Genomic DNA, 72,089 nt, shown 5'->3' on the forward strand with positions numbered 1-72,089 from the left:
AGTAATTATTTCTGTGGAAATCTTATGACACAAGCAAATTCTGATACTTGAGCTTAGTTTAGTTTACTTTATTCATCTTATTACTAAGTCCCAAATTAGAATAATGCTACTCATCTGTTTAAGTTCTGATTCTAGTAAAACTGCTGAATGTACTAAGTGCTGATAAACCTCACTTATCAAAAGAAGAAGAACAAGAATCAAAGAATAATATCAGGTACTCCTTTGAGATCTAGAGTAAAAATGTGAATGGGACGACCCAAGTGCATAGCTGGTATTAAGTAAATATGCATTAGAAAAGCAAAATATTTTCTTGGTGACTGTTCACACTCTATGATTACTGGAGAAATACTCTGATAATAGCATAAATTCTGATAAGCAGTCGTGACTCACTTACACTGAGAAGCCACTGTAAAAGAGAATTTCAAAGATGCATAAAATTAGCACAAAAACAGTTGAGGTGGACTCATGCATGAACTCATTTATCAGTAGGTTTCAGAATAATGACAGCTCTTTAGCAAAATTCTAATTATGACTTATTTCTAAGATGTACTGAAGTAACTCAGACTCTACTCTTTATTAGTTATTTAGCTTAATGCACACACAAATCACTCCATATGAATGATGAAATTTTTGTGGTGGTCTATGTTCTTTTAGACAAACAGTCACTGTGTCCCTTTGCACAAATTCTGAGGACACGTTCTAGTTATATGCTCTGATGATTAAGTCCTAAAGACTATAACTCAACACTTGTATGAAAACTTACTAAGATAGATATTCCTTGTTCGAGTTAAGACATTATGTTCTGATGACTGTTAAGTTCTGTTATAGGTCTAAGTTCTGATTTTTCAGTCTAACCCTTTACTTGACTTATCTGTGAGTAGAATTTGGTAACAGTCTCAGATTAATTTCGAAATGTTGAAGTGGAAGATTAATAGTCTATGGTTAGGACTAATGGCACTCGTCCTTGAACAGTTCACTCTTGTTATATGTGCACATTCCTTTTCAAATGACTATTATTCTTTTTCAAGACTAGGGAGACGAGGTAGACTTAACTCTATCAGTCAGCATTAAATATCTTCGCGTCTCCTGGCATTCTCTTGCCTATATAATCAGCCACTTCACATTAGCCCTTTCATCAATTTTTCTCACAATCTTACCTTCATATACTTTTTCAAAAGCATCATGGTTCGATTCAACATGTTTTTGAATTACCAAAATTTTCATATGGAGCTAAGCTGCGCCGACTGGCAGCAGGAGTGGCATGTAACTGCCATTCCTGAAGAGATATGGGGCTCTGTCCCACAGGCGGTGCTGAACCAACTTCTGTTCTTCGAGATGGACTACCAGCTTCATCTTGATCGATTGGAGGCGGAACGGCGGGAAGCTATCTGTCAGCAAGAGCGAATCATTCGACTCGCTATCTTGTTTGTTGAAGATAGGAAGAGGAAGATGACTTAATCTCGTCTTCTTCCTGTTCTTCTTCATCCTCAGCTTTGTCAGGCTTCTTAGCTAGGACTAAGGCTGTTGATGTTAGATTTCGAAGCTTAGGACAAGAATGTAAAAGTTCTGATGTAATTTCAATTTCATCAATGTATTATTTTGATATATTAATGGAATTTGTTTTAAGACTTATGATCTTGTCTCTGAGAAATTTTGATACGCATTGATAAATCCTGATAAATATTCTGATGATCGTATAAATTGTGTCTGATTTTAAGTTCTGATGATGTTTTATCAGTACTTACTTAACTGATTGATTTTACTCATTCTCACACACAGTTTTTTTTCGGAATATTAATATTGCAGAGTAAAATATTTGAATTAGTGGGAACAGTTTCAATTTTAAATTAAAACTGATTCACCTTGATTACTGGAATCTAGGTAAGTGGAACGGTTTGTTTTTCCTTGAAAAACTGCAAGTGGGTGGTAATTATTCCTTATTTACCGTGCCATTACTTTTTGCCTTCTCTATGTAAAACAGGTGTCAAGGTATTTACCACTACTTTTACATGCATGTCTGCCATATGTCCTCAACGGTTACTTTTTGTGTATAAGTAAAAGAGAACAAAGATTGTCTAATCTTTTATTTACCATTATATTTTATCTCTCTCTTTACTTTTAAACTCTATCATCTCCTGACGATTTTCTTTTCAGAGGCATTTTCTCAAACACATTACAGGTTACCGTTTTCTTTTCAAAACATAATGGCACCCAAGGACATTCTCTTTGATGGAGTAAAGTTTGTTCCTAATAACTTCTCTGCGATACTACACACTACAGAGGCACCCTCTGAACTTCATTTTATTCAGGACTTTCTCACAAGTTCTGATATTGGGTTTGCTCTAACTGAGCCTACATCAATTTCTGGGGTTCAAGTACTGGAGTTTTGGAGGACTGGAGTATATGACAATGGTGGTGCTCACGGGTCCCCAAGTTTAATATTTTCATCAGGGGACAATGAGTATGTTGTGACTCTGTCTACGGTTCGACAGGCATTACAGCTTCCTGAGGACTGTGTTTATTCTACTGTTGATGACTCAGTTCTTCAAAATATGATGGTTAGTCTGGGATATGAAGGAACATTGACCAAGCTTGGACAGTTGAAGAGATCTTTCATACGGAGGGAATGGAGTTTCTTCTTTGATTGTATTACCAAAGCTTTCGCCAACAAATGTACAAATTTTGATGCAATTCCCATATTCAGCCAATAAATCGGGTATGCACTTCTCAATCACACTAATTTTGATTATGCACGTGCAGTTTTGGGTTTTATTGGGGATAGGATGACAGAAGATCGCAATACTGTATATTTTGCAAGATTTTGTCAGCTTATTTATAATTTTTGTTGTAATTCCCCCCAAAATTTTGGTGATCTCATTCCATCTTTCAGAATAGCTAAGAGAGCTTTTACTGATTTATTATCTTCTGATAATAAAAAGGCTGTGTTAAGACCCCTCTTAATACCTTTATCTGTCAAACAAGCCTTAATCACCTATGATCCTGTTAAGTACACTGCACTTTATCCTGATGTTCAAACCTCAGAACCTGGTTCATCAGCACCTACCATCTCTACTCAGCCACCTCAAACCTCTCACCCATCTCTCAGAACATATCTCAAGTCCTATGTGAAACCTACATCTTCCAAGCCAAAGAGAACAAAGACTGTTTCTCACACACCTCAGAAGAAGAGGAGGATCACCTTGAGAGATGACTCAGATTCTGAGGAACCGATTCGTTCTTCAGAACCTGTGGTAACTGCAGCTGAGAAAAAGATTTCTCAGAAGGATTCTGAACTTGGAGGATCTAAGCTTCTCAAGAAGCTTAGAAAAATGACAATTCCTGACACTTCCAAGGACTCTAAATTACCAAGGACATACAAGAAACAGAGGGCAAAACGGCCAGTTTCAGATGATGAGGAGGAAGCAGCTAAGGAAGGGGATCAGGAATCTCTGATCTCACAAGAAAAAGAATTTGCTCCAGTTACTTCTTCTCCATCCACTCCATCTCAGGCAACTGTATCTGACAAGGCTAATTTCCCATCTGTGTCTCTTGGTCATCAAGGCACAAGTGCTGATAATGCTAATCAACACTTAGTTGTGCCTGGAGTAATTTTGTTAGAAACTCCAACAGCAACAAATCTTTTGCCAACAACTGTTACTGATGCTATTAAAACTCTGGAATTATCTAAGTCACCTTCTCTGCATCTTGATACTGATGATCAGACTTTAAGTGAGCATCAGGATTTGGCTGTTGATCAGAACTTAGCATCAGATCAGCAATTAGAGGATGCTGACGCCTCCATTGCTACTCACACTGCTATTATATCAGATGATGCTGATTCTATAAGTTCTGATGCTGCACATGCTGGAGATACTGGTGATGCTGCTCCAACTGCAAATACTGATGCAGCAGGTCCTTCAGGACACATTCCTCTTTCTAAGTCTGAACTAGTAAAGAAGTATGTTACAAAGGAACCACCAGTGCCTTGGAGTGAAACTCCTGCAGGAAAGGAGTGGACTAAGGAATGGAACTCAGTCTCATGTATTCCATCTGCGTTACATCTTACTGAGCACTTTACTAAAGCTGATGAAATATTAAATTCTGATGATTTCAAAGCTCAGCTTCGTGTCACTGCATTGAGTACTAAAAATCTACAAGGTCTTCATTCAACTACTCATGCTGAAATACACAAGATTCAGGAGAACTTTACCAAACAAGAACAAGTTTGGAAACTTGATAAGAAAAAGTTCTTTCAACCATCTATGGACAGGATTGCTTATATTGAGAAGACTCAAGATCGCCAACAAGCACAGATTGATAAAATTCTGCAAAATCAAGCTTCTCAGCAATCACAACTGACAGAAATCCAATCTTCAGTGGAATTGCTTATCTCTCTTCTACTTCCTGCTGATGCCAAAAAGGGGGAGAAAGTGATTAAGTCCAAATGCAAGGATGACAAGACACTGCAAGGAAAGGATGATGCAAAAGATGACCAAGGAAACTCTGGAATGGGTGGAGGTCATAGTCAAAGTAAAAGATTCTCATCAAGAAATGCTGAAATTGCAAGTCACAGGATAAGTTCTGATACTGGGAAGAGATTAAGTTCTGATACTGGTAAAAGAATAAATTCTGATGAACTTCTAGATCTTGATGAAGAAATGTCAAGACAGTTATTTCTTCAAGAAAATCCAGGAATGGACTTGGAAAGTTTAAAGGAAGAAGAAGCTAGACTTAAATCAGAGAAAGTCACATCTAAATCCGAATCTTCTGGTAAAAAGTCACTTCCAAAACTGAAAGGTATTGTGATTAAAGAAAAGGCACAAACTGAAGCAACATTTGCTAAATCACAACCAAAGATAGATCCAAGATCCAAGGGTAAAGAAAAGGTTGGTGAACCTGTTAAAGTTTATGTACCTCCTGAAGATGAAGAAATTACTGATGACAAAGATAATCTTGCTCTGACTTCAAGAAAAGTTCCTAAAACAACCTCTGACACAGCTCAAGTTGTTCAGAGTCAAGAAATTAAAAGTTCTGATATTCAAAAGAAGCAAGTAACCTCTGACACAGCTCAAGTTAACTTGATATCAGAAGGAAGATCAAAAACACTCCTACCAGGATTCACTGCAGCAAAACAAACTCAATCTTTGAAGACTACTGCAAGTCGTTTTGAAGCTAGAGTAGTTACTGGAAAGGAAGCAAGAGATAAAACAGGATTGGGAAGTGCTGATGAAAGAAGAGTACACAACACTACCAATGATCCAACTTCCTTGAGTGAACCAGGTATTGGAGCAACTCCTGAAAGATTGAATCAATTGGAATCTGTACAAATGGTTTACCATACCTACTTGAAGGAACACATCTTGTTGTATTTCATGACAGATGGTAGGGTTTATCATATAAGACAAAATGCCATTCCATTGAAGTATTTTGAAGAATTGGAGCATGTATTATTCTTACTTCAAGTGGATGACAGATTGACAGGGACTGCTGCAAACTATTTGAAAGAACAGATTCAGAGACAGAAAAGACTTTATTCTGTTAAGTCTGACAGCATATATGTTCCAAAGTACAGAAATCACAATGGTGATATTGTTGATATGAAGCCTAATACTGCACAGATCAGAACATATCTTGGTATTAAGGGGCTTGAATTCAATCTAGAGTCTGACAAAGCTTATGTCATAAGACTAGATCAGGAGTTGAGAAAAGCAAAGATTAATGATCTCAGAGCTGCAATATTTCAAACTGGTGAAGATACTGCAGAGCTTAAAGATGTCAAACGGAGAATGATTGATGAACTCAGATATGCTGAGAAATGTTTGTTGAAGAATTATCTCAGAACAGCTCCTGACATCAGAGAGATCAGAAAATGATGAAGCCAAGTCAAAGATCTACAACTACTTAAATTCTGATGTGTATACAGACTAAAGTTATTATCAGAAGTTGAATTGGTAAAAGCTTTAAGGACTGTAAGTTGTAGTTATCTTGTCTATTTCTCATGCATTTGTACTTAATGTTTTTGACATCATCAAATATCTGTTAAACTTGTATATTTTGCTAATTTACAAGTTGGGGAAGATTGTTAGATATATTTGATAATGTCATGGCTAATAAGTTTTATGTTTAGATTTCAGATCTTATTTGAACAGAACAAATCAGTACTTAACTAATCAGTACTTATACTGGACGACAGAACTTAAGGGATATCAGTACTTATGTTATCAGGAGATAAGCATCAGGAGATAGATATCAGAACTTAAGTGCTGAAGGACGATCAGATAAGGACAGTAGCTGATTAAAGTTAAGAAGATCAAGATAAACATAAGAAGAGATATGCATGAAGAAGGAATTCCGTAAAGAATGGAATACTTGGAAGAAAAGATATCTGATTGATATATATTAGGAAGCAGAATTATATTCCATATCAATTAGCGATTATCTTGTAACTGTGTAATATATAAACACAGACATAGGGTTTACACTATAAGTGTTATCATTATCGAGAATATTATTTACTGTAACCCTAGCAGCTCTCGTGATATTTTGTTCATCACTGAGAGATAACAGTTTCAGATTGTAACAGAGTTTATTGTTTCAATAAAGTTTGTTTTCTGTTACATAAGTTCTTGAAGTTTGATTTGATTGTAATAAACACTGTATTCACCCCCTCTACAGTGAAAGTGTGACCTAACAGCACATGACAGTAACCCAGTCAAATCCCCTCCAATTCAATTGGAGGTTCCCACTATAAGTGGAGGACAACACACTGTCAAAACCACAGAGTAATCTGTGAGTCAAACTGTGACCCTAGTCACAGATATTTATGAACTCACTCTTCTGATGAAATGAGTATGATTAGACCTATATGGATTTTCCCCTAATCATATGATCACAGATAAACTCTTCTCAGCCATCTCTTATTTCTGTAGGTCAAACAACATTTGAGCCTTTTATGTGAGAATAAGAGAAAAGATTGAGTGAAAAACAGAGAATAAGATAGGAAGGATCCTTCCTAGCAAAAGGAGAGGCAGATGAGTGTATGGATTTAGTAATCCTTGTGAGGGAACTCTGACTCTCAAAAGTCATGAGACTAGTGCAGTGAGAAGTAGTGAGACTACTTATTCAAAAGAACAGAGAGCTTAGGACTTTTATCACTGACAGACTTTTTCTGCAGATCTAAGTGAAACTTCTATTCTATTTGATAAACTCATCACCATAAATCTCACTGAAGCTTGAAGCTGCAGACAGTGTTCCAAATGGACAATGATAGCAGCTTGAACAATGTGCATCTAGCTGGATTCTTCTTCCTGGAGATAATGTCAAAAAAGGGGGAGAATATATATATATATATATATATATATATATATATATATATCTTAATGCCAAAATAGCTAATGGATGTTGAATAAATTTAAATGCAACTCAACAAAAGAAGACCAGATGGGAAGATTAGTTTCTACATTTAGTTAAAGTTTTGGCATCATCAATCAGAACTTGTGCATAATTTCATAATGAACAAGTTGGGGGAGATTGTAATATATAATAGATGATGTCAAATATTACTGGAGCTAACAATGTCATTAGCATCTCTGATCATAGTATGAAGCAAAATAAATGGACATATGATCTGAGTAGAAGATTAATGAACAATTATCTTCAGTAATCAGTTAAGCTTGGGGTCAATCCTAAGTAAGTTGTATTGTTATCTAAATTTGTATTTTGTAATTGTAACACTTAAAGTCTGTAAAAATATAAAGAAGAAGACTGGAGTCTTTTTTCTAAAACAGTATCAAGCCTAAGGATTCTATCTGGAAGAAGATCAAGAAGATCATGCCTCAGAAGAATTTTGAAGAAGCTTGGAGTTAAATAAATCTGTTTGGAGAAAAATGTTCTAAGTCAAGATCTCTACAAGTCACAGATTTAATGTTATAAAGAAGTCATTCGAGAACTCCAGAATGGCTTATCGAGAAGTCATTCAAACTCCAGAGAGTACCGACGGATGAACAGTGTCTACTCGATGGATGAGTAATGTTTACTCGACGGATGAGCAATGTCTACTCGATGTATAAGCAATGTCCACTCGACGGATAAGCAACCACTACTCGACGGATTAAGAAATATCCACCGAGAGTAGAGAAGTCAAAAAAGCTACTCAAGAACTCAAGAAGATATTGACAAGCCAATTTGAAGGACTGTAGATTGGAGTTATCAACAAGTCATTTCTTCACTAGAGAACTCAGATTTATCGACAAGTCTACATTCATTCGAGAACTCAGAGATATATACAAGTCAAAGTGAAGAAATGAAGACTAGAGATCTCGACAAGCTGAAGACCTCTACAAGCCAAACTCATTATGGAGTGCTAGAGATCTCGATAAGCCTATGTACTTATCGAGATGTCAAGTGTTCTATTAATTCAAACTAGAGATCTCGAAGTACAGTCTCAAAGTACAGAATTGCAGATCAGTTCAATATTCAAGATAAATAATCAACAAACAATCCAACAGCTGGATTGACAAGTCTTCAAAAAAGCAGCATGAAGAGTGTGCAAGATCAATGGCAAAGATTAACTGATAGAGGAAGATTAAAGTAAACACGGGATGCCAAAGATATGCTAAGCCAGAAATGGAAGATTTGCTTTTCTATAAATAGAAATGACAAGTGACAGTTTAGAAAAGTTAATAGCATGTTTATTATCCATTGTGTAAACCAGCAGTTAACTGAGATATAAAGTTAACACTGGTCCTCTAGTTAGAAGTAACAATTTAGATCAAAATTCTTGTAACACTCTCGAGACGAAGCTGAGCTCTTTAACTTAAAAGTGCTTAGAAATTTTGTAGCAAAACATCTTAATTTTTAATACAAAAATTAAGTGAATTTTGAAGATCTGTGTTCTTTATTTTCTGTAAGCTTATATTCTGCATGAACAATTTTCTATACAAGATTTAATTTACTTTGTTCAACCATTAACTTTCAAGAAAGGCCTAAAATCAGAAAAACACATTCACCCCCCCCCCCCCGTGTGTGATCCATTACCTAACACAAAAAACATACATTAAATGAGCGAGTTAAAAAACATCTCAATAGCAGGACGCATACTAGTTAGGAGTCATAAACCGGAAACAAATGAACAAGTAAGAGAACAAATAAGTAACAGAACAAGTTATTAATTAACATAAAACAATAGCAAACAATTGAAAACTATATAACAATTAACATAAACAAGTTAAGAGATGAATATAATTAAAGAGACAAAGAGAGATGAATTTTACAGAGTCAAAGAGGTGATGAGGTGAATCTTGCGAGATACGAATTAGGCATGAGAGTGAAGATTGGAGTAGTGAAGAGAGAGAGAGAGAGAGGCGCAGCTGTATTTTAAATTTTTACTAAACATAAAATCTGACCTAGGTTAAATATGGTAAGGCAAGTGATGGAATCGAATTGGTTTCACTTAATGGACTGTGCTAAAACTAATATGTAATGGGCTAGACCTAATATATATTGGACTTGTAATTTAATTGTATGCGGGTTGGGTTGGGTTGGGTGAGGGTTAAAATTGGTTAAATTCTGACCCAACCCATTATATTCGGGTTATAAAAAAAATTAAGCAGTTTAAACCTCGATTTTTTATGGGTCGGATCATGCGGTCAAAATAAGGGACGGGTTGGGTCGGTTTATTCAGTTTGGTCGATTTTTGTTCACCCCTATCACATGTTGATATTTCAAAAATCTACAACTCAATGGTACATTGTAGGCGACAACTCATTTACAAAATTTGAAAACTTTTGGAAACGACATCTCTAGGACCTAGAATCTTTTCCAAGTGCTTTAATTTAAAGGCGATAAAGAAAGAAGGTTTTATGGAGACAAGAGTTTTAACCTAAGCCAATTTTTTTAAATCACTTTGAAGTCGACATTATAGACTTAGCCAGTTCTTCTTGTCAAGTTTTGGAGACGGCAAGCCTTTAGACTTAGAATATTTTTCACTTGTTATTCAATACAGTTCACTCTTTTAATCATTGTTTCTTTTTCTTTTTTTGTCATCAACGAATTTCTTATGTTTAAACGTATACTCCTTTCTTGTTATGTTGACACTTAGTGTAGTGGTCTTATTCACAAATGATTAACACGAAATAAGATAATCTTGTTCTCTTTACCATTCCTTAGTTTGATATTTCCTACAACTGATTCATTATTTTAGTCCACTAAAATTCTATGATTTTCAATACTCAAACCAATACATTTTCTTATAACTTCAAGTCTTTTGATATGTTATTCTTCAATAAGGCTTTAACATGTTAATAAATTTATTTATGTGACTCGGTTGCAGACTTCAAGTTTTATTTGCATGTTTCTATTTTGTGTAGTTATTCAGTTATATTTTACATTAACCGGTATATAATTTTACCTTGTAATGAATTAGTTATACTCGATAGCATGCGCAATTTGGTCTACATGACCCAAAATTTATAATAAAAAAACTTTACCATTATGTGAGCTGACACTATCAAGATACCATAAATGAATATTATTATTGTGCAAGTTTATTAAGTATTAATTCCATTATATTTATGGAACTTAGAATAATATAATGAGATAATTTAAAACTGGACACATAATATATTGTGTATTTCTATTAATTATGTATATTGATCGACAATTGTTTGTAAGTTGGCCAAACTTGCGACCCATTTAACATTGTGTACAATGCAAGTCTTTTTTTTAGACCTAAAATTCGTACATTATTCAAATTAATTATAATTTTTAGACAACAATGTCACACTTTTTTCATAAAGTATATTCAATATTAAAAATCTGAAGTATAGGAAATTACACGAACCTGAAATCTAATGACACTCATCTTTTAGTCTCTCTTCTACCCATCTCAAATCCTAGTTGCCCATTTTCTATCAAATGCTACCACTTATTCTCCCTCCAATTCTCCTTCTTTCGATAATGATATTTTTTTATTTTTTTCTTAATTTTCTTTCAATAAATATTCTCTTTTTTGTGAGGTTTATTTCCGTATTCATCTTTTTGGGTTGTTAAACGTCCCCAATTTTTTGGGTTATTTATGTTATATTGGGTGTTGGTTGATAGTCAAATTGGTTTAAGAATGATTTATATGGTGTACCGGAATTCTGTGAAGCCCGCTTCGAAACTGTAACTGGTGGTGAAAATCACAAGAGTTTACCTCATACAACGAAAACGAAAAATTGTTCAACTTATGAGGGTATATGTACTTCTAATCTCAGTTAGTGAAACTGATGATTTTGAACGCTAGACTATCACTCATTTTTTTATGTGCGGAGGTCAATTGTGATAATACCAATTTCAGGAAGTTGTTGTTTAGATTGTTTGGCAAATCTTTGAAATCATTTTTAGTGTCAGGAATATTTCTATTCAGCTTGTTAAGTCTGCTAAGACGTCTTATCAGTTGAGAGTTTTTCGTGAATAAGTTTTAGTTGTTTAAATAAAATTCTCTAAATTTATTGTCAAATAAAAAAATCTGAAATATAAATTCTTTTGAAGGAAAACCAAAAGGGTCAACGATTGATATGAATCTGAGTTCATAGAAAGGCTCAACTCTACTTACTTTTAGGTAACAACGTCCGTAATTTAAGCCCGTGAGAGGTTATTGTGGGCAGAATTTTTGATTGAATTAGAAACCCATCAACTTCTTGGGCTAATCCAAACCTATTGTAGCTAGAGATTCACAAAAAAGTCCGGGCCCGAAAATCTGGCCCGACCCGGCCCGATCCGGTCAAAACCCGGTAAAGCCCGGCCCGGTCCCGGCCCGGGCTTCGGGCCTCGACGGGCCCTATATTTTTAGGCAAGGTCCGGCCCGGCCCAGTTAAAAGCCTGGGTTTCGGCCTGACCCGATTAAAAGCCCGAAAAAGCCCAGTTATAATCTGATTATTCTAATATATTTTCTTATATATTTATAAATTGACATTTACTATAAATATAAATAATACTTTAAACACATATATATTTACATATTTGTGATTAATAATATTATTTATATACTTCGTTACATAAATAATGAAAGAAGATATAATAAGTACACTATATATATTTGGATATTATTGTTATCATAACAATGATAAAATATATTATTCTATGAACATGTTTATTTTTTGTCGAACTTAAATGTTTTCAATAAAGTAATGTTTTCATAAAATATTCCATGTAAACTAATACATTTTTACGATGATCTAGTTACTAACATATGTATTCTTCAGAATCTCTAATCATACTCGATCTGATTTAAATTAGAAAAAAGCCCGGCCCAAAAAAAATCCCAGTTAAACCCACCTCGAGGGCCCAAACGCGCTCTGAAATTTTTGAAAAGCCCGGCCCGGCCCGGCCCCATCAAAATCAAAGCCCGGCCCAGTTAAAATCCGAGTTTTTTAAGGCCCGGTCAAAATCCGGTTCGGTAGGCCATTTGTGAATCTCTAATTGTACCAGCCCCATATCATCAGTCTTCAAACTCTCTTCCTATTGTGCTGGTGAGTGGTGCCTGCTTGGTATTTTAGTTTCAGTTTGTCACATAAATAAGTTTTTGAAAAACGTAGTCTCCAAATGTCATTAAAAATTAAATAATCTCCGAATCCATCTTGTGGGTATCGGGTCATTGGTCATGTTTGGTTAACAACAAATTTTCTATTGGAAGAACATTAGATAATTATGGTACACGAAAAACAAACAAAAAAATTAAGATTAATAAAATTTTGATATCATGTTAACTAAATCGATCATTTTCTAAACACTAATATTTGAGAGAGAAGTTGATCATTTTCTAAACACTAATATTTGAGAGAGAAGTTTTAAATGGATCGAAGCGCTTATGATATACACGGGTGTTTAGTGCACATCAACCAAAGATATAATCATCAACAAACTACCCAATAGAATTGAAGATTACATAAAATATAACATAGTCAATGCCCGTTTGGAAAATTTTAAAATAAATAACTTATAACTTAAAATTAATAATTAACTTAAAAGTGATAAGTAAATAAACACTGTTATACTATCTTAAAACCCGTGCGATGCACGCAGGCGATTTATAATATTGCATAATTTTTTCAAAATTTTAATCTGAATATAATTCTTAAATTTGTTCATTTAATATTTAGATGACATGATTTAATGATAAATATGTTAATCTATGTTCATATTTTTTTTAAGAAGATGTATGTGAAAAAAGTAATGTTACACATTCAATAATATATTTTTATTCATATATTTACATGTGATCACAATTTTTTCAATTAAAAGTTAAGTTATTTAATTGAACGAATCAACAGACGGACCAAATTTTTAATATTTTATTTATTTTAGCATAGATAGATATATATAGTATAGATAAATAGTACATGTGATAGTATAAATAATATAAATAAAAAAATATTAAGGATAATTTTGTAATTATAAAAAAAATTATGTTTTGTTTATTATAATATAGTACATTATTAATACAGTATACTATATATGGTATGGAAGCGTAGACATGAGAGTATAATTGTTGATTTATTATTATGTTTATTTTATTTCGCCCATCTTTCTGCTTTAATGACGAAGTCATGGAACTTGTTAGATACTCTACAAATATCAAGAAGACCTTTGGATTCTGTTGTGTAATGAGCAAAGTTACGTGCATGTGTAAAGTGAAAAGATAATTGTTAATTTAGATTAGCACAATATATTTTAATATTTAAGGCTAGTTAAGTAATTTTATTAATAAAATATATATTAATAATTAAGGGTAATTAAGTAATTTCATAAATTTTTTAAAAAAAATTGAATTCAGTTTTGAATTTTGTTCATTTAAAACTTTAAATGATATGATTTCATAATAATTATATTAGTTGACGTATATGTGCGTAACTTTTGAGAACATTTAAACTTATTTAAAGTGATAGCATTGGTAAAGACGGAAATGTTATTATAACGAAATTATTATTTTATTGAGGGTAAAAATATAATATCTTCATAATATTGGGACCTCAAAAAATATTATTTTACCATGTTGATTACTTAATCGATTAACAGTAATTTTATAAAATATATTTGAAAAAGACAATATTACTGATTGAACGATATAGTTTTATTGATAATTTTATGTGTGTTTTTAAAAAAATAATATTTATGTTTTAATTAAAATGTGATTTTTAGTTCACATCAATAGGATACGAATTATATTTAGCCTAATATTAATTTGATTTACCTCAGATCAGTGGTTTATATTATTTTATTTTAGCCCGATCCCCAATACACCGACCGAATCAAACTAATTATTTTTAGTTTAATTTTTATTTTTTTAAGTGTGGATCAATAAGATAATTTTGTTTTAGACTGAATAATTAGTATATATTATTTTATTTTTGTTGGTCGAATTGTATTTTTATTTTAGTTTTGTGTTAGTCTGAATCAATTATATAATGTATTTTTTTATCCTTGATAAATAAAATATATTATTTTGTTTCACCAAGTTCAGTTCTATAATTTTTTTAGGAGTACTGATAGTATTATTATTCTATCTTAACCCGATTCACATGACATATCAACTAAATCTTAATAATTATATTTAGTTTGCTTATTAATTTAGCCCGAAGTAACAAATTAGAATAATATAGAACTCGATATGAATTAAAATATAAATTGGTAGAAAAAGTTTAATTTAATATAAATTATAATGATATAGAGGTCGACATAAAATAGAATTGAAATTGGTAATGTAATAGAGGAAATTGACTTCAATATCAATTATAATTAGAATTGATCGACCCAATAATTAGAATTGAAATAATTAAGTAAGGGTAATTAAGTAATTTTACCGAGTACCGACTACCAAATTTTTAATGTTTCGTCTATTATAATATATAGTATAGATAGATAAGTGCTTAGATAATATTACTTATAAGTCAGAATGTTTTTAACTTAAATGAGGTAAAATAATTAATTTTTAAATATAATTATCTTAATTCATAAATTTTAAATTAGACTCACATTTAAAACATATATTTTAATATTAAATTTAATAAAATGACAAAAAAATAAAATAAATTGAAAAAAGATACGTCGTTACTAACATTTCACTTATCAGCTTATAAGTTGTAAATTCAACTTATAAATTGGTTTAATACACAATCATTAATAAGTTGTTACCTGCTTATAAGTTAGAGGTAACTTATAATTAAACAAACACATAGGCCCATAAGAACATTATACAATTATGGTACACCAAAAACAAACAAACAAAAGAAGATAAATTAAATTTTGATATCATGTTAACTATACAATCATTTACTAAACACTACTCGTCCCATGAGATGTTTACGTTACTATTCGACACGTATTTCGAGACTTCTATAAAATATAATTTCATAATATTTTTTCAATTTTTTTTAATAAAGGTTTAAATATAAAACTTTTATGGCACCATTCTGTACGGGGTCTTGAATACTGGTTCTGTTCCAGGTGCTAAGTCGATTGCAAACTCAATTTCTCTATCTGGAGGAAGTTCTGGTAACTCGTCGGGAAACACATCTGGAAATTCATTCACTACTGGAATATCTTCAAGTATTGCTGGCTCCTGACTTCTGTCGATCACATATTCTACGAAATGCTCCTTAGTGACATGCCTAATTAAAAATAAACATGATCACATTTTTTTAATTACCATGTCAAGTCTTTAACAATGACATATATGCTTATGTTATATATGTGTGTTTAGTGCACATAAACCAAAGATGTAATCATAAAAAAAACTACCCAATAGAATTGAAGATTACATAAAATATAACATAGTCATAATGTAACAAGAATTAAATATCGGATAAAATTAGAAAGGTAAGCTCAACTAATCTGTCCACTAAGCTTATTGAATTGGCAATTCATTTTGAACCATGAATTTACTATAGTTTATTACCGCCCACAATTTTATATTGTAATATCAAAATGACCATCATTGTAAGTAACAATTTACGCAATTATTTATTCAAAAATCAATCATCAGCATAGAACATTTGCTTGGCCACTATTAACTCGGTATCTTTACTTTCAATTTCCTTCACCTATTGATTTTTGACCTCTAATCCTCTAGGGATTATTATGTAAAAACAATTTACATCAATAAAATATGTGTTTTCAATTTATACATCTAACTGATCGACCTCATCAACAAACACAAGTGTGCGAAATAAAAAAATAATAAAATATCAAAAATTGACATAGCTTAAAAATATTCTGAATTCCTTACGAGTTAACAATGGAATTAGATCGAAACTGACTCAGTACTAATACCTCGTGTATATGAGTTAGTTATAGAATTAAATTAGAACTGAACCGCTTCTAATGCCTTCTATTTGGTTGATCTTTGAAAAAAATATGTAGTTACCCTATTAGTTTGGATAGAATTTAAAAATGACCATTTTTAAAATTTAAAACTTAAGTTATAAAATGTTGTGCAATTTTATTCTATTCCGAAATGCTAGTCTTCTAAGTCATCACCTAAAAAATAAAAAAGAATGTCTATATATAAGGAAGATATATGAGTTTGAAGTACATCAAGTCATCTGAAACATTTGCATACTACAAATATCTGCTTATCTGACCTGAGCTTGTTGCGGAGTTGTATTCTTCGTTGCGTTATCGGAGTTTCATCAGTATTATTATTCAGTAAAGAAGATCACCAAGGTGATTCTAGTTCTTCTTTTGTTTTATTAAATTTAATAATCTCATGTAGTTCTGCATGTTTACAGTGAAAAAGTTTAGTTTCAAAGTAGCTTACTACTCAAATTTACTATGAAATGTATTATAAGATGCATTTAGCTTCACTTGAACTCTATTTGTGTAATCATGTCTCTAGGCTCTAGCGTATCTGTTGTTTTTTGGATTCATAAAAGGAAATAACAAAAACTATAGTTATAAAGCTTAACAACTGCTCCACATGTTAAGTATAGACCTGTAGCTTACACTTTCCATGTTTGTTATTGGGAAAAAAGTTCATATTCCTTCATTCAGATTATTGATGCATTTTCATCTTCTGTGGAATATGCAGTTGCGGAAGATGGTGCAATTTTCATCACTAATTAATGGTTTGGCAAGGAATATTTCAATTAAAAATGGGAAGAAGAAGGTTGATGGTGGAAGGGAAGCTGCGGATGCATTGGCTAAGGAAGCAAGGAAAAGTGATCTGTTGTCGAGTTCTCCTGGATGTGTTAGCGTTGGAGGGTCAGATAATTTTGCCTCTGTCTACTCTAAGAGAGGGAGAAAAGGAGAAAATCAAGATTCTGTTATAGTTTGGGAGGTATGGATATGATTATTATTACATTTCATTATGATCTATGAGTAGCCGAATGATAGGCATTTAAATCCGCTGAATCTCATGATCTATCTTTGGCAGAACTTTGGATGTCAAGAAGACATGATATTTTGTGGTGTGTTTGATGGACATGGTCCTTGGGGTCACCTTATATCTAAAAAGGTCAGGGACTCGATGCCGTCGTATTTGCTTTGCAATTGGCAAGAAACTCTAGCTCTATCACTCAAGGCTGGTGAAAACCTTCATCAGTTTACTACTTGGAGACAATCTTACTTGAAGACTTGTTCTACTATTGATCAAGAGCTTGAGCATCATCCTGGCATTGATTCTTTTCACAGTGGTACAACAGCTCTGTCCATCGTTAGACAGGTAAGGCGATACAAAATTTGTTTTGGGGGTAATAAGTAGAGTGAATTAATTCATTTCTGCTTTTCAACTCTATTTTATCTATCAACTTATGTTCTTATATGTATTAAGATTTCCTTATGATCTCTTTTAGGGTGATGTCTTGATTATAGCAAACGTTGGCGATTCTCGGGCAGTTATGGCAACCACCTCTAGTGATGGTAACTTGGAGCCAGTTCAGCTGACCATTGACTGTAAACCCAATCTGCCTCGTAAGCTTTCTCCTTCATTCCTCTAATCTGGAGGAAGCTTGTAGGTCTATTAATTAGTGCATAAGAAATAATTATGGTACTTAATTATTCATACTTGAATTCCTTGAATCAGAGGAGAGTGAGAGGATTGCACGAGCAAAAGGAAAAGTATTTTCTTCTAGTGATGAGCCGGGAGTGTATAGGATCTGGATGCCAAATGGAGAGACACCAGGAGGTCCAGGATTGGCATTATCCAGAGCTTTTGGTGACTTCTTTATTAAGGACTATGGTCTTATATCTGAGCCAGAAGTGACACAGCGAAACATAACCAGTGATGATCAATTTGTTATATTGGCTACGGATGGGGTATGTGTTATAGTAGCTAATGGTTAAACTCTATGTGGCGACGTAGTTATCACCTATTTCAGTTGCATGCTCTTAAATAGCATAACTCTAATACCATTAGCTGTTCAGAAAATAACTCATCTCCTTCTGGTGTCCTAACTTTCTAGCACAGTAGCAATATGGCTAAAATAACTCATTAGCTGTTCAAGTCAACAACTTTTGAGTCTGTTCACATAAAGAAACTCATGATTTAGCTACATATACAAACAATTGTAGTCAGGATTGGTGGAAATTTTGATTTATAATGTTGCTAATCGTCTGGTGTTTATTCTGGACATTTTATCAATTTCATTGTTTTGGCTGGTTAGGTTTGGGATGTCGTCTCTAACCAAGAAGCCATAAAGATTGTCTCTTCTGCGCTGAATAGGGAAACATCTGCCAAGAGATTGGTTCAGCACGCTGTCCGTGCATGGAAAAACAAGAGGCGGGGTATTGCAACCGATGACATTTCAGCTATCTGTCTTTTTCTTCACCCCCTCCAGAACCTATCTGAGGACTGATTATAAAATTTGTTTCCCTTGTTTATTAACAAGCTCAGTTAATATTTCCCTTCTGTTTTGTAGAACTGAATGATGATTTATGAGGCCATGTCATGTGTGTACATAAGATCTTTTACTAAATATGTACACTTAAATTATTGAGCTCAGTCCTTGCTATCAGCAAGCAATGCCTACCTAGCAGTCTACTTCGTATAAACATTTTTGAGAAAATTTTAAATTTCACTTGTATTATAATCTATCTGAGAATCTTAAATGCAAAAAGATAAACAACATGAATGAAACAGAAAAAACGATTGTCGATATTGTTTGTATAACTATAATACATCAAAAAAGGAAGACTAAGAATCAAAGAATACCCCATGAAATTGAGCTGCTACATTAGGAACCACAGGCATAAAAAATACCTCACAGCCCCTAGTATTAACTATTAAGGTATGTGTCTATATTAGTCATTATAACTCAAGGAAGAGGATTCTTCGATAGCAGAAAAAGAGCTTGTTGATGAAGGCTATCTTTCACCACCCTGTGGAATATCAGAGATGGCAGCAAGCATACGACTGATGCTAAGTGACCGTGCTGGTTTGAAGCTAAGCGATTTCATCAACTTGTTATCAGAGAAGACATTCGACGAATTTGAAAGAATGAAATAAACCAAAGCTTGAACAACCACAAACATGACAACTTTGATGACAAATGTATCCAAATCCATTACTCTTCAACAGTTTCAGCCCTAACGTTTATTAATATTTGAAGATTTTTCGATACTGAGACTTATGAATAAAGTTGTGCAAAGTTGTAAATAGAGAGAAAGATGTGTATGAACTATGAAGAATACTGGCTTAGACTATATATAGAATGGTGCTGTTCTAAAGAGGTTGGCTGTTACTTGAATCTGGAAGGCAGGAGGAAGCTGTTTCAGTTTGGCCAAAACATGAATTTTAGTTAGAAAAGTAGCTTAATCTTATCTAACTTTTTTAGTTATGAGTTGTGACTCATGAGTCATTGCTTATTTGATTAACATGAGAAAAGAAAAGAAAGTTGAGGGGGGCTGCTATTAGCAATTACAGTATTTTTAGTGATTTCTAATCTTTTCTGCTATCAGTTATCTAGAAGACATACTAATATACTATACTCTTCAAGCTTAGTCACAAACTACTAACATTATTTTTCAAAGTTGCTTGGTTTAGACAGGGGCTTAATTTAAATAATTTCCTTATTCTTTAATATTGATGCAGACAGCATCTGGAAATTTTGTTTTTCATTATTTATCTTTTAATATCGTGCGGATCACTTAGTTTGTCCGCCCCCTAAAATTTGGAGGCACTCACGGTCACGGAAACAACCTCTCTGCTACTTCCGGTACTTTTTTACTTATTGGAATACATGCTCGCGAAAATCTTATAAATTTAATTGGGCATTCTAATAGGACATGTATCATGCTTGTTCCTGAATCATATACTTCTTAAAATTATCAAATACAGCCTTCTTCATTTTTCCAGTTCTCTGATTAACAATTCCATCATCTTCTTATACATGGGCATATAGTGATCATTAACCATTGTTTTTGACAATCGTAGCTTACTATACAATTCCCTATTTGTCTCGTAGATGCCAACTGGAGGCTTTTGTTGATGCTCCGCAGTTGGATGTTCCTGACCTGAATCACTTGCATCAGATGGATTTACAGAAATTATATGCATTATTCTTCCAGGGGGATATAAATGGAGGTTCTCAGCAATATCAGATGTAGATGTGATTGGTTCAGTATCAGTTGCAACAGCTAGCTCTATTTCCTCTTTGGTGATTCCTTTTGCAGCAACTTCTGCTTTCTCCTGCGCTTTCTTGTCAGCTTCATTATTTCCCCTCTGGAGTTCCATCTCCAATTCATACAAAAATTCGCCTTCGGTGATGTCCTCCATGTTGGAAGTACTACTACTGGCTCTACTCACTCTGTTGTCTGCAACAAGCTCTTCGTCTTCATCGATCTCATCATGTCTTGATATAACCCTAGAAGTATTTAGTTTGATACGGTTTGCATCTGGAACTCTATTCACAGCCTCACTCTTGGGAGGACGTGGTGATCGGTCATTTAAAAGCGAAGTTTCAGGCATATCCTCTTCTTTGGTTGGCAAAGAGGCAACAGTACGTCGACGAGCACCCATACATGACCATGAGGACAGGGTTGGGCGGGAGCTAACGACAGCCTTAGCAACATTCTGGGCACGCTTCATCACACCCTATTTATCAGGTACAACTCAGCAATCATAATATATCATTTGAATTTTGGGGTGGGGGAGGTAAAATCTATAATTTCATATTAAACGTGAAGATAACCTCATGAACATTTTTTCTAGAAGAAATTTGTAAACAGATCATCAACAAGTTTCAGTTGTTGATGGATGAATTAATAAATGTTACTACAATATAGGTGTTTAAATTACAGTATAACTGAGCCTTTTACCATTTACAATAAAAACTTGGTTACTTTTCAAACACATAGAGCTGCACCATAGAACTTGCCTGTGTACTGCTAGAAACAGGACGTAGAAGGGCACTCGCACTAGCAACCCTCTCTCTTGCACTAGCCATTGTTGGGAGACGAGATCCCAAAGCAGTTGCAGAGCGATAAAAAACATTTAGAACTCTTGTATGCTCAACTTGATCCAACAGATCGTTATACCAAGACGATGATGTGACCTGATGATAGGAAGCTAAACAATTAATCTCTTTTGGACAGAGAAACATATGTGTACATTTTACATGATCTGGAGGAAAATACTCTCTCTGAAGTCTGACATACTCCAAGAAACAGTTTGTTGGTACATCTATACAAGAAAAAATGTAGATAGTGCTAAATTATAACCATTACATATACATTAAATAAATTACAAAAACTTCCAATTTTAAAAACTAGCGGTTTAAAATTTAACATAAGCTCATATGGATTGTGATAGAGAGGAAGCACTATATACAAATATCGTATTTACAGTGATAAACTATCATACCTCTGAGCGAAGATCATCTATCGAAGCCGTTGAGAATGTTGGAACAAGATCAGAACCATTAATAATAGTGGCAATAAAATGCTTCCCTGATTCTGCTAATTCCCATGTCATACAAGCAGCTGCAGAATGGAAAATTTTCAATTGAAGTAATGAAAGCAAATAGCTAACAAGGAGGCAAATTCTCATAAACATTGTCCAAAGCGCTTAGCACAAGGTAGATAAATTTCTTTTGAGCAAACAAACAAAGACACTTCTGAATAATCAGTCTGTTGTTTATACTAGTAGTGTTATTATGTGACAAAAGGATGCATCCTTCAACCACCAACTTATCAGAATTTAAATATATTCCTCAATTTCTCATTTAAACATCAGAATGTGTTGGTAACACAACTAATATAATAATAAAATTGAAGTGTATCCATGAAATTAGTAGACAAATAACATGCACCTATTTCACATTTCAGTCTAAAATATTTCATGCTCTAACAAAATCAGACCCCATAAAATATATCCCCTCTAATATATCTGCAATTCTGCATGCTCTGACAAATTGGAACAGAAATGATCAAATTGCTGTTTCACATACATAAATCCAGAGATTCCAACCACTATACGCTTAGAGGAAGGTACAAAGGGTAAAACAAGTATATATATTCATGCAGATAAATGAAGAAACCCGACACAGTTGGGCTCATTCGACATACCTGGTGCAAATGTGATACAATTGGTTGACGAAAACTCTTTTTGTTCTCGGAGAATATAGGTTAATAGAGAAGCAGTACCACCACCAAGGGAATGGCCAACTATCTACAAGTAAACAAGACTATCTTCATCACAATAGTTCCCTAAGCCTACAGTAATTTCAACATTTTAGGAACATAAAAAATACTGTTTTGTATAAATGGGAATAGCACATGTCAAAAATTATATTCCTGCTGTAATAAAAAATTTAATCATTGGTGAAGAATACATATCACAGAGCATAATAACGCTTTAATTTGAAGATTAGTTTAATAAGCTTTAGTATGTTACATATATAGATATCAAAAACTATTTTGTGCAGAGCGGAGAACATAACTTGAGAAGTGGATAATTAATTGAATAGATACTAATCAAACTCATGAATATTGATACCACACTTCACTTTTTTTACTTTCATAAAATCAAATCAACACAAATACAGTTCAATTTAATTCAAACACCATAGTCATAATCACATACAAGTCCAAGGTAAATTAGAGGGAAACATAAAAAAAGAGAGATAGATGGGAGGGGAGACATAATTGACCATTAATTCCCAGGAACAAAGAAAGGTTTGCCTGGCATTATCTTTATTAAGAGTTCAGTATAAGGAGTTGAGAAATTTGAAGTGAAATTTTATTGAGTAGCTTGCAGAGTTTTGTTCTAGCCTCGTCTCTTCTTGTGTAATTAGAGTGCCTGTTTTTTTTCATATTCTGTGTGCACTTTTTAATTTCTTCCCTGCTTCAGTCTTTATATTCAACTTTATACTTTGAGTACAAAAGATGAAGCTTCAACACTTTAGTTTCGTTTTGATTCCTAAACATCACTGATTAGTTGATGTATTAAAATCAGGGTTACTCTATTTCTAAACCATGAAAGTAAACTATCATATTATATGTGAATGATAGTATAAAACAAGCTATAGAAGCTTGGTTTAATATAACATCACTATACAAGAAATGTAAATTATATCATTAATAAGACTGAACATCAAGTCTTTTTTATACAAGTAGACCATCAATCTACCACAGTACCACTATTAGAAAGCAACTGACAAGATAATCCATGGACGAGGACCTCTAATTTTCGGGGAATAAGCCGCACCTTAATTTATCATTTCATACAATAGAAACTACAATTTACCGAAACTATATAAACATTCCTAAACATTTGTTGGAGAATGTGCCAACAGAGAATGACATTTAGACCGAATTCTGAAGTAGGACTGATACCAATTCAGAATAACATATGTAGAAGGCTTAAGATTACGTATTTAATAAACTGGTAGAACATGCTATGTATACCTTTACTTTGTAATCAGGAAAGCTACTAAGAGCCCTAAGCAGAAATGGAATGCTGAGCTTTGCAATCCAACGAGCAGCAGCAACCATCCCACAGTGGGCATATCCTAATATCAAATTGCTAATCCCACCATCATGTAAAACTGAATGATGAAAAGGAACTACTGCACCTGTTGCAGCAGTTAGCGTATCTTTGATGCTATGAGTTCCCCGTATCACTAGAAGGAAGCATTTTAAATTTTTATCACATAATATGGTGAAGGCAGGCCTTAGAATCTGTATTGGAAATGCAAACAGAACATAGTTTTAACATTTAAAAGATTTCATATTTGACCAACTAAATGTTAAACAAATTTGCATACCCCAGCTTTGGGCTCTCGAAGAAGAACATCTTCCTGAGTATAGCCAGCAGACTCCAAAAAGACTGGAAATGGCTTCTTTGAGAAAAGTATACAACATTTTAATAATGACAGATAACGCTTCATATCAGCTATAATATCTGGTCCCTTGAGCTGAACGCAGTCATCGCCTGCATATACTTTTGAAACTTGGAGATTACCCTGCACAAATATATAACCTCGTCAACAAATTATCTAAAACTTGTCAAGCTGTGAGACTCCAAATGAAACAAATGTATCTCCCTTGAACACTTCAATTTTCATGTACATTGACATGGATGGACTTCTTAATCCTAGTATACATTGGAAACAGATGTGCTAAAATAGAGAAGTCCAGAGACAAAATTGTGAGAACTACATTAGATGGAGCATATTTTATACGAGAACATGAAATTGATATGTGTAAGGACATTAAAGAGAAGAATTTAAACATGCTGAGTCTCGTCCAGCTTCTTAAGGCAAGTGCGCTACATTTCTTTTTAGTTGCAAATATAGCGCACCTTCCGTGGCATATAAAAAACACGAACAACGAAAATATTAAACCAAAGACAAAAAGAGCAGCGCACCTGTCTGCGCATGTAATAATTAATACCAAAAGCCAAGTCACCAATAGGCCATTTCCCCAGAGTCTCCGAATACGTGAACCTAAGTGTCTCTGTAAGGGTATTAATAGTTTCTAACCACGTAGCTGGTGCATGAGCTGGCCTCCTCGCAATTCTCCTCCTCACAGATCGACTTGATTTCGAATTATCATCACCACTAACATCCTCGTCATCCGCTTTTTCTGACAATAATTTCCGGCTCACAAGGTAGTACAAAATCACAACCATTCCAGCTGCCGTTGCCATTGTTGATGCAGCCATTGGATCGTTACCAAAAACAACAAATCACTGATCGAATCAACGATACATTCTATCGAATCTTTGACGCAATATAAAAATTCTGTTACCAGAATTAACTGATAGGAAATGTGGTTCACAATGCATGCATGTGTATATTTATGTTACAATTCAAGAATAATCCGGAACCAAAATTGTTGAAAGATTTATGAAATCAAAAATAGAGAAGAAGATGGTTGAAGCTTTCATAACATTGATTAAATCTACGCATATATGTATAAAAGTGTTTTTGAATTGAGGTAAATGATACAAAATCTATGTATTCAGCAGAGAGAAGAGAGAAATTAGTTTTGAGGAAAGAAAAGGTATATGATACCTTTCGGAGTACATGGGGAATTTACAATGCAGCCCCTGTTTTCTTATATTGAAAGTGAGTCAGCAAATAAAATTGGCGTAATTAAGCCTTCTCACAAAAGTAACTTGGTTAGAAATGTACAAAAGTAACTTAGTTAGAAATGTACGTATTATAAGAGGATTACAAACAGACCCTAACGATCATATTAATACTATAATGATCACGAGACATGATTTGGGACCTACTTAAGCACCTGAAGCAAGCTGTACTGTGTAATGGCATTTGGAGTGCTTACAGTTTATACTTGAAATTTTGTAACTTGCTTTGATTGTACCTATATATTTCCTTCAAAAATATGAAGACAAGTTCAAGGATGTAGATAATGCTACTGGAACTGCCCAAAAAAAGTTCAATTCAGCAACAGATAATATATTTTTAAGTTTGCATTCCGTTGGAGTATCCACCATAAATCTACAGGAAAAAAAAACGAATTTATGGTGTCTGCAAAAAGGTTTGTGTAATTATTCAATCTTCGAATCTGATCTGAAAAACCACTCTTTTCCAGTATTCAAAAAATTTCTCGATTAATCCAAAAAGTATTGTACCGATTTATTTTTTAAAATCCGATTAATATTTATAAATTATTTTTGAATTATATATTTCATAATAAATAAGGTAAATATATTAAATATTATTAAAATATTTAATATATCCGATTTTTATTTCCATTAATCCCTCCAATTAATCCCCGATTTGCCGATTAAACTCTAATCAGTACCTAAACAGATTAGTACCAATTACCGATTTTTCCAACAATGTTCTTAACTAGAGCCAGCATGTCTGTCTACGCGATGGAGTCGAATACTATTAAGACATTTATAATTATTTATTGAAAAGATAGCTCGAGCAAATATGGAAGACTAAATAACCGTCTATATTACTATGTCAACTGCTTCATGTTGTAGCTCAAAACAAAATGCTGAAATTACATCGTATGCATGTTCAGTCTCTAATGGACAATTTTATGTTTAAATCATTGTATTACAAAGGCTTCTCTTCATTGTAGCAAACCTCATTCAAAGATATAAGTTTTAGATAACACCTAATTTTCTTCATGCTCATTTGAGGCTGCTAACTGGATCAACCAGATCAGCTGACCATGCCGTAGGGTTCAAGTGGTGGTTCCCACACCATGATTCCTGGTCATATTCTTCAGGAAAACTTACTCCGCTTCAACTGGTTGCTTGGTATCAGGTAACTTGATTGTGCCAGCATCTATCAAGGGCTGCAGCTCTTTTTTTGCTACCTCGCGGACAGCAGAATCAGAAGATTCCAAGAATGCGGTAATTACTTTGCAGCTGCAAACACATGGCCCCATAAAGAATTTAGTTTAAAAGTTATTATGTACTTAAATCGTTAAAATATAGCAAATTATGATATCTAACCTGTGGCCTTGGGCCCACATTTCACATTTCCCCTTCAGAGTGTTCTCCCACAAAACAGAAGCGAATCTGGGACAATCTAAAACTAACTTTCTTATGGTTCTACTGGAATGAAAATTTTCAAGAAGGTGCTCTTCTGACCCCTCGGATTTAGGCTTTGCTGCAAGAGTGGCTACAGCTTCATACAAAGTATGCAATTTTTTATCCAAATCGTTAAGAATGCCATCAGCACCCCCAGTTGCTACCTACATATGTGATTAAGATTAACATCAGGCAGATGGCTGTGCAAGATCTAGTTGGACCATAATTAAAAGAACACAAATGAAGATATATTAGTGCATGAGTAAAATAATTACCTCATACAGAACCTCTTTACCAAATCTTGATACAAGTAGTTCTCCAGCCATTTCACCACATACATCAATGAGGCTCTTTATAGAGCAGCCAACAAGTATCAGAAAAACAAAAAGAAAAGACACTAAATAAGATTCACATAACTACACTATATACAAATAGCCAAACAAAAAAGCAATAAATATATGAAGTTCAAATTATTAAGATGTGCAAAAATTTATGATAACGTGACAAACCTCAGCAAGCCCACTGTTGATCAGCAACTCTCGTCTTCGTACCAGTGGATCTTTTTTTCCTCCCTCGCCTAGTTCACTTGAGCTGGGATTTTTGTTGGCAGTGGGCTCCTCAGAGTCACTAACGTCTTCATCAACTTGATCAGTCTCTGAAGCTTTTTTCTGCTCTGTCAACTCCGAACTCATTTCTACCTGATGTGGAAGAAGACAAATTAGTCCTATACCGACAGGAATTTCCTTAAATTAACAAATCACTAATCAGACGTGTGTTTGCCTTTGTGCAGAGTGAAGGAATTGAAAGATCGAGGGACTCTAGATCATTTGGACTCAAATAGCGTGGACAATTGGGATGAAGCAGCTGCAACAGCGGACGCCTTCCATCCTAAAATGTGAAGAGTCATAATAGACGTATCCGATACATTAGTGGTAGTCAACTGAAGGGTGATTCATATTATGAAAATTGTTAAAAACTAATTTAAATACAAGAAATTTATCAGTGCATAGAAGACAACTAGAAGAGGCTTCTTTCTGTTGCCAAAAGGATTAGTCAATTATGATTCAATACGGTTTAGGATGTCTAGAATATCTCTCAAGGCTAATGGTTTGGACAGGTAAACCATAGTGATTACAGCAATAAATTTCAGAACTAAATGAAAAAGGAGAAGACTATCTACTAAGCTTTAAGTTGTAACACATTGTCCCACATTGAAACATGTTATTCTAGTGTGCATCCAACGCTAATGAGCAAACAGTATTTTTTTTGTACCTATAAAGTTGCATAAACTGATGGAATCGAACATTGATAATGAGAGTAACCTTTTACATATTTCTTTGGAGTCATATTTACCTTGATTTCTCTTACAGCAGTGTAACTATGACGGGAAGCATGAATTTAAAAAGATCAATTTGTAAATAATATTTGCTATTGTTAACAAGAAAAGTCAATTGTAAATATATTCAGCAAGTAGATTATGTAATTCATTCTGACGTTTGATTATGTTCGGCGAGTAGATTATACAAAATTTTCAAGGTTATAATATTAAATCAGTATTAAGAAGCATTTTTGAATTACTGAATTCTTGTCTCTTTTTTTGGTAGTTGTAATGGTATCAAGTATAGGATGAAGAGGAGTTAAGATTCAAAATCTAGATATCTCCTAGCCCTAGGAACAACTTTCACTGCTCAGAAACTCCTACATTCTCAGAATTAATTTCCTTACAAATAAGATTAATATCAGGGTTCTCCCCCAATACAAGGAAATGTAATCTTTTATTAGTTTACGACTTTGACTGATTGTATAATTTAACATTTATTCTCCTGTTATAGGCTGCAGGGTTGAGAATCTTTCGGGAAGTGCTTCTTAGCAGTTCAAACCAACAAGCCAATATTCTTCATTTTTTTCAACTAAACCTATCCTTTTAACTGTGTTTTCTCCACAATTCCAGTTTTTAATTTTGTTGTTCTACAGCAAACAACCTTTTCTTATGTGGTTCAGGGAGTAAAGACAGAGGTGAAAAAATACCTTATCCATAATAATCTCCTTCAGTACAGCTTTTAGTTCACGGATGACAACCTGAAGCGGTACGCCCAGTAAAAACGAGAATACTTTAGAAAGATGAAATTTTCCAGCCAAAGATGAGTAAGCGGTATGCAGAATAAATTTACTTTATTATTTAAGATATCTTCTTGTAAACTGTAGATACTAACCTTCGAAGTAAGTTTTGTGTCATCAACATGTGAAAGAACAGAGACAAGCAGCTGAAAAAAATAGATATAATGAAATTTGAGAAACACATTCTTTCTACAAAAATGTGTACCAAGAGTTACTGTAATGGAATTTATCATGACTCATGACAATGAGCCTTAGAGAACATGTCAAATTAAGACACTTACGATGTAATAATGTGTTTTTAGAGTTTTTTTTTATATATACATAACTATTATCTTACCATATTTCCGAATCTATCATGAGCTATCTTGTTCACATGATCTTTGAGTCCTTTAACAAGTTTTTTCCTCTCCTGAAATAAATAACAGGCTTGAACTCATTAGGAAAAATTCAAATAGTTACACATGTATATATATGTAACCGAACTAAACAAATATTAGTAATTGAAACTAAAATAGAATTTGGATCACACCTTAGCATTTCCATGCTTGACACACAACATACCAATCCTCGATCCATCTTTTGTATGGATCATGCGAACAAGAAGTGGACCTGATAATTGTTGTACTACCTCTGCAGCAGAAGACTTTCAACCAATATAATTTAGAAAAAGTAAAACACTTGAAGTCATGAAAACAGTTACAAAGATCATTTCAAGTAATCCTTGATAATAAAGTGCAACAGAAAATCTTGTATACCTGGTCGGCAATAGTAACGTACTCGATCAACAACCTGTGGATGATAGAGTGATCTACTATCCCCTTCTCCAGAATTGGCTGTACCACAGAAGTCATGTGCCTCGAAACAGAAGCTTTTTGCAGTTGCAGCTTAGAAATTATATCAACTAACCTGAAAAAATCAATATAAATATATAAAAATGCATCCAATCAGTTTATGTCCAATATCATACGTTACAATTGGTCAATATGTGTGCTGGTATATTAACGGTATCAGGGTCACCTCAGGGATGCCAGTGGGAAAATTTCTCAGTCAACCAAGCATAACTTAACATCCAGAGAAGCAGATGTAGCAAAGAACACTACATTCTTAATATAAGTTGAGAGTAATTAATTTAACATTAATTTAAACTCCATAACATCATGAGAAAGTAATAGAAGAAAAATGAAAATGTAGTTGACCGAAACATTTGAGGTCTATGTTAAACAGAAAACCACAATAAGAGAAGAAAAAAACAAGGAAACCTTCAGAAACTAGGACCGTATACCTTTTTTCTTTAATTGAGCCTAAATCTTTAAACAATTGAAGCTCTGTAGAGTACAGTTCAACCAGCATGGTTTGCTTTTGATCTGCACTCCCCAAGTTGTAAGCATGCTCCACAACTGCAAAACAAAGTAGGGTTTAATACCGAATTGTAACCTTCAGCAGAAAAAAAAAGTCACTAAAATTTGTTAGGAATACTCTATAACATAACTGAAAAAGTAAGGACAAAAAACATCAATCAGTGACGCACATCATATTAAAAAGATAAAAAAAATGAAACTGTGTACGAACATAGAAATAGCAAGGCCAAGCAAAGTGTCCAGAACAAGGGAATAGCAACGATTATTATTTTTGGATTAACATATTTTTTAATAAGGAAAAGAGATATTTGACTCACCAACTGAACCAACCATATGACGAAGAAGAGAAGCAACATGCCCATGCAAGGAGGAGATAAAATCTGCAAGCTGTTTCTTTGTAGCTACAGAGAAGAAACGTTTTTGACATGATAAGTTATAACATTTACAAACATAAACTACTCTGAAATGTTAATATCATCTTAACTGGACTATACCATTATCTAACATCTTTGTGATCAGATGTACTGCATATGTGTTACGTGCTAGGGTGAGAAATTGAGGTTGAAGCTCCTCGAACACAGTATTTCTTTCTTCTTGGGAACAGTACTTGGCACATGTCTAAAATCAAAAAATTACAGTTAACACAGGCTTCTAAAAATCTTAAAAATCGACCAGGAACTACATTAACCAAGAGAACACCAAAAATTACCTGCAGTACACGAGATGAAACATGGGAACCAGCAATTTCAGGAATCTTTCCCTTCATCTTTTTTAAAGCTTCACTAATACACCTATAATTTTGGAAGGTAATGATATTATTTGTAATGAAAAGTGAAAACCATAATTTTTCATTACTAGCCTCAATTTTGACATTTTTAAAATTTTATCCATTCCCTACTTCGAGAATTGACAACTCGTCAGTAATTTGAAGTGCCTATGAATATTTTTATGACTCAGTTATTGAACATCACTAGCATGCAACAATCTGAAAAACGATACAAACAATGTTGTCTTTTAAAAAGTAGAGACTACACCTAAAATTCTATACCTAATCCCTGCTCTGGCTCAAACCCCGGTCTACTTGCTTCGTCTCAGCCCAATTTTTAATCTCAAATTTCAGTTTCAAATTAAAGGCACGTTGAAATCTAAGTTGCATAAAAATGAAGACGTTCAAAACATGGCCTATCAGTTGGTTGACAAATTCTTTGGCACGAACTATGGGATTATAAGAAATATTTCCATCTAAGGGCTTTATCTCAAAAATATTTCAACAACAATTAGCTAGCTTTATGTAAGTGGAGACTTAATATACTTAAGAATCATAATGACATAGACATGCTTATTCCTCCTAACACATTATAAATTGATAATATTAAAGACTACTTCGAATAAAAATAAAAAGCTAATGTCAAAAAGAGACGAATTGAGTAAAAAATAACACAAAACAAGGCAAGTAAACTCTAAACATATTATTTACATGTGCCAATAATAAATAATAACCAGAAAATAACAAATTTATAAGTTCAAATACACACTTGGATCTATCTTCTTTGCTAATATTCCGACACCTCATCTTCTCCCATAGTGATGCAAGCTCCTGTGAAATATGGCATAACAAAGCTATTAAGAATACAACCACAAAGAAATTAATTTCAAATATTAAACAATGAGTCTGAAGCTCATCACATTTCAAGTGAAAAAAGCAAAATCTCAGAAAGAACTTACACCTTATGGTTCCTCATTTGAAAAACAAATAGTATCAAGACGACAAGTAGAAGTAAAAAGTACAACAAACAAAATGCGTAGCAGAAAAAGAGTTTTACATTAAATAACGATTGCATTAAGGTATAATTTTTTACTTCAAAACTTGTAGAAGTAACAAAAACAAGGACAACAAGGAGAGAAGTTCCGGGTGCATGAAGCCCCGTAATTGAGGCATATTTTGCACCTTATGCTTGCATATACAAGCTAGGAGCATAACAAAAGCATAAACAAACAAATATTACATTCCACTAATGAGGCACTGATTCAAAATTTATACCACGTCTGTGTTGAACAGAAAATGTAACGCAATGTAAACCAAGATTTAAATCGCACTGATAATACAATCCTTGAAGTCTAAAATGTCTTTTGACGGTCACGGACAACAAAAAAGAATCAGCATCCACAAGGATAATGACCATCCTATCACATTACTTATAGACTTAATTCAATAATGCAACACTATTCTGCAGTAACTAACATGTAATAAAGTCTTTAAATACCTAAATCTTAATGGTATACTTACTAACGTGAACGGAAAACTTCCAACATTTATGATAAAAATTAGTAAGTGTACAAACTTGTTCAAGAGAAAAATGTTGTTTCCTCCTCTTCTTCCTCGCATCCGCAAGCTCCTGCAACGTATTTAGAAAAACCACGAACAAGTAAATAACCATATAAAAAAGCGACTAGTATTGAGAAAATTACTAATTACATCAAGCTCAACTTTTGCTCGTCCCCGAAGAGCCGGTTTCAATATAGTAAAACTACAGCCTAGATATTAAATCAAACACACATATCCAATCACAAAGCCTATACATATTTCCAACAAAAAAAAAAATTCTTCTCCGAGAAGCAATGTCCTGCAATTCTTAAACCAGATAAATATCAAAGTCGTCACTCTGTCACTGGTTTCATCCAAATATATCAAATTAATCACTCATCCAAAAATGACATAACTTCGTCACTAATTTGAAAATTGAGACAAAATTTCAACTTTATAATGCTAATTTTAACCTATATATAAACCAAACATATAAATATACTAATATACATACATAATAACTAAACATATTAGAAACAAAAACACACAATTCCAGTTAATATTACATACATATATACACACACAAACTAAACAATAAAAACAGTAAAAAGTAAAAGATGGTTAAGTAAAAAGATGAAACCTTTGCTAAAATTCTAGCTTCTTTCTTGGTTTTGGGCACTGTTTTTTCAACATTCTCAAACTTATTAAACTTTTTAGCTGCTGGAAACTCATTCTTTGATGCTTTCAAAGATTTATCAAACCCCTTGTTGTTTGAAGAAGCTGGTGATTTGGGTTTTTTGATATGGGTCTTTTCCGGGTCGGTTTTGGATCCATCTGGTCGCTTTCGCTTGTTGGAGTCGTTCTTCTTCGCCGCCATCAGTGAATTATAGATACAGAGGGGGTTGTATCTAACTCTCGGATATTATTACAGGGGTTTAAGAATAAGGGTTTTGTGTTTGTGTTGTTTTGTTTAGGTCTGTTCTCGGTCGGGTTTTGGGCTATGGGTCTTCGGCCTTTATCCTCTCTTTTTTCCCCACGTCTCTTTGGGCTTTTTGTTTTTTTCATTTATAAGAAATATGATGAATATGTACTTTTTTGTATTTCGAAATTGTATTAATGAATTTTTTTCATTCTTGACAAAAGAGACTGTTGGTCTTTAAACTAATCCAATTTATTCCGTATTTCTTCTTATATCCAACAATAAAATAAAATAAATATTTCATATCTATCTATATTTATATTTTATATATAGTTTTGATATCCATTTTTCGATTTTTATATGATTTATATTAATATTTGACCCATTTTTTATTATTATATAATTTACAATAATTATGGTAAACTTATCAATAAAAATTTGAATTAAACTTTTAATTTTGATAAGTTATTTAATATATATTAACTCATACTATGTTCAATAAAATATATTACTAATTTAATATTTAAATGTGTTTATTATACTATATCAAATTATTATTTTTTTCACAAATATAACTCATTTCATAAATATATTATTTGATCTTAAAAATGTATTTTATTCATTTAATTTAAAACTATTAGTATTATATATTTTATTATAATAATATATTATAATATAATTTTTAAAAATACCGTACATGTAGTACGGGACAATATCTTGCAATATTCAGCGTTCTATATTCAATATCAATATTTAATAAATATATTTATATATGTACATTAACTTTAATAAGTAACCTTGTTGAACCGGCTAAAAAAAATATGTTGATTTAAATTAAAATTTTGTTTTATTCATCGTAAATAATATATATCATTAATTAAACAACTATTATTATCATTCATAATATTATAATCACATTAATATATAGTTTTAGCTAATATAAAGTATTTGTGTTAATTTTATTTTGAAAGCTTTAACATAAGTTCAAATATTTACTAAATAAAAAATTAAGATTATTGTTAAATTAAAATAATTTTATGTAATTCTAATATATGAAAAGGACATGTACATCGCAAATGTTATAAATTGGTATTCTTAAAATGACAAAACTGTCCTGAGCGAAACTTGTTAGATATTGAGTGTAGTAGGACTTGAATACAATGGGGGATGAATGTTTTTTTATTCTTTTTTTTATTATTTTTTACTTGAATTTGATCTGGTTAAATGTTATAGCAACTTGAGTTTTGTGTGTATTTTCAAGACATGGAATAAAAAGGGAACATACACAAATAAGTACTTAAAACTTAATAGTTCCTTTAAGTTTGAATATTGCTAAAATGTGAGTTTGGAAAATACAAACCCATCTTCTTTTTCTCAGAGAGTTTGATGCATTTGCACTCCTAAACTCTGGGAAACTCAAATACAGAAATATACAAAACTTACACAAATATAACACGAAGGTTTGTTACGTTAGAAAAAATCGATGATATTAGTTTATAAATTATCAGAGATTATTATCAGTATTTGATATCAAACTTTAGCAGAAGATGATGTCATCAGCATTTGTTATTAGTAAATGACATCAGTATATGGTCATTACAGCTAAATATCAGGAGATATTAAAGTTGGAAAGAGTTTGCAGAATTCAAGTCGGTGAATTACTTTACTTCTAGTAGCAATCAAATTAAGAATATGTTTTATGATTTCTTATTTTAACAGAATAGGATTCCTTATTTGATTGTGAAGATGTGGAGTATATAAGCACAGATTAGGTGAACAATTTATGTGTCGCGTTTTGATATATCTTTTGTGTAACCTAGCAGCTCTCAAGCAGAGGCGGATCTACGGGGTCCAGAGGGGTCTCTGGCCCCCCTGAGTTTTCAAATATGGTTGAGTTAGTATGTGTAATTGTAGAATTGTAGTTGTAGTTCAGCTGGTTGTGGGTTTTGTTGTCCTCCCAGGAGACCGGGGTTCGAACTCCTCCTTCTCCCTCCTTTTTTTCCTCTTTTGCTTTAATTCAACCCCTTCTCCCTCCTTTTTTTCCTCTTTTGCTTTAATTCAACCCCTCGTTTAATTCAGTATACAGTACATTCAATCCCTCCTTTTTTTCCTCTTTTGCTTTAATTCAGTATCCAACTATGTTTTTGTACGTATGTGTTGGTGGAGACGGTACTTCTATTTTTTACTCCTCTAATTTTTACTTGTTTCCTTGTCTTATAATTATTTATATTGATTTATGTATATATCTTGTATATGATAGAACGGTTTGAACTGGTGATGCGTAAGAATAATTCCTACAATCTTAAAAAAAATATATTTATATTTTTCAATTTTTTCAAAATTTAACGAACTTAAAAACTTTTACACTTTAAAAATCGATACCATAAATTTACGCAAATAAATAATTCAACTTCACATTTCAAATAAGATCTTTTTTTTGTTTATTTTGTTTATGTAATTCATTAGCAGGATATATACTGATATTATATTTGTCCCCTTAATTAAAATAACGGCTTAATATCCTAAGTACGTATTCACCTAAAGTATGTATAATTTTTTTTATTGTGATTATAGTTCTGCTATATACTCATATAACTCATTTAAATACGTATTTAAGCGCATTTTTTCTTAAAATTTAAATATAATATAATTTATTTTAAAAAAAATATTGGCCCCCCTAAAATATTTTTCTGGTTCGCCACTGCTCTCAAGGATATCTGTTCATCATTTGAGAGATTAGTTTGTAATCATTTTTTATCGGTCAATGAAAAATTGTTTATACTGTTGAGTGCATAATTTCGATTTATCTGCATAAACTATATTCACCCCGCCCCTTACAGTTGTATTAAGGACCTACCAATTGGTATCAGAGTTTGTTGTTGATATACAAGCAATTTAAGATCTAAAATTAATTTATTATGACAGATAAAGAAGCTCAACCGAATCCCCCACCTCCTCCACCAGCCAATCAAGCCATCAATCATAATATGAGCAGATTCGAGGTTGTCAAAGTTCTAATCCTGAAGATTCATGAATATCCAATCTGGAAGGTGAAGATGGCCATGTGTCTTGAAGTAACAGATCCTGAATATCTAAGCAGGATGTATGATATTCCACATAGGCCAATGAAGGTAGTTGTTGTTGTTGCTGGCAAAGAAGAAAAGATGGTTGATAAGGATAAGAAGGACTATACTCCTGAAAATCTTTTATCTATTATGAAAGATATAAAAGTGAGACATATTGTTCACATCTTTCTTGACAGTGTTATGTCTAACAGAGTTATTGGATGTAAAACTGTCAAAAAAAATTGGGACGCTTTGAAAGTCAAGTGTTAGGGAACAAATGCTATTAAGAAGAACATGAGGACTATACTGACACAGAATATGAGCACTTTGACTCAAAATCTGATGAGTCCTTAATTGAAATCTATGACAGATTTCAAAAGCTGATCAATGACTTGTCTCTGGTTGACAAAGAATATGACCAGGAAGACTCTAACTTGAAGTTCTTTCTTGCTCTCCCAGAAAAGTGAGACATGAAAGTCACATCAATCAGGGATAATTATGAATTGGATGAAGTATCTCTTAATGAGATCTATGGCATGTTGAAGACTCATGAACTGGAGATGGAGTAAAGAAGAAAGAGAAAAGGACCAAGAGCAAGACATGTTGCTCTCAAAGTTGAAGAGAAACCAAAGAACAAAGCCAAGAGAAAAAGCCATTCCAAAGGAAAGGCTATGATTGCAAAGTGTGATACTGAGTCATCTAACTCTGATGATGACTCAAACTCTGATAGTGAGTCAGATACTGAAAGTGATCATGATAACGATGAAGATTTTGAGCAAATGGCAGCTCTGTTGGTTAAAAACTTCAAGAAGATGGTCTACAAGAACAAGAGTTCCTCCAGGAAAGGCTCTAGTTCCTCAAACTTTGATAAGAGGAATTATAAAAGAAATTCTAATGTGAAGGAATCTGTATCTAGAAAGCTTGACAAGTCAAAGGAAATGTGTTATAACTGTGACAGAGTAGGAACTTTGCTGCTGACTGCAGAAAGCCTGGGGCTGAGAAGAAACAAGTCTTGATCACCAAGAAAAAGAACTGAGATGATACATCAGAATCAGATGATAAAGTCAACTATGCTCTCATGGCAAATACTGACACTGAGGATGACACTACTAGATTAAAGGTATTGTTGTGTATATGTTGTGTACTTGATGATTTCATGAACAAAACACCTTACTAGATCTTACTTAGTGAAAATGTAGCACTCGACATACAAGGATTATAGTCCCGACGGATAACTCATTTTAGTCCCGACGGATGATGACTTATTATCCATCGAGTGAGTAGCTTATGTAACAATAAGTCTGTAGCACATTTCTGCATACACATTGTTTAGAATTTGTAGTAGTACTTAAGTCATATTGACTTTAACTAGATATGCAGAATAGGTTGATTAATTATACATAGATGATGTCTTGTAATTCTGCATAAATGAAATGAAGTCAAGTGCCTGATTGCTACCCGACGGATGAACAACAATGGATTCGACGGATGATCAACAACCCGACAGATGATCATTAAATCGACGGATGATCATAAACCCAATGGATAAAGAATTCAAATATCTGTTGACAGTGACAACACAGTCACATGCGTCGAGTGTATGCAAATGGAATGTGGTAGCCTATTCAACTGGGTTTTCGAGAACAAAGAAGCATTGCCATTTCCATGCTATTATGAAGATATTCAAAGATGTTGGAATAAAGTAATGAAGTAGCATTGTATTATACTTGATAGTTTTTGTTTTATTATCATGTCTTATTACTTTGTAATCTTGGTGATATATAAACTAAGAAGCAGCAATAGAATAGTAACTAAGAAACTAAGCAACCAAGAGAGAAACATTTGTAAGCTGTATTCTTAGCATTTCTCTCGTTCTTAGTTGTTATCATTTTGTAAGCAGCTGTGAGCTTTTTATACACAGAGTTCTCTCGATATATATTATATATCTCTGGTGGAATCATTCAAATCCACCAGAAAGTTTTTAAAGACTCTTGTTTTTAATTACTTGTGTTTTGATTCATTTTAAGTAACTATTTTGCATTCTGCTAATCAATTCACAATTATATATATATTTGAGTTAGAACATTTTTATTCAAGAAAAAGTTTCAAGAATTTCATTCAACCCCCTTCTGTAATTCTTGTTACACCTAAGCCTGATGAAAAGAAGCTTCTGTCAAGGTCAATTACTTTCTATAAAGATCCAGTTGATTCAGCTTTGAAAAAAAGAATTGCTAAAGTTTTCAGGAATGGGAAAGAAATTTGTGTAGTGGCTGGACACCCTCAATTTGCTGAAGCAAAGAGAGAAGAAAAGGCCAGATTAAAGCAGGAAAAGAAGCAAGCTGCTCTAGATGCTAAAAAGGCTAAACAAAAGAAAGAGCAAATTGCTATCTTGGCCAAGCTACATGCTGTAAATTCATCACAACAAATTTCTACTCAGCCATCTGAAATCATTGAATCTCAAGATCCAAAGAAGCAAGTTGAACAACAGAAGAAGTCTCCAAGAATCAAGGAACTGGCTAAAAGAACCAAAAGGAAACTGGACATTATTGATAAGGAATTGGAGAATCAGTTTCCCAAGGAATCTACTCCAACTACAACTCAAACATCAAAACCCTCTGTGGTATTTGAAGATATCAAGTTGGTGGATCCTTACAGGAACATTCATGGTGAACCTATTGTGCCTAGGGATGAGCCAATAGAATGGGAGAACATACCAATTCCTGACTTCAATCTGCCAATCCTTAACAAGCCAAAGAGAACAAAGTCAAGAGCAGTCAAGAAAGTGAAGTTGTCACCTCTCAAATCCAAATCTCTAGTCAAAGCTCAATCTAAAGTCAACAAAGGAGATTATATGCACTTGTATGACATCAAGGAGTTTTCTGATCTAAACCTCTATCTAGATGAACTAGATGAAGTGAGAGGAATTGATGCATACAGAAACCTACCTGAAAGGTTAGTGTTCAAGTACAAGGGAGGAAAGGAGATTCAGTGGCCACTTCACAGGATCCTTCAAGAAAGCCAAGCTATACTGATTAAGGTTTATTCATCTTTCAAGAAGAACTTTGGGTTCAATGTTACTGCAAGAAGATTGGTACTGAAGAAGATTGAAGAACTAAGGAGTGTTAGAGATAAAGATGCACTCTCAAAGACTCTAATCATCCCTTACACAGGGAGAAGAGTGCATCTAAGGCCCTACTGGCTAATGGAGTTCATGGATGACAAAGGTGTGAGAAGATTTTTCAGATTAGAAGACCAATTAAGCATCTCTAGCAATGAGACTCTCTTGGAAATACAAGAAAAGCTAAATCTCTCAGAATCTGATGAACTGGAATTCCACAGGCAGCTCCAAAATCAGATTGAAAAAAACAACAGAAAGCTTGGAAAGAGATCCAGACCTTCAAGGAACTAGACAAATCTGCTTAGGCTAGAGGAGCATCTTGAAAATGACTGTGAGCAAAACTTTGTACATTTTGTTAGTTGAAGCACTTTTCAGTATTATCTACTTTCTTTTAAAGTTATATTTTTAGGGTGTTTTGTTATCACCAAATATCTCTTAATTTATGGCTACAATTCCAGTAGACATAAATTGGGGGAGATTGTTGTGTATATGTTGTGTACTTGATGATTTCATAAACAAAACACCTTGGTAGATCTTACTTAGTGAAAATGTAGCACTCGACGGATAAGGATTATAGTCCCGACGGATAACTCATTTTAGTCCTGACGGATGATGACTTATTATCCATCGAGTGAGTAGCTTATGTAACAATAAGTCTGTAGCAAATTTCTGCATACACGTTGTTTAGAATCTGTAGTAATACTTAAGTCATGTTGACTTTAACTAGATATGCAGAATATGTTGATTAATTGTACATAGATGACGTCTTGTAATTCTAGGTGTTGACCAAGACTTTGACCGAACATTTGACCAAGCTACCTTTGACTAAAATTGACCAAAACTTGCAGATCATCATTTTATGATATTTAGGTAATTATCATATTTTTTGTTGTATTTATTGAAGGGTTTTCAAAGTCGTTATATTTAATGGTGTTAATTACTTAGTTAACTAAGTAATTAATGATTAATTGAAAAAGCTAAAAATCATTATTATATAATTAATAGTTGCTGGGATTTTTCTTATTTGTCCTATATGCAAGTTGCAAAAAAACACACTTTATCCTGCATGTCATCAATCCACACCACTCTCTTCATCCACCATTCAATTTAACTCAATCTCAACCACTCCCTTCACCTAACTCCTTCTATAAATAAACACCCACCCCCCACCATTTTTAACACAAGCTAAGAGCTAATTAATTGTTGGGCATTTTCAAGAAGTATTCTCTCTATACACTCTAAAATATCCAAACCCAAATACTTCATCTCAAAAACCTTCTCTCTTACAAATATATATCATATATTCAAGGTTTTTGATCTTCAAGCTTAGTTCCACCAACCAAGCTCCATCAACCCAAGCAAAACTCATCCATACCACTTTCTTGTCTCCCGAAGGGCTGCCCAAGTTCGACCAACAAGGCAAAATCTAGCTGAACCTCCGGCGAATTTTTCCGACGAACTTTTTCGTTTATCTCTTAAAAGTGGTAAACCTCTTAGCTTTCATCCGAGTTTTAACTGACCACTCTTAATATTCATATAAGAAGTTTAGTAACACCTTCTCTTCATCTATACAAGCTCTTATATAGAATAACTTAAAGAAAAACAAATCCGTACAAGGATTATTTTCCAACAAGTTATACACTTCTAAGCACGAAGTGATAATTTAATATAACGCTTGGTTTATATTCCGAACTAGCACCTTTAGTGTTTCGTGGGAATTAAATTACAAAGCTAGCATTTTATTCTTTAAACTTAAACGCACTTATATTGGCCATATATTGATATATTCGTTATAACTATTTAACAAGACTTAAGCGACTTCCCCTACTAACACCTTTAGTGTTCCGTGGGAAAAACTTAAGGTTATATTATATATCTATATATACATATTTATTATATTTAGTTAAAAGATTTGAGTGAATTCCCTTACCAGCACCTCTAGTATTTCGTGGGAAGATCTTAAAACTTTTAAGTAAATATAAGTATATATATAATCATATAAGAATTAAGCGGCTTTCCTTACTAGCATCTTTAGTGTCTCGTGGGAAAAACTTAAATCTTATATTGTATTATATATATACACATATAAACTGTGCTAATATAATTTAAACTCTGCTCTTATATTATTTTGATATATTGTGTTTAAATTACGCACCTTTTATTCTCTCGGTCAAATATTTTATAAGTGCAAATAGTTAAAGAATAAGTGTAATGTTCTCGATTTATAAAAGTCTACACAGGACTATATTAAATGAGAAATTATTTTATCAAAGATCCGAAAGCTATAACGCGCTGCACCAAAGACTTGATATATTTAATACTTCAGAAATAAGATATATTATTCAAAATGAAGTAAAACCAAGTATACTTTAACATTCACTTAATCGAAAGAAAAGTATACATTAATATTCTTTTAAGGTGTTATTCCTTTAAGGTTCTACATCAACTTTGAAGAAATAACAAAGTGTTATTGTCTAAGATAGGTTATGTAGGTTGCACATTTATTTTGAGGTGGTAACCTAGAGTTACGCACCAAGACAAGTATTTGTGGGGTTGTAAAGGCTTCTCCGCCTACGTAAGGAGCAAGGTTATTTTGAGGGAAAAACTCGGGTCCTGGAGAGGAGCTCGGGGACTAGACGTAGGGGTGAGCGAATCTATTAGAGGTTGCGTCATCGCGAACCAGGATAAATCTCTCGTGTGGTATTTTCTTTCTTGTCTTTTATTTTTGCATACATAATCTGCATCGGTAATATATTTAAAATGGGATAAATATTTTTAAAACACCATAATAATTTTTAAATTTGTAATTAAGCTATTCAACCCCCCTTCTAGCTTAAAATAACCCTTTTACGGGACCTAACAATTGGTATCAGAGCAGTGCTTTTTAACGTGTTTGTTAAGTGATTTGCAGATTTACAGGCATAACAAAAAGTGATCTGAAATGACGTATCTAAATACCAGTGGTTGTGGTGAAGGTCTATCTAGCTCTCGCCCTCCTCTATTTGATGGCACCAACTCTGTAATATGAAAAACAAGGTTTCACATCTATGCTAGATCTCAAGGAGTCAGAGTTTGTGAGGTCATTAAAGATGGAGTCGTTATTCCTACCAAAACGGTTGATGACATCATCATCGAAAAGAAGGTTAGTGAATATAACGTAATTGATGAAGAAAGAATGAATATAGCTGCTAAGGCAAAAATGGTACTCACAAGTGTACTTGCTGAAAAAGAATATAAAAGAGTAAATAATTGCAAGTCAGCACAAGAAATGTGGGATAAACTAGTGGTTACCTACGAAGGAACCACTGATATAAGAGATTCTCGAATGGACACTTTGATTCAAGAATACGAGAACTTTAAACTCCAATAAGAAGAAAATATCATCGACATGGAAACTAGATTTACTCGCATTGTCGATGAACTATCTCAACTCGGAAAGAGTTATACACAAAATGAAAAGAACCGAAGAGTTCTTAAATCATTACCTCCAAGTTGGAAGGTTAAAGTAACCACAGTCAAAAAGATGCACAATCTCAATGATTACAAAATAGATAATCTATTTGGAAATCTTCGTGCATACAAAGAGGATAATTTAGAAGAAAAAGTTATTCCAAAAGTGGAAGACAAAAAGAAAAACATGGCTTTAAAATCTATACTAATAGATGAAGAAGAAAATGACGATGAATTAAACGAAGAAATCCAAAATCTCGATGAAAGCGAAATTGCTTTACTTACGAGACAACTACGTCGTGTGCTTCAAAGCAAAGCTCAAAGATACGGAAAAGGCTTTCTTAAATCAAATAATCAACAAAGAGTTTTTAACTTTAATGGAAGGCAAATTTACTCTTAAAATTACAATCCTAATTATAAGAGTAACTTTCCGTCAACGAGCTATAATAAAGGCAAAGGTATGCAAAATACTAATGTCTATAATAATAACACTCCTACTTATACTCCTCCCAAATAAAAAGAACAAAATATGGAGAAAATACAAGAGGTGTGTTACGAATGTAAACAACCCGGTCACTTTAAATGAGAATGTCCTAAACTTATGAAAGGACGATCTCTCGTGGCCGAAAACGGGTGGGATTTAAGTGAAGATGAAGAAGCTCCAGAAACTAGTGAAGAAATTGTGAATCTATGATTAATGGCTATCGGGGATGCATCTAATTCAAAGGAAATCTTCACTTCAAATCAAGAGGTAACCCTTTCTTCAAACTTCATTCAATTACATGAATCTAATTTAAATCTTGTAGATATGAATAATCATGATTTAATTGAACTTGTGGTAAACATTAACAATAAATATAAAGAGCTTACAAAAGAAATCATCTATTATGGTCCGAGAAAATGAAACTCGAGGAAATAAATTATAATCGAAGTAAAGAGTTTACTCGGATGATGGACTCAAAAGTCCAATATGAAGATGAAATTTCATCTCTAAATAATCAAATCCACTTACTAAAAATTGAGAATAATACTCACAAGGAAAATATTCTCAAACTAGAAGTGGAAAATGTGTCATTAATTTTCCAATATGAAGAAATGAAAAATGAGAAGTTACAAATAAATGAAAATATTTGTAAACTTCATGTTGAATTTTTGAACTTAAAAATACAAAACGAGTGACTCACTCAAGAAAGTTCAACAACTAAATCTCAAATAAACAATCTTGAAAAAGAGAAAGAGCTACAACAAACCAATGAGCCTAAAGAAAAAGATTTAAAATTAGAAGCTCAACGGTTAAAACAAGAAAATTTCAAACTCATATCTCAAGTTAAGGATCAAGAAATATTTCTTAACAACAAGATTGATGCCTTAAACAAAGAAAAAAAAATCTTGAAATTGTTATTAAAAGATTTACAAAAGGTAATGAGATATTAAATAAAATGGTACATTCTAAAAATTCCTTTAACCATGAAGGTTTAGGATATGATAAGAATGTCCAACCAAAGAAAGTTGTTCAACACTATGAACAAACTAAAAGTAATGCTCCTAAATCACCTACATTTATATGTTCTTTCTGTAATAGACACGGACATACCGTTTCATATTGTAAATTTAAAAAATGGTGAATTTAAAGGAAAGCATATATGGGTTCAAAAAGGATATAAGTCATCCAAAAATGTTGAAAAGAATGTATTCCATCCTAAGGTAGCTAATAACAATCAAAGGCAACCTAGATCTCAATTCTTTCAACCATTTATTAGGTTTGAAGATAATAAACCAAAATATCATTACATCTTTCCTAGAAATAATGTGTATTATCCAAATAATAGAAGCATGATATATCAACATGGAAACTCTAAAAATTATACTAGTATAAGAAGATCTAAATTAAATACCACATATCCACGGGGAACACTTTATGATATTAGAAATGATGCATCTAGAAATATCTATGTGAATAACAATGCTTGTCCAATGCCTAGATTTTTCCATGCAAATTCAAATGTTATTTATGATGTACTAACCTCAGGACCCTCAAGACAAAAGGGTACTTATGTATTTAATTGATCTATTTTGTAGGTTTGCCTTACTGCTAAGCAAGACTTGTGGTACCTTGATAGTGGATATTCGAGACATATGACCGGTAATAAGACACTTTTGAACAATATTAAAAAGGTCACTGCTGGAAGTGTCACGTTCAGAGATAGTAGTAAAGGTATCATTATTAGCATCAGTGACATCGGGAACGAGCACTTCAAGATATCCGACGTACAACTAGTCACGGGACTAAAGTACAACCTTCTCTCGATAAGTCAACTTTGCGATAACGGAAATAAGGTAATTTTCTATCCTACTCATTGTTCTATTCTTAACAAAGATGGAAAATTAGTCCTTACGTGTCCTCGAGACAAAAATGTCTATACATGTGACATGAATAAGCATGCTAATATATGCCTAATCACTACTATAGATGATCCTTGATTGTGGCATCGAAGATTAGGACACGCAAACATGAAGTTGATTAAAAATATATCAACTAAAGAACATGTACGAGGAATACCAAAATTAAATTATAAAAAGGATTACATATGTGAAACTTTTGAAATTGGTAAACAAATACGAGCCTCTCACAAAGCAAAATTTATGGTATATACCTCAAGACCTCTCGAGCTTTTACACATGGATCTTATCGGTCCAGTCCCTGTACAAAGTCTCGGAGGATGTTCATACACTTTGGTAGTTGTTGATGACTATTCACGATTTACGTGGACAAAATTCCTCAAAGTCAAAAGTGACGCTTTTGAATCTTTTTCTTCTCTATGCAAAAGAATTCATTACCAACAAAATAATACCATAGTATATATAAGAACTGATCATGGTAAAGAATTTGAAAATTCAAACTTTACAAGTTTTTGTGAAACTAATGGTATCACTCATAACTTTTCTGCTCCTCATACTCCTCAATCTAACGGAGTAGTTGAAAGGAAGAACAGAACATTACAAGAAATGACAAATACAATGATAAATGAATATCGTCGTCCTAAATATTTTGGGTCGAGGCAATGTCTACTACATGCCATATACTAAATAGAGTCTTATTAAGACCTATAATTCAAAAGACTCCATATGAGCTTTATTTTGGTAAAACTCCTAAAGTTAATTACTTTAGAGTATTTGGAAGTAAATGCTATATATTAAACTCCAAAGATTACCTTACAAAATTTGATCCAAAATCAAATGAAGGTATATTTCTTGGATATTCAACAAATAGCAAAGCTTATAGAGTATTTAATTAAATTCTTTAGTGGATGAAGAATCAATGAACATAGCGTTTGATGAAACAAAATCATCACCTAAATACAAAGATCTTGTAGACAAAGAAGATGTCACACAAGACAATATTGAGAATATTATTCGACAATTCGAAAATGTGGATTTTGGCTCATCATCCCCAACAAATCCACTAGAATTGTTAGAAACATATATTGAACTACCTAAAGATGTTCCAAATATTAGAAGTCATCCTTTGGACATGTTCTAGGAGACTTAAGTAAAGGAGTTCAAACGCGGTCACAAGTTCAAAACGTTGTGAATCACCTTAGTTTTCTATCACAAATAGAACCTAAAACCGCTAAAGAAGCTTTGTTAGACGAAGATTGGATCTCTGCAATGCAAGAAGAATTAACCCAATTCTCTTGTAGCAAAGTTTGGGAACTTGTTCCAAAACCCAAAAATATTTCCATAATTGGAACTAAATGAGTATTTAGAAATAAGTTAGATGAAAATGGAACTGTTGTTCGAAATAAAGCTAGACTGGTTGTACAAGGCTATACTCAAATGGAAGGTATAGACTTTGATGAAACACATGCACCTGTAGCACGAATTGATTCAATTCGAATGTTATTAGCTTTTCTATGTCATAAGGATTTCAAAATATATCAAATGGATGTAAAATCTGCATTCTTGAAAGGGATACTAGAATAAGAAGTATATGTTAAACAACCTCCCGACTTTGAAGATGCAACACATCCAGAATATGTATACAATTTATATAAAGCTCTATGCAGATTAAAGCAAGTCCAAGAGCCTGGTATGAAAGGTTAAGCAAATTCCTGTTAGAAAATAATTTTAAAATGGGAACGGCTGATAAAACCTTATTTACAAGACAAGAAACAAAAGATATCTTGCTTGTACAAATATATGTAGATGACAACATATTTTGTTCAACAAATGATGCACTATGTAAAGAATTCTCTGACTAGATGAGCAAAGAATTTGAGATGAGTATGATGGGTGAATTAAATTTCTTTTTGGGATTGCAAATAAGACAATCTGACGAGGGCATTCATATTTCACAATCAAAATATTGTAGTAAAATGCTAAAAAAAATTGAAATGGAAAATTGCAAACCAATTTCCACACCTATGTCAACATCTAACAAACTAACGGAGGATCCCAAAGGAATTTCCGTTGACACTAAGAAATATCGAGAAATGATTGGTAGCTTATTATATATTACCGCAAGTTGACCCGATATACAATATAGTGTTTGTAAATGTGCTAGATTTCAAGTAGCACCAAAAGAATCTCACTTATCCGCGGTAAAAAGGATACTGAGATATCTTAAAAGTACCATGAATATTGGTCTTTGGTATCCTAAAGGAATACCATTTGACTTGACTTGTTATTCTAATTCAGACTATATTGGATATTTAGTCGACAGAAAAAGTACAAGTGGTATGTGTCAGTTTCTGGGTGGATGTTTAGTTTCATGGTATTCAAAGAAATAAAATTTTGTATCTATATCCACCATTGAAGCTGAATATATAGCTACTGCCAAATGTTGTGCACAAATATTGTGGATGAAACAAACATTGGCAGACTATAACACAAAATTTGATGTAATCTCTATTTTATGTGATAATACGAGCGCGATTGATTTAAGTAAAAATCCTGTACTGTACTCTAGATTCAAACACATAGATGTGAGACATCATTTTTTACGTGATCATGTCAACAAAGGCAAAAATGACTCATATTGAAATTGTTTATAACATCGCTGATATCTATACAAAACCGTTAAATTCTGACAGGTTCACTAAACTCCGTTTGGATTTAGGAATGTTATAATATTTAAAATAAATAATATGTTCTCTAAATATATTATTTATATTACGAGTAAACATTTATATAATCTTTTCTACTATCTGTTAATTCTCTCAATAATTCAGATTTATCAATATTATTTATTGATCAGATTTTGAAAAATTAAATGGACTAAGTGCATTGAAAAGAAATTTATTTTAAAATATATTAAATATTATTACTCATTAAAATATCAAAATTGTCCTCTAAATATGTACACACACACACACACACATATATATATATATATTAATTCGAAAATAATTTTTAATTATTTTTTAAAACCAAAATTTATTTTTTATCTTATTTATTCATAATCCCATCCCAATTCACTAATAAATCTATATCCTTTTAAATTTTTCGAGCCTCAAAATTTTATCCAGCACATTTTATAACCCTAAAATCAGAGCCATTGAATATAAATCAGATCTAATCTTGGACGTTTATATTCATAAATATATATACACCCATTTAGGGTTTACACTATTCATACATTATCTCCTCTCGCCTCTTTCTCTCTCGTTTCTCTTTTAAGAACCCTAGTTGCCGCTTTCATCTTTCCGATGAGTTCATCGAGTTCTTTCACTCAAAACACTATCAAACCTCGATTTTCAAATACTATACATATATTATTAAGCGATTTAATCACAAATCGATTAAATCGAAGCTTAGGATTGGGCAAGTCGAAGAGATTTCGATTAAAACACTCGAGTTCAAATTAATTGAACTAGAATTTTGAATCAGAATATACATACACACACTTATATATATATATATATAGAGTAAAGTTCTATGGAGTCCACTTTTAATTGGAGTCCTCGGAGTCCATATATGTTCTGCAAGTAAAATATAGCTTAAAATATTGCAAAACATATTATTTTTCGACAAACATCATTATTCTATTAAAAATCTTGTAGATTGCATACATTTTACAAGCAGAACATTACAAAAATATATTATTCTACAAAACATGTTTAGTTTGCAGAACATAAATGTTCATGTTGCAGAACATATTGCAGAACATACATATTGTACTGTAAATATATGAGATTTGAATGATTTTGTTAAAGTTATGCTATTTGTGTGACATATTTTGCAAAATAACATGTTTTACAAGATATTTTATTTGCAGAACGTAGATGGACTCCGAGGACTCCGACAAAAATGTGGACTCCATAGAACTCAACCCTATATATATATACACTTGTATTTAACTGGAATCGATGAATTTCTAAAACCCTAACTCGATGTTTGAGCAATTTTTGCAGGATAAACGAAGAAGAAGAACATATGAATGGTAGATCGAGGAGAAAAAGATTGATTGGTGAAGGAATCGGCTCGACTCAGTTGAGTCAACTCGGGGTCAGACGAGTTGAGTCGGGTGAGTATCCATGAAAGCTTCAAATCCATGGACTCAGGTATGACGTTTAAATTCAAAGTTGTTTAGTGAGTAACTATGTGATTATTCGAAATTAACTGTGTTGATGATTGAACCTTGGATTGATCGACTGTTTGAATTTTGATTCAATGCTTTAGCTAAAATTACTTGTGGTTTAAATGATGTTAATCCCTATACATGAACTGATTTAGTGTTTATCTTAGTTATCAACTGTGTATTGATGAAATCGCTTTCATTCATTCGATTAAATTTGATTTTGATGAATTATCTAAGTATCAGTGGTGTATTAACATATTTATTTTGATTTAAAATGTTAAAACTCGATTGGTGTTGGATTATTTGAAATTATCAGTGGTAAATTAATAGATTTATCCTGATTTAAAATGTTAAACTCGATTGGTGTTGGATTATTTGAAATTGCCAGTGATGTATTGACATATTTATCTTAATTTAAATATAGAATTCAATTTGTTTTGGATTAGTTGAATTATCAGCAGTGTGTTGATTATATTTATCCTGACTTAACTGATTAAACTCTATTTTTGAATTGTTTATATCAGTTTAAAGGATTATTTGTGCTTAATTAGGTTGTTTTCTTTTTAAAGAGTCAGGAATCAGTTGCTGTTATTTCTGGTGTATGAAATTTTTTATAGATTGAGTTACTAAACCAATTGAAATGATTTGCTTTGAACTGGTATTAAGAAATGTGACTTGGCCTGTTATATGCTTAGTATATGATCTCTGAATGATTGTTTATTTGTTTGATTTAACTGGTTTTTATAAGTAATTCACTAATTAAGTCAAATATATTTCCTTGCTATAAATGAATTGACTGTTGGAATTAACATGATAAATTGTTAATCATTTAAAGATGTATGACTAGTCTTGGTCACTTAAAAATGTTAAAATGAAGATGTGAATCAGGGTATTAAGATTGGTTGGTGATTAAATAAATGATTGTTAACATTTGTGAAGTAATAATACTTATGGTACGGACTTTAATCAAATCAGTGACTGTCTATTTTAAATGCTCATTTGAAATGAGATGATTTTGAAAGTTCTCTGTGATGTGTTATACTGATTCTTGACTATGTGAATTACAACAGTTTATACTCTATCTTGATGAGATACAGTGAGAAGTAGATTAATATAAAAGTTAAACTTAAATGATTGATTGTTTTGAATAAATCAAATGTGAATTTGTGATAACACAGTGGAATGATAATTAACTTAAGTCGGTTATGTGTAGTACTCAGGGTTCTTATAATGAAACATGAGTTTTTATTTACTTGGCTGAGCAGATTTGTTGAAATTACTTGTTGATTGATAAAAAGCACTTATTGCATTCCTCATGTAGTATAAATCACACACACAATGCCCTGACACTAAGACCTGGCTGGGAATCCCTTAGAGAATCCCAGTATCTGGATCACCGGTGAAACGACCACAAATAGGAACTAAGATCATTTTTGCATCTTTTATTTGTGAGAAGTTGTTTATGGCTTTACTTGGTTGCTGGCATCCTCTATATGTGTGTATGGATGTTTACATGTGTTATTTGGTTGTTGATGTTTATATGAGTGGAAATTAAATGGTCTAAAAGAATTCAAAATCAGTCACATCAATCATGAACAGTTGAGTCTTGGTCATTTAATTCACAATTTTACAAACTGACTACACCTATTTAATGAACCCATGTCTCTTTGTATAATATCTATTCTTTTAGCACCCTTTTGTTTATAAAAGGAATATTTTAATAAACACTCATAGATCTTTAATGCATGCTTCATTAAATGCATTTGCACAGCCCTGAGAGTTCTATTTATTGAACTCTCTACACAGACCTTGCATACATAAGCACTGCATATCCTCTTTCATAAATGTCTTCATATAAAAATAACTTAAAATAAAATGCAGTCAGTAGAAGTCAACATAATTTTAAATAAAATTGGAAGTAAGTGTCTAAGTAAGACAATGCATGTGATTTTTGTGCTTATTACTTGAGTGTTTTGTTGACAAACTAACATGAGGTCATCCATACGTGCTATGCATTTAAAATCTGTACTATGCATTTGCATACCATGCACACACATACATATGCTTATTCTTTATTCTAATCCACTATGTCATAACAGGAGTTCTTTGAACTCTTAATAAGACCACTGTTTTGCATGCATTGTATCACACACATAAACAAACATGAACTTCACTTCATTTCTTCTCTGTGCATTCACTGTCCTCTTTCATGGACTCTAGACACTCTCACTTTCACCTTAGGAAAACACCTATGCTTCTCCCTCTCATTGATACCATTGATGGGAGATCATTAACCAACTCTCCTCATCAGTCACATGAATCACTCTTCCCAAACTATAATCATCACTATCCTCACCATAAAAAGCAAAAACACAACAATATCACACACCAAGCACCTCTATATCACGGTACACATGAAAACTCACCAAGAGTTAGAAACTGTGACGCCCTCAATCTCGGGGTTAGGAAATGAGGACCCACACACCTTAAATCTACTAATTAAATAAACATAAACCCCGATTAGCTACTAACATGATCAAACAGAATAAAGTATGAGACAAGATTACAACTACCAACCATAAAATATAACTTACAACCCCAAAATAAAATCAAATATACATAGTCGATCCCGGCTTGGAACCGACAGATAACCCATTGTATCTTTACAACTCTCTGGATAAGCGCTTGCTCACTCAAAAACTTTACTACCTGCTCTGGCAACCGGAAGCCCTCAACACGATAGGACCCACCAGGTACGCTCTTACGAGCAGTGCGCCTAAGCCTGTCCATCTTCTTGCTTAACTGCCATGGTTAGATTAAAACAAAACATATGAGTATAAAACTGAGCAAGTAACTAAACAGCAGTTCTACAATATAAAATCCACAATATAGTTTACTAATCTCAGGGCATTCTACTTTAACAGTTCTAGGTGGCAGATTTCTATCTTTCAGTTTATAAAAAGGGGTTATGAAGAAAATTTTGGGCTTTCAAGGAACAAGGCTCAAAGCAGGGTGAAAGCCGACATTCATCACAAATCATTTAAGGATCAAAACAGATCTTTCAAATGGAAAGCGACAAATCCTTTCATTATAAGGAATCAATTATATGATTAACAGAATCAAAAATCAGGGTTCACAAACTGTAAGCTCCCCAATATCACAATCAACTCTTTTCAAAGCAATATAAATCTTTTTCATTTTCAAAGAATCATTTACTGAATGAAATTTCAATTCCTTTTAAAATCATTATGGAACCCTTGATTGGACCACTTTATCTTTCATTTCATAATAATACGGGTGATCAGCCGGTACCGAACTCCATCCGGTCTTTAAGGTACCAATGGCATAATTTCAGCCTTAAACTGGACTAGCCCCGCTAGCCTCTTACTACGACTGGACTAGTCCCACTAGCCTCTTACGTCCCAATCCAATCCATCAGGAATTCATCTGGAAAACCTTGAGTTGGAAAAAGATAGGTTTACTAAATTCATTTTACATTTACCAGGAATATGAAAGCATTCGGACTTTTTCAAGTCGAAACTCATTCTTACGTTCAATTTTAAGAATTTCAAAGTTAAGAGAATGAATCAGGGATAAGCAAAGTTCAATTCTAGGGATCTTGATCAATGATAACAAGGTACTCAAGTTAGGGAAATCAAACCATTTCAAGGGTCAATATGGAATAAGGTAAACAAGGAATGAAGCATCATTATAAGGGGTTCGTAAAGGTACTTATAGGGTTTATAACAGTTCATGGTATATCAAATAATTAGAATAGGAAAAAGAGTTACCAAAGGGGTTGGATCAATAAGATTATCAATAAAAATTTCACAAGATCAAAGACAGGGTATCTCGAATCAATAACAGGGGTTCATTACTTTAACAGTTCAATACTCTACATGGCATGAACAATATCCTCTCTATAACCATTTACATAAGTAATTAGAGTTACTTGCCTGAATTTGCTTTCCTGAAGGTTGAACTACTGCCACCTAGTATACCTTTCCCTTTCCTAGCCTGAATGCCCTCACGCTCCGAATCTACAATCAAAACCAAAACCTTAATTAGTTTCTCAACTCTCGTTCCCGGAACGTTCACTCAATATGATAGCTCAATTATACTCTCGACTCGAACTATACGAGTATAGTTTATACACACATGCACATAGCACATAACACATTCTTTTCTCATATCCTTAATATCTTTATATACTCAATAACCAACTTATACTTGCCTTAATCTTGACTATTCTTCAAATCAAACGATTATAACTCATACGAGTACACGATTCATTCGCAACTAAATCTTTACGACCATAACTATCACTTATAGCTTTTAAAATTAATCAACTTAGTTCCCTCTTCTTTTATTCCTTAATTCGAACCTCACACTACAATCAGACAAACAAATCCATAGATATTCATATATACACACCCAATAATTCTTTCAATTATCAAAATCAAGCTTTTGACTTTGAATTCCTATGGCCTATTCGGCCTTATCACTTAACACAAACAAGAATCAAACATGCAAAGCTCTTAATTGACATGCATCAAGTATATCATCCCAATCTAGTTCAATTTCATTCTTACAACTCATTAAAACTCATAATTTAAACCTAAACATGGATGATCACTCATTTTAACACATAATACAACTTAATTTCTTAAAAACAAGTAAGGACATTCGAAATTTTCAAGAATCGAAACATGCATGCATCACTTTGGACCTCTAAACCTCAACTCAATCTAGTTACTCTATAATTTATAAAAAAATTGTCAATAGATCATTTACACCAACAAAAATCAAGTTGATCTTCCCAAAGATCAAGAGCCATCCGACCTTTTTTTTAAAGAAACCACACATGCAAACATAATTACAAATCCTTGCATCTTTAATCACCCTAATCTCTTAACATTATCCTAGAATAAACATCCATAACCAATAAAATCAACTCAATAACTTTTGAAACTACAATTACATTCAGTTTTTCATCAAAATACCACATGCAAACACAAAAAATTGATTTAAAGAAACTAGAGCTCAGTTTTCTTTTAACATCATCACTCACCACCGGTTCACCGGAGTTCATCACCGGTGGCGGTGGCTTCACGGTGGTTCCCCCATTCGGTGGGGTTTCAAACCTTCAACCATCAATTTACACAAGTAAATACACACATGCAAACACATATCTTCACTTCAAATCACTTAAGAATCAAAACCCTTTTTATTTTCATGAAAACCGAATCAAACCACCAAATCCAACTTTGGATTTTTCAAAAACCTTGAAGATAGTAACATATATATATGGATAGATAAATCAAAATCTCACACAATTATGGTCTTATAATCAAAATAGGATGAAGAACAAGAGAAAGATTGAAGAGAGAGTGTACCGAGAGAGAGAGAAGTCCCGAGAGGGAGAAAGAAAAATGAGAGAAAGGAGAAAAGAGGAGTGCTTGGGTGAGAAAAGAAAGAAAGAGGTGGTGGGGTGGGTTATATACTACCAAGGAAGGGTAGTTTAGTAATTAGGCCATTCTATTTCAAATTCACCCTTTATTCTCTAAAAAACGAATTCGGTTTGCTAATATCTCTCTCGTAAAAGATGAATTTGATATGAATGATAATTTTAAAACGTGGATCTTGAAATTAGCTTTCCAACCATTACTCATAATAAACTTTTGAGCGTACGGTTGATTTTATATGTTTTTTACAAGTTTATGCTAAAAATAGCATTTTCATACATAAAAACCATTTTAAAATGCAACGATCATGAAATAAATCCGTCTATCATTTTTAGAAAGTCTCTAGGACTATTTCAAAGATAACAAAACAAATCTCATGCCTTTACCTTACTCAGATAATTTTGTAAAAATGTGCAAAGGTTAAATAAACCTTATTTAAATAAAATAATTCCCTTATATCCATAAAAATATTAACAGATCACATATTCTCGTATACAGACAAGCAATCACATATACGCACACATCACAACTCATGTCTGATCATAAAAAATTTCCCTCTTTAATATTATTCCTTTTTACGCGTACCGGGTCACGTTCTGCCTAACGGCCCGACGCTCAGCGTTTTAATTACGCTTCACAATATCATTATCGACCGACACGTCAATAGAACGCAATACTTTACTTTGACATTCATTTCACATAATAAAACATAATTCATATTTTAAATACTTTAATCCCTTTTTAGGACGGGTTCCGTTCTACTTGACGGCCCGACAACACAGCTTAACTCTTAAGCTGACTCTTTAATTTGGAAAGCTTCTACCTACGTTCCCAGATACTTATATACCATAAAAACAATTAATCAACACTTAAGCACATAATTTATAATCATATCACATAAATCATACTTTATTCACTTAATTACGTCGCGAAATTCTCAGTCGTCACAATCTACCCTCCTTAAAAGGATTCAGTCCCCAAAATCTAGTCTAAGCAAATAGATGGGGATACTTTTCTTGTATTTCACTTTCTAATTCCCAAGTTGATTCTTCCACTATTAGATTTCTCCACAACACTATAACTAGAGGTACAACTTTATTTCTAAGCGTCCTCTCCTTTCGGTCTAAGATTCGAACTGGTTGTTCCACATAAGACAAATCTGGTTGAATTTCCACTGGTTCCAATTCGATCACATGGCTCGCATCAGCATTATACTTCTTTAGAAGAGACACATGAAATATATTGTGTAGATGTTGCATTTGCGGAGGTAGCGCTAATTCATATGTCACCTTCCCAACTCGTCGCAGTACTTCAAATGGTCCAATATACCTAGGACTCAACTTCCCTTTCTTTCCGAATCTGGTTAAACCTTTCCAAGGAGATATCTTTAACAAGACTTTGTCTCGAGGTTCGAATTGCACATCTTTTCATTCTTGATTTGCGTACTTTGTTTGTCAATCTTGAGCTGCAATTAATCTTTTTCGAATCATTTCCACCTTTTTTTTCATTTGTTGAACTAGCTCTGGGCCAATTAATTTACGTTCACCAACTTCGTCCCAATACGTAGGGGATCTATATTTTCTTCCATACAACGCTTCATAAGGCGGCATGCCAATACTCGCGTGATAACTGTTGTTGTAGGAAAACTCAATTAACGGCAAATGATCGTCCCAATTTCCTTTGAAATCTATTGCACAAGTTTGCAACATATCCTGAATTATCTTAATTGTCCTTTCACTTTGTTCATCAGTTTGCGGATGATATGCCGTGCTCATTTTTAGCTTAGTTCCCAAATGATCATGAAATTTTCTCCAAAATCTCGAGTTATACCTTTGATCTCTATCAGACACGATAGATACAGGAACTCCGTGACGCATCACAATCTCATCCAAATACAATTTGACCAACTTTTCCAACAAAAATGTTAGGTCACACACACTGTAGAGGGGGTGAATACAGTGTATAATACAATCAAATCGAACTTTAATATATTAAGTAACAGAAAACAAACTTTATTGAAACAATAAACTCTGTTACAGTATGGAACTGTTACCTCTCAGTGATGAACAAATATCACGAGAGCTGCTAGGGTTACAATAAATAATCTTCTCGAATATGATAACACTTATAGTGTAAACCCTATGTCTATGTTTATATACTACACAGTTACAAGATAATCGCTAATTGATATGGAATATAATTCTGCTTCCTAAAATATATCAATCAGATATCTTTTCTTCCAAGTATTCCATTCTTCACGGAACTCCTTCTTCATGCATATCTCTTCTTATATTTATCTCGATCTTCTTTCCTTTAATCAGCTACTTTCCTTATCTGATCGTCCTTCAGCACTTAAGTTCTGATATCTAACTTCTGATGATTATCTCCTGATAATATAAGTAATGATATCCTTAAGTCCTGACTTCTAGTATAAGTACTGATCAACAGTTAAGTACTGATTTGTCCTGTTAAGTAAGATCTGAAATCTAAACATAAATTATATTAGCCATGACATTATCAAATATATCTAACAATCTCCCCCAACTTGTAAATTAGCATAATATACAAGTTTAACAGATATTTGATGATGTCAAAAACATTAAGTACAAATGTATGAGATTTAGACTAGATAACTACAACTTACAGTCCTTAAAGCTTTACCAATATTCAACTTCTGATAACAACTTCAGTCTGTACAAATATCAGAATTTAAGCAGTTGTAGATCTTCAACTTGGCTTCATCATCTGATCTCTCTGATGTCAGGAGTTGTTCTGAGATAGTTCTTCAACAAACATTTCTCAGCATATCTAAGTTCATCAATCATTCTCCTTTTGGCATCTTTAAGCTCTGCAGTATTTTCACCAGTTTGAAAGATTGCAGCTCTGAGATCATTGATCTTTGCTTTTCTCAACTCCTGATCTAGTCTTATGACATAGGCTTTGTCAGACTCCAGATTGAATTCAAGTCCCTTAATACCAAGATATGTTCTGATCTGTGCAGTATTAGGCTTCATATCAACAATATCACCATTGTGATCTCTGTACTTTGGAACATATGTGCTGTCAGACTTAACAGAATAAAGCCTTTTTTGTCTCTGAATCTATTCTTTTAAGTAATTTGCAGCAGTTCCTGTTATTCTGTCATCCACTTGAAGTAAGAAAAGTACATGCTCCAATTCTTCAAAATACTTCAATGGAATAGCATTTTGTCTTATATGATAAACCCTACCATCTGTCATGAAATACAACATGATGTATTCTTTCAAGTAGGTATGATAAACCATCTGTACAGATTCCAGTTGATTCAATCTCTCAGGAGTTGCTCCAATACCTGGTTCACTCAAGGAAGTTGGATCATTGGTAGTGTTATGTATTCTTCTTTCATCAGCACTTCCCAATCCAGTCTTATCTCTAGCTTCCTTTCCAGTAACTACTCTTACTTCAAAACTACTTGCAGTAGTCTTCAAAGGTTGAGTCTGTTTTGCTTTAGTGAATCCTGGTAGGAGTGTTTTTGGTCTATCTTCTGATATCAAGTTAACTTGAGCTATGTCAGAGGTTACTTGCTTCTTTTGAATATCAGAACTTACAATTTCTTGACTCTAAACAACTTGAGCCATGTTAGAGGTTGTTTTAAGAACTTTTCTTGAAGTCAGAGCAAGATCATCATTTTCATCAGTAATTTCTTCATCCTCAGGAGGCACATAAACATTGATAGGTTCACTAACTTTTTCTTTACCCTTGGATCTTGGATCTATCTGCGGTTGTGATCTAGCCAATGTTGCTTCAGTAAGTGTCCTTTCTTTGATCACAATGCCTTTGAGTTTTGGAAGTGGCTTTTTACCAGAAGCTTCAGATTTAGATGTGACTTTCTCTGATTTAATCCTGGCTTCTTCTTTCATTAAACTCTCCAAGTCCATTCCTGGATTTTCCTGAAGAAATAACTATCTTGACATTTCCTTTATTAAGATCTAAAAGTTCATCAGAACTTATCCTTTTACCAGTAGCAGAACTTATTCTCTTCCCAGTATCAGAACTTGTCCTGTGACTAGCTTGTCTTGATGTGAATCCTCTACCTTGACTATGACCTCTACCCATTCCAGAGTTTCATTGATCATCTTTTTCATTATCCTTTCCTGTCAGTGTCTTGTCAGTCTTGCATTTGGACTTAATTACTTTCTTCCCCTTTTTGGCATCAGCAGGTAGTAGAAGAGAGATAAGCAATTCCACTGAGGATTGGATTTCAGTTAGTTATGATTGCTGAGAAGCTTGATTTTTCAGAATTTCATCAATCTGAACTTGTTGATGATCTTGAGTCGTCTCAATATAAGCAATCCTGTCAATGGTAGGTTGGAAGAACTTTTTCTTATCAATTTTCCAAACTTGTTCCTGTTTGATAAAGTTCTCCTGAATCTTGTGTAGCTCTGCATGAGTAGTTGAATGAAGACCTTGTAGATGTTTAGTACTCAATGCAGTGACTCTAAGCTGGGTTTTAAAATCATCAGAATTTAACAGTTCATCAGCTTTAGTCAAGTGCTCAGCAAGATGCTTTTCAGTTGGAACACATGAAACTGAGTTCCATTCCTTAGTCCACTCCTGACCTGCAGGAGTTTCACTCCAAGGTACTGGTGCTTCTCCGGTAATAAACTTCTTAACCAGTTCAGACTTTAGAATAGTCTGTTGAGGAGCATGTCCTGAAGGACCTGTTGTATCAGCATCTGCAGTTGGAGCAGCATCACCAGTATCTCCAGCATTTGCAGCATCAGAACTTAAAGAATCAGTATCTTCTGATAAGACAACAATGTGAGTAGCAATAGAGGCTTCAGCATTCTTTAATTGCTGATCTTGTTCTAAGTTCTGATCAACAGCCAAATCCTGATGCTCACCTAAAGTCTGATCATCATCATCATGATTCAGAGAAGATGGTGTTGATAACTCTGGAGTTTGAACAACATCAGGAACAGGTGTCGTAGAAGGATTAGTTGCTGATGGAGCTTCTAAGAAAAGTATTTCAGGCACAACCATGTTCTGAATTTCAATTTCAGAACTTAGGCCTGGATCAACAGAAGAGACGGACTTTTGAACAGGAGACACAGATGGTGTGTTGGCCTTCTCAGTAACAGCTTCCTTAGATGGAGTTGATGGAGAAGAAGTGACTGGAGCAAATTCCTTGTCTTGTGAGATCAGAGATTCCTGATCCCCTTCCTTAGCTGCTTCCTCTTCATCATCTGAAACTGGCCTTGTTGCCCTCTATTTCTGGTATCTCTTTGTTGATTTGGATTCCTTGGGAGTTTCAGGGACTGTCATTCTTCTAAGCCTTTTGAGAAGCCTAGATACCCCAATTCCAGAATCCTTCTGAGAAGTCTTTTTCTCAGCTTCACCTGCAACAGGTTCTAAAGAAGGAACCTGTTCCTCAATATCAGATTCATCTCTCAAGGCAATCCTCCTTCTCTTTTGAGGTGTTTGAGGAACAGTCTTTTTCCTCTTTGGCTTGGAGGATGAAGGCTTCACAGTAGGTGCTGAGGCTGAGGGTTGATCGGTCTGTGAAGTGGAGAGATAGGATTTAAGATATGTCCTGAGGGTAGGTTAAGTAGAATGAGTGGGAGGTGCTGAGGATGATGGTTTTTGGGTGTTTATTGTTGGTTGGACATCAGAGTAAATAGATCTATAAGTACCAGGATCAGCATTTACTAGGATCTGTTTTACAGACTGAGGAATCTATAATGGTCTAACCACTGATTTCTTAGTGTCAGCATTTATCAGGTCATTAAAGTATCGTTTTGCAACTTTAAAATGTGGGGTTGAGGAACTGACTAATTGAGGTTCATCAGTACAAAAAGTATAAATAAGTTGACAGAATCTAGCAAAATAGACAACATTCCTATCCTCTGTCATCTTATCCTCAATAGAACCAATTATACCAGTTGCAAAATCAAAATGAGTTTGATTGATAATAGCATACCCGATGTGCTGACTCAGAATTGGGATAGCATCAAAATTCGAACATTTGTTTCCAAAAGCTTTGGTGATGCAGTCGAAGAAGAAGCTCCATTCTCTTCTGATATGAGCCCGTTTCAACTGCCCAAGTTTTGCCAAACTCCTTTCATACCCCAAATTTGCCATTAACTCCTGAAGAGCTGATTCTTCTGGAATTGAAAAGGTACAATCTTCTGGGAGATGTAGAGCTTTGCGTATTGTACCAGGAGTGACTGCATAAGATGAATCACCCACTTCGAAAACAATACTGGGAGTGCCATGTTTACCACCATCATCAAAGTGCCCAGTCAGCCAAAATGTTAGAACTTGTTGGCTCGAAAAGACTGAAGGCTGGGTCAGTGCATACCCAATCTCACTGTGTGCAAGAAGATCTTGCACAAAATGCAATTCAGATGGAACTTCAGCATGATCAAGAATTGCAGCATAGTTGTTTGGAACAAACTTAGCTCCATCAATGATTAAATCCTTAGGTGCCATGTGAAAAATTGAGATTTAAAAGTGCCTGTTAGGTGTTTGATAAAATGTCTGTATGAAAAACCAACGTGAGAGAAAGAGAGAGTAAAAGCAAGTAGAGAGAAAAAGTATGAAGGAAATAAAAGATTAAAGAAATCCTTTCTCTGTCGTACTTATACTCTGAAAAAAAATGTTACCGTTGGACACCTGTCAGACATGCAGTAATAACGGATAGTTACTGGGCGCGAGAAAACAGTAATCATTACTTGCCCACTTGCCTGTTTTCAAGGAAAAACCGTTCCATTTACCCAGATATTCCATTAATCAAGGTGAAACCATTTTAATTCAAAATTGAAACCGTTCCCACTAATTTAATTATTTTTCACTGCATCATTAATATTCTGAAAATCAAGTGAAAATGACCAAGATAAATCATATGAGTAAGTACTGATAAAGGAAAGTCAGAACTTAAATTAAAACAGAATTTATATGGTCATCAGAATATCAATCAGGATTTATCAATGCATTATAAAATAACTTAGAGACAAAATCTTGAAATAAAGACAGATTTCATTAATATATCAAGAGAATACATTCATGAAATGGAAATTACATCAGTACTTATACAAGATTTCTCTAAGCTACTAAACCTAACATCAACAGCTTTAGTCCTAGCTAAGAAGCCTGACAAAGCTGATGATGAAGAAAAATAGGAAGAAGACAAGATTAAATCATTTCTTCTTCTTCCTACTCTCGACAAACAGAATGGCGAGTCAGATGATTCACTCTTGCTGGCGGAGAGCTTCCAGCCTTTCCTCCTCCAATCGCTCTAGATGGCGATGGTAGTCCATATAGAAGAACAGGAGTTGGGTCAGTACCTCCTGTGGGACAGAGTCCCATATCTCCTCAGGAATGGCCGTGACGTGCCATTCCTGCTGCCAGTCGGCACAGCTTAGCTCCATATTGAAGTTTTGGTAGTTCAAAAACATGTTGTATCTGATCATTGTGTTTTTGAAAGAAAAAGTATGAAGGTAAGTTTGTGAGAAAGAGTGTGGTGGGAAGGCTGATGTGAAATGGCTATTTATATAGGCAAGAGAATGCCAGGAGATGTAAAAGTATTTAATGATGACAGGTAGAATTAAATCTACCTCGTTTCCCCAGACTTGGAAAAAGAATAACATTCGTTGGAAAGAGAAAACATGGTTGAATGCGCACAAGACACAAGTAAAAGTTGACTGTTTAAGTACGAGTACCATGAATCCTAACCATAGTGACTATTAATCTTCCACTTCACATGTTCTAGTTTGTACCGAGACTGTTATTAAATTTTATCCACAGATAAGTCAAGTGAAGAATTTAGACTGTAATATCAGAACTTAGACTTATTTCAGAACTTAACAGTCATCATAACATAATTTCTTAACTCGAAAAAAGGAATGCCTATCTAAGTAAATCCTCATACAAGTGCTGAGTTATACTCTTCAGAACTTAATCGTCAGAATATGCAACCAGAACTTGGCCTCAGAGTTAGTGCAAAATGACACAATTACTGTTTATCTAAAACAACATAGACCACCACAGTAATTTTCATCATTCAGATGGAGTGATTAGTGTGTGCATCAAGCTAAATAGCAGACAAAGAGTAAAGTCTGATTCACTTCAGTATATCTTAGAAATAAGGCATAACTAAAATTTTGCTAAAGAGCTGTCATTATCCTGAAACCTACTGATGAATGAGTACATGCTTAAGTCCACCTCAACTGTTGTGTGCTACTTTTATGCATCTTTTTAAATTCTATTATACAGTGGCTCCTCAGTGTAAGTGAGTCACGACTGCTTATCAGAATTTATGCTATTATCAGAGTATTTCTCCAGTAATCATAGAGTGTGAAAAGTCATCAAGAAAATATTTTGCTTTTCTAATGCATATTTACTTAATACCAGCAATGCACTTGGGTCTTTCCTTCCACATTTTTACTCTAGATCTCAAAGGAGTACCTGATTTTATTCTTTGAACCTTTTGATTTTTCTTTTTATAAGTGAGGTTTATCAGCACTTAGTACATTCAGCAGTTTTACTAGTATCAGAACTTAACAGATGAGTAGCATTATTCTAATTTTTGACTTAGTAATAAGATAAACAAAGTAAACTCAACTAAGCTCAATTATCAGAATTTGCTAGTGTCATAAGATTTCCACAGAAATAATTACTTCTTACATGGGATCATTTGTTTATTGAAGACTAGTAAGTCAGTATCTAGCACAGTTATCCTCATAGTATTGAATAGTTACTTAGACAGACATATCACTTATCAGAGTTTAGAAACATATATCAGACATCAGTCAGTACTTAAAAACATTTGACAATTAATCACAGAATACACAAAGAGATTAAATTCTGTAAATACTGATCATAAAGTCTGATAATACAGAACAAGACTAAGCAGATTTAGAGAAAGAACCTGAAATCATTCCAAGTTCATTTACCAATCTTGTAAAAGTGGCTTCACACAGTGGTTTTGTGAAGATATCTGCTAGTTTTTGATCTGTTGGAACAAAGTGCAATTCCACTGTACCTTCATCCACATGTTCCCTTATGAAGTGGTACATGATGCTGATGTGCTTTGTCATAGAGTGTTGAACTGGATTACCTGTCATAGCAATAGCACTTTGATTATCACAGTAAATAGAGATTTTGAAATATGTTAACCCATAATCCAGTAACTGATTCTTCATCCAAAGAATCTGTGCACAACAGCTTCGTGCAGCAATATACTCTGCTTCAGCAGTTGATATGGAAATTGACTTTTGTTTCTTGCTGAACCAAGAAACCAATCTGCCTCTAAGGAATTGGCAGATTCCACTTGTGCTTTTCCTGTCAATTTTGCAACCTGCAAAATCTGCATCTGAGTAACCTATTAGTTTAAAATCTGATTCTCTAGGATACCACAATCCCAGATCAGCTGTTCCTTTAAGATACTTAAAGATTCTTTTCACAGCTGTTAAGTGAGGTTCTCTTGGATCTGCTTGAAATCTTGCACAAAGACAGGTAACATACATGATATCAGGCCTACTAGCAGTTAGATAGAGTAGTGAGCCAATCATACCTCTGTAGTCAGTAATATCTACTGATTTACCAGTATCCTTATCCAGTTTTGTTGCAGTGGACATGGGAGTGGATGCACTTGAACAATCTTGCATTCCAAATTTCTTCAACAAGTTTCTGGTGTACTTGGTTTGACAAATAAAAGTGCCTTCTTCATTCTGCTTGACTTGAAGGCACAGAAAATAGATAAGTTCCCCCATCATACTCATCTGATATCTTGACTACATTAGTTTGGCAAACTTCTTGCAAAGTTTGTCATTTGTAGACCCAAAAATGATATCATCAACATAAATCTGGACCAGAAGTAAGTCCTTTCCATGGTTGAGGTAGAACAGTGTTTTGTCTATTGTTCCTCTGTTGAATCCACTTTCCAGAAGAAACTGAGCTAAAGTCTCACACCATGCTCTAGGAGCTTGCTTAAGTCCATAAAGTGCTTTATCAAGCTTGTAGACATAATCTGGATGTTTGGAATCTACAAAGCCTGGAGGTTGTTCAACATATACCTCCTCCTCCAATTCTCCATTGAGAAAAGCACTTTTCACATCCATTTGAAAGACAGTAAACTTTTTGTGAGCAGCATAAGCCAAAAATATCCTTATGGCTTCTAACCTAGCAACTGGTGCAAATGTGTCATCATAATCAATTCCCTCCTGTTGAGAATATCCTTTTGCAACCAGCCTTGCCTTATTCCTTGTAATTATGCCATCACTGTCAGTTTTGTTTCTGAATACCCACTTTGTACCAACAACAGATCTATTCTTTGGTCTTGGCACTAGGGTCCAGACTTTGTTTCTTTCAAATTCATTTAACTCTTCCTGCATTGCTTGCACCCAATCAGCATCTTGAAGAGCTTCTTCCACTTTCTTTGGCTCAGTCTGAGAGAGAAAAGAATTGTAGAGACATTCATTTGAAGTACCTGTTCTAGTTCTGACACCTGCATCAGGATTACCAATTATCAAATCAGATGTATGTGATTTTGTCCACTTCCTTGCAGATGGAAGGTTTTCTCTAGAACTGGATGCTCCCCCATGATCCATGTTGTCTTCATTTTCATTTTCTGATGCTCCCCCTGAAACTATGCTCTCTGAGTTGGATTCTTCAGTATTTAGATTTTCAGCACTATCAGAACTTGGCTTATCAGAACTTGACGAATCAGAACTTGATGAGCCAGATGTATGTTCTGATGTTTCTTGAGATGTGGTAGGATCTTGAATATGCTCCTTCTGCATAGGTACATCTTCCTTTGACGTAGTCACCACAGTTTCAATAACATCAGAGTTTAACCCATCAGAATTTACAGTATCAGGACTTAGACTGTCAGGATTTTCAGTATCAGAATTTAAGTCTTCATTTTCAAATCTCAGCTGATCATGGTCAATGAAATCTTCAAGACCAGTAATCTTCTTGTCATCAAAAGAGACATTGATAGATTCCATGACCACTTTTGTTCTCAAATTATAGATTCTGAAGGCTTTTATGGAAAGTGGATATCCAACAAAGATTCCTTCATCAGCTTTTAATTCAAACTTGGATAGCTGTTCAGGATGAGTCTTGAGAACAAAACACTTGCATCCAAATATATGAAAGTATTTCAGATTTGGCTTCTTTTTCTTCACCATCTCATATGGTGTTTTTCCATGCTTGTTAATGAGTGTTGCATTTTGAGTAAAACAAGCAGTCTGCACAGCTTCAGCCCAGAAATAGGTTGGAAGCTTTGCTTCTTCAAGCATTGTACGTGCAGCTTCAATGAGAGTTCTATTCTTCCTTTCAACAACTCCATTTTGCTGTGGAGTTCCAGGAGCAGAAAATTCCTGCTTTATTCCATGGTTTTTGCAGAATTCTTCCATTATCAAATTCTTGAACTCAGTGCCATTATCACTCCTTAAAATTTTCACAGAATCTCTGACCATTTTATCCAAATGTTTGACATGATCAATCAAGATAGATGCAGTTTTACTTTTTGTGTGCAAGAAATACACCCATGTGTATCTGGTGAACTCATCCACTATGACCAACGCATACTTCTTCTTTGCAATAGACATGACATTTACTGGACCAAATAGATCAACATGTAGTAGATGATAAGGCTCAAGAATTGATGATTCAGTCTTGCTCTTGAATGAAGATTTTCTTTGTTTGGCCTTCTGACAGGAATCACAAAGGCCACCAGGAGCAAATACTGACTTTGGCAGTCCTCTCACAAAATTTTTCTTGACCAATTCATTTATATTGTTGAAATTTAAATGAGAGAGTTTCTTGTGCCAATTCCAGCTTTCTTCAATTGATGCTCTACTCATCAGACAGATTGCAGAACCATCAGTACTTGTTGAAAGCTTAGCTTCATAAATGTTACCACGCCTGTATCCTTTCAGAACAACTTTGCCTTTAGATTTACTCACAATTTCACAGTGTTCTTCAAAGAAATCAACATGATAACCTCTGTCACAGATTTGACTTATACTTAGTAGATTGTGCTTAAGTCCTGAGACCAGAGCTACTTCTTTAATTATGACATTTCCAAGATTGATATTGCCATATCCCAATGTTTTTCCAATGTTGCCATCTCCATAAGAAACACTTGGGCCAGCTTTCTCCACAAAGTCTGATAGCAGGGCCTTATTTCTAGTCATATGTCCTGAACATCCACTGTCCAGAACTAGAATATTTTTCCTGTTGCCCTGCAATCACAAAGAACACTAATTATTAGTTTTAAGGACCCAGAGTTGCTTGGATCCTTTGGCCTTATTAAGTTTGTTAACATTTGCAGCGGATTTAGCATCAGAGTTTATGTTAACATTTTTCTTATCAGAACTTATACTTTCAGACTTTGAATCAGAATTTACACTAGAAGGAACAATGAAAACTTTCTTCAAAGAATGTTTTATTTGATAATAATCATAGTACAAACTATGATATTCCTTACAAGTATAAATGGAATGCCATAAACTACCACAATGAAAACAAGGATTATGTGGTTTGTATCTAACAGACTGACTCTTAACTCCTGATTTGGAAGGTAAGGAGTTAATATTTTTATTCTTCCTGCAAAAAGAAGCCAGATGGTTAGAACTTCCACAGTTATGATATATTTTCCTAGGAGCATCAGGAACAGGTTTATAATCATTGCTTTTATTAACACCTTCCTTTCCATTCCTATTTTTCCTAGGTGATTTTACCTTGTTTGCATTCTTAACATCTTTCAGCTTATGCTTAAGCTGCTTCTTTGTCATTAAGCCTATGTTCACTTCAGCTGTCTTTTCCTGTTTTAGTTTGTCAGAAGTTAATTCCTCTTTAACTTCTGATTTCTCATTTTCAGACTTTACAGTTACAAACTTAACAGGTTTTAACTTTGGCTTTTGCTTAACAACAGGCTTAATTTCTTCAGTTCCTTTATCATTCTTATCTTCTCCATAACCTAAGCCCTCTTTCCAGTTTCCATTACTTAGCAAATTTTGAGTTGTTTTGCCAGAGTTAGTCCAAGTCCTGATAATCTCTCTTTCCTTTTTTAACTCAGTTTTTAGAGATTCATTCATTTTTAACACTTCATCCCTAACATAAAAAGCATCATCTCTATCCTTCTGAGTTTGATGGAACATGACTAACTCTTTTTCTAAAAAATCATTTCTTTTCTTAAAAGCAAGATTTTCAGAAGTTAATCTTTCACATGTTAAAGTTTGATCTCTATAACTAACAAACATGGTTTTAAGATATCTTCTCAACTCATTAATATCATCAGTATGAAAAGCATAAGTAGTCTGAGGTACCTTTGTTTCAGCAGCTTCAGAACTGCTCTCAGCACTTTCTTTATCAGCATTTGCCATCAATGCATAGTTCTCCTCACTTTCAGAGTCTGAGGTGTCTGTCCAGCTTTTCTGCTTTGTGACAAGAGCCTTGCCTTTGTCACCCTTTGCCTTCTTCCAATCAGGAGATATGTGGCCTTTCTCACCACAGTTATAGCATTTAACATTGGTATAATCTCCTCTGTCAGACTTTCCTCCTCTGCCTCCAGATCTTCTGAAATTCTTCTTATCAGAACTTATGCCTTTTCTGGAAAACTTCTTTCCCTTCCTGAACTTCCTGTATGTAATCTTTGTGATTCCTTTCACTATAAGAGCACACAGCTTCATCATCTCCTCATCAGCATCAGTCTCAGGCAAGCTTTCAGAATCTGAGTCATCATTACTTTCAGAACTTAATGACTCAGTTTCAGACTTTATGAAAAGAGCTTTACCCTTGTCTTTCCTTGAGGAAGCTGTTTTGGGGGATTCTTCTTCAGCCTTAAGAGCAACTGTCCTTGACTTTCCTCATTTCCTCTTGCTTCTTTGTTCCATCTCAAGTTCATGAGTCTTGAGTATTCCATAGATTTCATCAAGAGTTGTTTCATCAAGATTGTAGTTGTCTCTTATTGTCGTTGCTTTCAAATTCCAGCATTCAGGAAGAGCTAACAGGAATTTAAGGTTTGAATCTTCAAGATCATACTCTTTATCAACCAATGACAAATCGTTCAAAAGTTTGACAAATCTATCATATAAATCATTCAATGACTCATTAGTCTTTGAGTCAAAATGTTCATACTCTTGAGTGAGTATTGTCTTCCTGTTCTTCTTAATTGTGTCCGTTCACTGACACCTTGTTTCCAGAGCATCTCATATCTCCTTAGTAGTCTTGCAGTTGATTACCCTGTTTGACATTACATTATCAATGGCACTATGCAGTAAGTGTCGTACCTTAGCATCCTTAGCAATTGATGCTATATCTTCATCAGTATAATCACTCTTCTCCTTTGGTACGGTCTTTGCTGCTTCACCTACAACTGCAACAGCGAGCTTGGTTGGTTTGTGAGGCCTTTCCTTGATTCTATCAAGGTATTCTGGATCTGTTGCTTCCAGGAACATGGTCATCCTTACCTTCCATATGGGATATTCAGATGGTCTCAGTATGGGAACTCTGATAGTCTCATACCGACTTTGAATTTGTGTCTTTGGAGGTTCTTCAGTTTTGGTAGGCTTAGTTGGAGTTTCTGTGTTAGACATGATTGTGTTTGGATCTTTAACTGTATGTGTGTTAACAGATTGGCTCTGATACCACTTGTTAGGTCACACACACTGTAGAGGGGGTGAATACAGTGTATAATACAATCAAATCGAACTTTAATATATTAAGTAACAGAAAACAAACTTTATTGAAACAATAAACTCTGTTACAGTATGGAACTGTTACCTCTCAGTGATGAACAAATATCACGAGAGCTACTAGGGTTACAATAAATAATCTTCTCGAATATGATAACACTTATAGTGTAAATCCTATGTCTGTGTTTATATACTACACAGTTACAAGATAATCGCTAATTGATATGGAATATAATTCTGCTTCCTAAAATATATCAATCAGATATCTTTTCTTCCAAGTATTCCATTCTTCACGGAACTCCTTCTTCATGCATATTTCTTCTTATGTTTATCTCGATCTTCTTTCCTTTAATCAGCTACTTTCCTTATCTGATCGTCCTTCAGCACTTAAGTTCTGATATCTAACTTCTGATGATTATCTCCTGATAATATAAGTATTGATATCCTTAAGTCCTGACTTCCAGTATAAGTACTGATCAACAGTTAAGTACTGATTTGTCCTGTTAAGTAAGATTTGAAATCTAAACATAAATTATATTAGCCATGACATTATCAAATATATCTAACAGAAAACCTTTCATTTATCGACAAGAAATGTGCTGACTTCGTCAATCGATCGATTACTACCCAAATCGCATCATGATTAGACTTGGTTTTAGGTAATCCTACCATGAAATCCATCACGATATGCTCCCATTTTCATTCTGGTATATCTAGTGGTTGAAGCAATCCACTTGGTCTTTGATGTTCCGCTTTTACTCTTTGACACGTGTAACATTTACTTATCCATTCCACAATTTCCTTTTTCATATTCGGCCACCAATAATTCTCTTTTAAATCCTTGTACATTTTCGTACTTCCAGGGTGAATTGAGAATCTCGAGTTATGCGCTTCATACAAAATCTCGTGCTTTAGCTCCACAACATTAGGTATCCAAATATTCCTTTCTCATCCTTTTTAGCTTTAATTTCTTCTCCTAATAACTTATCCTTTTCGTGATTCATCACTTGCTCTTGACAACATCGAATCTTTTCCAAAATTTCGGGTTGAAATAATATCGCATATATTGCTTCACCTCCAAATTCTGGAGTCTGCACTTCTATTTCCATCTTTTCAAAATCCTTGATTAATTCCTCCAACGACGTTAACATTTTCAATCTTTCTTTGTGACTTAGAGCGTCTGCTACCACATTTGCCTTTCCAGGATGATAGTTTATCGCACAATCATAATCTTTGATCAACTCTAACCATCTTCTGTGTCTCATATTCAACTCCTTTTGAGTGAAAATATACTTTAAGCTCTTATGATTTATAAAAATCTCGCATTTTTCCCCTTATAAATAATGTTCCAAATCTTAAGGGCGAACACAATTGCTGCCAATTCCAAATCATGCATGGGATACTTTTGCTCGTGCGGCTTGAGTTGCCTTGACGCATAAGCTATTACCTTCCCGTGTTGCATTAACACACATCCAAGTCCTTTATACGAAGCATCATTGAATATTAAAAATTCTCCTTTTTCATCAGGTAGCACCAACACTGGGGCGGTTACCAACCTCTTCTTTAATTCTTGAAAGCTTTCTTCGCACTTTTCCGTCCACACAAACTTTTCGTTCTTCCTTGTCAACATCGTTAAGGGAACAACAATCTTAGAAAAATCTTGCACAAACCTTTTATAGTATCCGGCTAATCCCAGAAAACTTCTGACTTGCGTAGGAGTCTTGGGTCTTTCCCAATTCATTACAGCTTCTATCTTGGCTGGGTCTACTTTGATTCCCTCTTTATTAACTACATAACCAAGAAATTGCACTTCCTTTATCCAAAATTCACACTTCGAAAACTTAGCGTACAATCTTTCCTTTCTCAGAATTTCCAAGGAAATCCTCAAATGCTCCTTATGATCTTCTTCCGTCTTGGAATAAATTAGTATATCATCGATAAACACTATAACGAACTTGTCCAGGTATTGCTTGAACACTTGGTTCATAAGATCCATAAATGCGGCTGGCGCGTTCGTCAAACCAAATGCCAT

General features: G+C 33.7%; 3 protein-coding genes across 5 annotated transcripts; 1 reads left to right on the forward strand and 2 right to left on the reverse strand.

Annotated features, from left to right (window-relative positions):
- The first annotated feature begins 16,563 nt into the window (after positions 1-16,563).
- Positions 16,564-19,260, forward strand: LOC141676503 (putative protein phosphatase 2C 34). Its single transcript, XM_074482158.1, has 6 exons — positions 16,564-16,704; positions 17,069-17,317; positions 17,414-17,701; positions 17,832-17,949; positions 18,062-18,294; positions 18,642-19,260. Exons 2-6 carry the CDS (start codon positions 17,078-17,080, stop codon positions 18,831-18,833), a joined length of 1,071 nt encoding a protein of 356 aa, XP_074338259.1. The 5' UTR covers positions 16,564-16,704; positions 17,069-17,077; the 3' UTR covers positions 18,834-19,260.
- Positions 19,261-20,258: 998 nt separating this feature from the next.
- Positions 20,259-25,374, reverse strand: LOC141676504 (uncharacterized). Of its 2 annotated transcripts, none has more exons than XM_074482160.1 (7): positions 24,845-25,374; positions 24,243-24,440; positions 23,884-24,156; positions 22,543-22,645; positions 21,839-21,957; positions 21,354-21,557; positions 20,259-21,070 (listed from the first exon to the last, which is right to left on the reverse strand). In XM_074482160.1, the coding sequence occupies exons 1-7, from the start codon at positions 25,139-25,141 to the stop codon at positions 20,321-20,323; spliced, it is 1,944 nt and encodes a 647-aa protein (XP_074338261.1). In that variant the 5' UTR covers positions 25,142-25,374; the 3' UTR covers positions 20,259-20,320. The 2 variants fall into 2 exon arrangements, with proteins under 2 accessions (XP_074338261.1, XP_074338260.1); XM_074482159.1 differs by having other exon boundaries at positions 21,354-21,530; positions 24,845-25,372.
- A 1,011-nt stretch (positions 25,375-26,385) lies between these two features.
- On the reverse strand, positions 26,386-33,779 carry LOC141677973 (pumilio homolog 24). 2 transcript variants are annotated; one of them, XM_074484134.1, is made up of 17 exons: positions 33,417-33,779; positions 32,814-32,867; positions 32,007-32,068; positions 31,181-31,262; positions 30,966-31,089; positions 30,789-30,872; positions 30,396-30,510; positions 29,869-30,019; positions 29,643-29,756; positions 29,451-29,522; positions 29,209-29,259; positions 29,024-29,074; positions 27,776-27,883; positions 27,505-27,693; positions 27,271-27,345; positions 26,918-27,159; positions 26,386-26,830 (listed from the first exon to the last, which is right to left on the reverse strand). In XM_074484134.1, the coding sequence occupies exons 1-17, from the start codon at positions 33,651-33,653 to the stop codon at positions 26,695-26,697; spliced, it is 1,947 nt and encodes a 648-aa protein (XP_074340235.1). In that variant the 5' UTR covers positions 33,654-33,779; the 3' UTR covers positions 26,386-26,694. The 2 variants fall into 2 exon arrangements, with proteins under 2 accessions (XP_074340235.1, XP_074340236.1); XM_074484135.1 differs by having other exon boundaries at positions 32,759-32,867; positions 33,417-33,556.
- Between the last annotated feature and the right edge of the window lie 38,310 nt (positions 33,780-72,089).

The sequence above is a fragment of the Apium graveolens genome, chromosome 8 (assembly GCF_009905375.1).
Source record: "Apium graveolens cultivar Ventura chromosome 8, ASM990537v1, whole genome shotgun sequence".
In the NCBI taxonomy this organism is placed as follows: Eukaryota; Viridiplantae; Streptophyta; class Magnoliopsida; order Apiales; family Apiaceae; genus Apium; species Apium graveolens.

Excerpts from the sequence above, each read along its gene's own strand:
- LOC141676503 (XM_074482158.1), top strand. The coding sequence starts at position 17,078 with ATGGTGCAATTTTCATCACTAATTAATGGTTTGGCAAGGAATATTTCA. Across the intron at positions 17,702-17,831 it reads CTCTGTCCATCGTTAGACAG|GGTGATGTCTTGATTATAGC; the intron begins GTAAGGCGATAC and ends GATCTCTTTTAG. Across the intron at positions 18,295-18,641 it reads TTATATTGGCTACGGATGGG|GTTTGGGATGTCGTCTCTAA; the intron begins GTATGTGTTATA and ends TTGGCTGGTTAG.
- LOC141676504 (XM_074482160.1), bottom strand. The coding sequence starts at position 25,141 with ATGGCTGCATCAACAATGGCAACGGCAGCTGGAATGGTTGTGATTTTG. Across the intron at positions 24,157-24,242 it reads TTCGAGAGCCCAAAGCTGGG|ATTCTAAGGCCTGCCTTCAC; the intron begins GTATGCAAATTT and ends TTTCCAATACAG. Across the intron at positions 21,558-21,838 it reads TAGATGATCTTCGCTCAGAG|ATTAATTGTTTAGCTTCCTA; the intron begins GTATGATAGTTT and ends TGTCCAAAAGAG.
- LOC141677973 (XM_074484134.1), bottom strand. The coding sequence starts at position 33,653 with ATGGCGGCGAAGAAGAACGACTCCAACAAGCGAAAGCGACCAGATGGA. Across the intron at positions 31,263-32,006 it reads AGCAAAGAAGATAGATCCAA|GTGTATTAGTGAAGCTTTAA; the intron begins GTGTGTATTTGA and ends CCAAAATTATAG. Across the intron at positions 29,523-29,642 it reads TCAAGCATGGAAATGCTAAG|GAGAGGAAAAAACTTGTTAA; the intron begins GTGTGATCCAAA and ends TATTTATTTCAG.